The 72,089-nt window shown below is 42.1% G+C and overlaps 2 long non-coding RNA genes across 4 annotated transcripts; both read left to right on the top strand.

Annotated features, from left to right (window-relative positions):
• The first annotated feature begins 6,095 nt into the window (after nt 1-6,095).
• On the top strand, nt 6,096-13,415 carry LOC122228331. Its single transcript, XR_006206525.1, has 3 exons — nt 6,096-6,377; nt 7,736-7,922; nt 12,986-13,415. It is a non-coding gene; the product is annotated as an uncharacterized LOC122228331 (long non-coding RNA).
• A 16,987-nt stretch (nt 13,416-30,402) lies between these two features.
• Nucleotides 30,403-57,907, top strand: LOC122226705. 3 transcript variants are annotated; one of them, XR_006205730.1, is made up of 7 exons: nt 30,403-30,576; nt 46,354-46,675; nt 48,792-48,921; nt 51,619-52,644; nt 53,221-53,324; nt 55,701-55,736; nt 57,490-57,907. It is a non-coding gene; the product is annotated as an uncharacterized LOC122226705 (long non-coding RNA). The 3 variants fall into 3 exon arrangements; XR_006205729.1 differs by having other exon boundaries at nt 55,701-55,730; XR_006205731.1 differs by having other exon boundaries at nt 52,464-52,644; nt 55,701-55,730.
• The last annotated feature ends 14,182 nt before the right edge of the window (nt 57,908-72,089 follow it).

The following is a 72,089-nucleotide window of genomic DNA, read 5'->3' on the forward strand; positions in this document are numbered from 1 at the left end:
CTCTTGCATTGCCCCTTGGTGCAGGTGTTTCCACTCCGGGAACTAGGATCTTTCGATCCATAGAAACTGGAATTATTTGGATGTAAAAGCACGTCACCGGCCATGATGGTAAATGGGACCACTCCTACTTCCACCCCTTGGTTCCAGATACACGTATTCTACTTAATGTGGGCCCAACACCACATAATGGTGACTGATTTGGACTATACGCTAAATCCTGGGGGCGGGGAGCACCCTTGCAGGGTGTCATGTCCAACCTGGTACCTTAACTGCATCTTCAAAAGTCCATCCCATTGCTCTATCAGGCCAGCAGTTTCTGAGTGGCCCGTAAGTACCTGAACCAGTAGATCGTATGATCATGTGACAAGTGCCACACTTCTGTGCTGCAAAGTGGGTTCTTTGGTTCAATATGACATTCTATAGGACTCACATCAGTGGATCAGATGCTCTGTAAACCCTTGGATAGTGTTTCTGGCTGTTGATAGCTTTGTGGGAAGGAAAGGCAAACGTAGACCCTCCAAAATGTGTTCATATGTCTGTCAGAGTCCATCACTGTCCCTTCCGTGGTGGAAAGAGTCCAGTGTAATCCGCATCAAGGGATGGTGTCCTTTCAAAGCATTTGCAACAGAGGCTTCAGTCAAACCCACAGGGAGCCTGGGAACAAGAATGGGCCCTCAGAGTTGTCTTTAGTTAGGGCAGGAGGGCTGAACCTTCATATTCACTCCCCTGCCCACCAGTCATTGGATGCTCACTATTCCCAGAAAGGCACAAGACTTTGAGAGAAATAGCTTCCGTTAGCTGACATGGATTTCCAGAGAACAACTCTGCTGAGAGGCTTCAGCCCCAAACTACCCCAACAGATGGGGAAGGATCTGGCAGCACGGCCTCCACGCGGGCTCATTTATCTTCCATGAGTGGGACTACATTTGCCATTGTTTTTCCACCCTAGAGAAATGGATTGGCCCTGAATGGTCCTTACTCAGGGCAGTTAACAGATTGTTGGTGGTTTCAGAGGAATTATTTCAATGGAGTGTTGGGAGGAGGGAAGAATCCAGATAATGAAGAAGTAACTCTGAAATAAGGAGACTGAGCTAACGAGTCTAAACCTCTCTTGCAAGAAACTTTGCTGAGAAGAAGAAGGATTCTGTAAATTTGGGGAGAATGAATTAGAATACCCTTCCTTCCCCAGTGAGTGCACTTCCAAAATAATGGCTGGGGTTATAAGGGAAAATTGGAAGACTTTTTTTTTTTCTCTGTGTGAATCTAATTAGTCCTCAGGGGAACTGAATCTGTAGCTCCAGCTTCATTAGTATCATCCCAGCTGAATCCATTGGCTGGAGAACAACCAGGCTTTGGGCAAGCTGTAGTAGTCAAATCCAAGATTATCCGAGAGGTCAAGTTATCTACTAAGTCAGACAGACAGGGTGGGTTTATGTTCATGTTATCTACAAAACGTTTACATCATAGTGTGCGAGGTCTGACGTTAGGGAGTCTACTGGAGGTTGGCTGAAACTTTGAGAAAGTATTCCTATTTATGTCCAAAATAGAAATTATATATGTGTATATGTATATATATATATATTTTTATATATATATGTGTATATATATATATATATATATATTTTTTTTTTTTTTTTAAATGAAGATGACCATTAGTGGCTCTGGGATCTTTTGATGGGACAGATTTTGAAGAAGGTCAATGGATTCAGATGTGAGCAGGACTACCCATGTCATCAAATCAGCAAATCTAATGCAATTGTACTTTCTGAGCATCATTTTCTGTTACACATGTGTTTTCATGTGTAAACTATGGAGAACCAAGCTCATTAGGTTATAAACATAACTGATGAGGGGGGTGGAATTCTTATCCACTCATGAACTATTTGAGTAACTTCCTAAGACCTATGTTTTATCATTTTCTCCCCTGCTAGGAACCTGTCCTCAGTTTAATCAGGAAGGAGTCAAGCTTTCTTGAGCAGGTCTAGAGTGGGAACCTGAGCAACCTCATTTTCTTATGTTGTTTGTGGCAGATGGATGGGGTGGGGGAGAGAATGAGTAAGAGTGTGGGTCTCATTCTAAATAACAAGAGGGGCCCCTTATTATGAAAATAAGAAGCATTGTCCCAAGTTGAATGAAGAGTGGAACCAGGTGGGGGTCAGGTATGGTTCATCCTTGGATATCAAAATGCGTTCTTCATCAGAGAACAGTCTAGGCTAGCCTCATACTTAACAACAGTGAAGGCACCTCTGTATGTCTGGAAACTTCTTCTCACACTCCTCCAAACTCTTCTCATGGCTATCTCTTTTACATCCTTCAGATCTCTGGGCTTACATGCCCCTTCTGTTGAAAGTTGGGAACTATCCCTTGGTGACAATTGCTGTATCTAAAGTGGATCCTTCCCCATTATTGTCTCTCAGCCCCTTAACTGTTTCCTTTGTAGCATGTATCCCAGTTTGTAATTTTTTTTGTTGTTTTTTTTTACATATTCATCTGTCCCAGCCAGGGACCAACTACATTATTTCACAGTCAAATGCCAATGCATTTGGGACCTTGTGATTAGTCAATAAATTTACATCGATTGAATAAATTGTAGTGAACAGATTTGGCTTGAAAAGGATCATAAGGCAAAGACAATGCTTCATTTTAAAGTCCTATTTTAAAGAGGGATGCATGGGTTGCTCAGCTGGTTAAGAGTCCCACTTCAGCTCAGGTCATGATCTCATGGTCTGTGAGTTCAAGCCCTGGGTCAGGATCTGTGCTGACAGCTCAGAGCCTGGAGGCTGCTTTGGATTCTGTGTCTCCCTCTCTCTCTGCCTCTCCCCTGTTCATACTCTGTCTCTCTTTCTGTCTCTCTGTGTATCTCTCTCAAAAACAAATAAACATTAAAAAATTAAAGCCAAGGTATAGGGCTTGATCTTATCCCCATCATTAACCAACTCTGTGATTTTGGATAAAACCTTCAACCTCTCTGGGAGTCACCTGTAAGATAAGCAGCTAGATGAGGTTCATCTAGAGTTATGTGACCGGAACTGAAATGAATAGTGAGCATCGTGAAGTTTAGTAAGTGTGTTCCCACAGTAGTCTTACCTCAAGAGTTTCTCTTCCTAACCAGTTTATATACCTTATTTTTTATAGAACAGTTTGTTTTGACCCAAGGCATATCGACAGCCAAAACCGAACAAGCCCTTATTGGAAAAATAGGTCCATGTAATTAAATTCCAGTATTTATGATTTCTAAAGCCACTTTACAGAAAGAATATGTCAGTCAGGGTAGAAATCCCCAGTACAAATTAAATTAAGCAGTAAGGTTCATTCAAAAGTGGTTACAAGTGATGCAGGAAACTCAAAGCTTTTGTGGTCTTTTCAAGATGTTTCAGATGTTTGAAGAAATTCCTGTATTTACTGGGGCATCAACTTGTTCTTTCATGCTAAGAACAGAGATATTGAGAAGTTGAGAAATTTCTTTACAGGCTCGCTGGTGAGGACAAAAGCATAAAATCACCATCATATTTATTCCTTGACCACAGAGAAGTGGTCATCAGGGTTCATGGAAAGACAGGAGTTGCACTTGAACAACCGTCATCGGGCTCAGGTCCTTTTGTACAGGTGGATGCCACTTTCATTAGTACCACAAGTAGAATGAAGTCATGTCTGATCTTCTTAGTGTCCTTGGTATGAGCGAGTCTTCTCTGGCACCAAGATGTTTGCTAGTACCCAGATATTCATTTCATCAAACTCTAGTGGTGGCTTCCAGAAGGAAACAATTGGAAAGCAAGCCCCCAGCATCTGTAATCATTATTTCTAGCATTTGTAGCATTATTTATATTGGAAATCAAGTATTTGGTTGACCTGGTGTCATAAACACTACTCATAGCCCTGAGCTGCTGAGTCAAAAAGACAGGTGACAGGTTGAAAGCAAGCTCAACGGCAAGGATCCAAAAGACCACATCCACTGAGAGTGGCTGGCCTGGAAGTGATAGCCCCTACACAAAATGGCCAGACTCTATCCACCTGGCCATGGATAACCTAGTGCCTTCATTAATAGTGCACTGCGACAAGGCCTTCGGTTTGGACTTACGCCCAGAGAGAGATTAAATGCATTTCTGTGTTTTAAGAGAGATTAGAAACCTATGAGCCAGTGGGGCATGTCCCAGAAGGAGCAGACTTCTTTAAAGTCCAGATTCTTAATTTTTTGAGGAATCTGTGGATCCTGAGAAACTTAACAGAAGACCATGGAGGAGGGGAAGGGGGAAAAAAAGTTACAGAGAGGGAAGGAGGTAAACCGTAAGAGACTCTTAAAAACTGAGAATAAACTGAGGGTTGATGGGGGGTGGGAGGGAGGGGAAAGCGGGTGATGGGCATTGAGGAGGGCCCTTGTTGGGATGAGCACTGGGTGTTACATGTAAGTGATGAATCACTGGGTTCTACTCCTGAAACCAATACTACACTGTAGGGTCACTAACTTGAATTTAAATAAATTTTTATTTATTTTTTTAAATCTTTAAATGTTTATTTATTTTTGAGAGAGAGAGGGACAGAACCCGAGTAGGGGAGGGACGGGGGGGGGGGGGGGGGGGGCGGAGACACAGAATCCGAAGCAGGCTCCAGGCTCTGAGCTGTCAGCACAGAGCCCGACGCAGGGCTCGAACTCACGAGCTGTGAGATCATGACCTGAGCCGAAGTCATACATTCAACCGACTAAGCCACCCAGGCGCCCCTAAATCAAACTTTAAAAAGGCTATCATGTTAAGCTGTTTCTTCGTCACATGCAACACAGTGATGGGATTTAGCTTCTCCTTCCCAAGGGCAAGTTTTACTAGGGCAGACTGTGGAGGAGACACAGTACTGAGATGGGATCTGGAAGATGGGAGGAATTGCAGACTGATGGGTAAGGCAGAGCGTCTGGCCCCCTCTCCCTACTCCACCTCATCACCTTCTCAATTTCTGCCAGACGGAAATGATCTGTGCTTTAGTACATTTGCCTCTCTCTGCTTTTCTCAGCCTGGCCAATGACCAAGAAACCCTAGGTTACTTCTTTCTTCTGGTCTACTTTATTCGGTCATGTTATGTTCTCTACAATGTGCCAGGCATTATGCTGATTGCTGGACGGGCCTTGGGGCACAAAACGCAGTCCTGCCTTCGCAGGGCTTATGACCTAGGATCAACAGGAAACAGGCAAATAAATAAACCTATCATCAACTGTGGTTGGCTCCAGGAGGGGATCAAATGGGGCTCTGTGACAGTAAAACAGCAGCAGCAACAACAACAACAACAACAACAACAACAAAACAGTGGCATTATGATAGATGGCGCAGGAGGGCTTCTCTGTGGAGGTGAAAATGTAGGAGAGAGAGAACCAACCACATGGAGAGGAGGATGGGTGCTCTAGGCAGGGAAAGAGCCAGTGTGAACACCATGACTCAGAGGGCAAGCCAGAATTTTAAGAAGAATGTTAAACTGTGAATCATTGATTCTTCCTGAATCTTCAGCAAATGTCTTCAGGAATCGCGTTCATCACTAGGTGATTTATAGTTTTCGTAACGGTTGACTAGTTCTTGGGCTGAGGGACACATGAGTAGGATAGGAAGCATTCTAAAAATATTTTTATTAACCTTATTTTAAGACATTGCAGGGGCGCCTGGGTGACTGAGCTGGTTAAGCATCCAACTCTTGATTTTAGCCCAGGTCATGATCTCGTGGCTCGTGAGATAGAGCCCCGCATCAAGCCTGCTTGGGATTCTCTCTGTCCCTCTCTCTCTGCCCATAGCCCGTTCACACACATGCGCGCATTCTTTCTCTGTCTCAAAATAAATAAATAAGCTTTAAAGAAAGAAAAGCAATTGCAAACTGAAGGGGGGACAAAGGAAGTTCTTGAGGTCTAAATGAAATATAATTTCCCATTAAGTAAGTTATAAAATATTTAATTTGAATTCTAGGTATTTTGTCTCGCTCATCTTTCCGTTCTTACTACACTTCTGAGTGCCTGGGTTTCAAGTCTCCCATCAGCAGACATCTCAGAGAGGGGTAATGTTACCCGGGGAGAAGAAGTTTGGCAAATGTGCTCTGGGTTACCACAACCCGCAGGAGTCCTCAAGCAGTATCCGGGTAGGAAAGGTGACGTTAGCTGAGTTCCGAGTTTACCGTTAGCTCTCCAGCACCCGTGCTGATCAGGAAGTTAGTGTCTTTTGTCCTAGCCATCCCTTGTGTCGGCCTGCTAACCTCTCTTCCTTTGGGAAACTATCCCTCCTGCCATGTTGCCAGGTCATTGGCTCTGTTTGCCTTGACTCTAGGGTGGGTGCAAGACCTAAGATTGGCCAATCAGAGTAGACTATTCCTATGGCCGCGGTGATTGGTGCAGCCACGAGCAAATGCCTCAGGTAAGGGCCACCAGAACTTTTCCATCAGATTTGATGTGTTAAAGCTGGAAGAGATTCTCTCCTTCTAGGATCAGAAGCTTTAAGGACAAAATGGCTTTAACTGTGAACTGCCAGACGGAGAAAGACACTGAGATTAACACGCAGCAGAGAATAGAAAGAGGGAAATGGAGAGAAGGAGGGAGAAAATTCAGGCCTCACAACCTGGGCCCGTGATCTTCCCATGTATGACGAAAGATGCATTTCTCAGGCTTCCCAGACAACACTTTACCATTTTTGGTTAAGTGCTAGTTTGAATTGGGTTTGGATCTCTTGCAACCGATAGGTTTGGATTAACACCACTTCCAAAAAGTGTATGTATATATGTATATGTGTGTGTTTATATGTATTTATGTATACATATATGAACTTCTATCTAATTTGTATAGCAAGATTTAGTATAAATGATACATATATGTGTGTGTTTATACATATTTATGTATATTTTATTAAATTATACTATTAAATTATAAATTATATTAAATTATATAAATTATATTTATATTTAATTTATATAGATGTATATATACATAAATATATACACACACACATATATATATATGTACATATATCATTTACACTAAATCTTGCTATACAAGTTAGATATAAGTTCATGTAAACTTTCCATTCACCAAACATTTCTCTTATGTAGGACAGTTAGATAGTTTACTTGGACTCCAACTTGTAAGAGAAAACTTTTAGTTCTTTAAATACAGATTATCATCCAGAAGAAAAGTCAAAGGGTATGTTTGCATCTTTGGTAAGAACAGACGGTGCTAAGAATGAATTGCTTAATGGGAATTAACTTCCCTTTTGAATGTACTTTATTACAACCTTATTATGTAACTGGAGGTGTTATTTTCAGATAAAGCCCTGTTCTCATCTCTAACCAGAAAACCTTTTTCTTAGGTTGAGAAACAAGCAGAATTTTTTTTTTTTCTATTTCCTGGATTTAAAAAGAAGACTCATAAATTGGAGGGGTTGGTGGTCCGTGTCTGTGACTTATGCAAACTGCTTCCATGTTTTCCTGAACCATCAAAAGACAAATCGCTGTTGAAAATAGCAGGGTTGTTTCCAGGCCACTTAAGCCAACCCTGAAGATGAGTCATTAGATTTAAACCCCAGGAAGTGAAGACTCAGAAGGAGAGGAGATGGGTCCATGACCTCCTTTTCCATCTTTATCCACCACAGTAAAGAAAGAAAACCCAAACCAGGGACAAACTGGAAACTGTGGGTGGGGATGGGGAGGTCTAACTTCAGACCTACTTCTACCAAGGTTAGGAAATGAAAATGCATTAACCTCTCTCCGTTTCCTTCCTCAGATAAGACTGTCTCAGGGTTCTGGTGAACCATAAAAAAATCTTGGATTTGATACAGCTGCCAACAGTAGCCATTTTTAGTGATCCTAACACTCAAGGCCTTGAAATTCCACCTAAGGAAAATGCATTGAGTCTTTGGGAAAATAATAACCATTTGGCTTTGGAATCCAAATTGTATTTCTTCAGTCAGGTGGGTCTGGGAAGTCCTGGAACTCTGTTTTTTTGGAGTAGTCCTAGGTTTTTCTGGGTGTGTTTTCTTCCTCTTTAGTCCTTTAGTGAAAATGACCAAATACACTATTAGAAAGCTCTGGGGGCAAGTCAGAAAATATTCAAGCTGGAGGAGAAGTTAACCTTTCCACTTTCTGGATGAAAAAAGAGTGACTCACAGCAGTTGTGACATTTGTCCGAGGCCTCACAAAGGTCTGATAGTTTTTAGGGGTGGCTCTATCACCCAATGTCTGCATCAGCCTTTTTTAAAATATGTGCATTGGAATACTGGTGAACAGTTGTTTTGTGCAAAAAGAGTTTACTAAACAAATGAGTTTGGGAAATAACATACTGTAGCTCTTGGAGCATGCTAATGACCCAGATATCTTATAGTTTAAAAAAAAAATCATTTCCCTACATTTATCACAGAGTTTGCCCAATATATCTGACCAAGGAACCTTGTTCTCTGTAACATCCACCAACTTGAGTAGAATAAGTTTTCCGTGCAGGAAAGACTGATAGGTCTGTTTGGTGTTTCCTCTACCAGTGAACTCAGGCTCCTGGGTACATTTTTGACTTTGCTCTGGCCTTTATTGGGCTAGTTTAGCTTTTATTTAAAATGCTAAATTTACAAATTAAATTTTCAATGGAGGAAACGTTTTCAAGCATATTCTTTCTGGTACTTTTACAGCACAACTTAGGAAATAACCAAAGTGCCCTAACTCAATGAAATTCAGCATGTGGTTCTTGGAATCAAATAATCTGACAATTAACTGTCTGCGTAAGCTTGAAATATGAATCCATGAGTCAGCATGACCAAGCCAGCTCTTCATGGGTGTGCCTAGCAGACCAGGAGTTATTAGTACCCCTGAGTGGACCTGTTAGCAACATCTTACTGAACATCTTCCAGTGAAATTGCTTCATATATCTAGGGCTTACCAATTCAAATACCTTGAGGCAATAGCACATATGGGTAAGATTATAATATAGAGTGGTAAAGGTCATGTTGAAGTGGGGAACACTTGACCCCTAAAAGAAAAGAAAGCTTTTATACTATGTCATCCAAACAAAGTTAATTTGGGGGAAGAATTGATTTCAAGCCATGACAGTGTGTACCCCTGTCTTGACCTTAAAAGGAGAGGCAAGATTTCAGGAACAGTAGCTAGAATGACCCTAGAAAATAGTGGCATTTTGGTAGCTAGTAAGATTAATGGAGTCATCGGCTTATCAACATCATGATTTATAATTCACAGTTACAATCTCTGAGCTTTATCTTATAAAAAATAGGCAGATTTTCCATTCCCATGAAATTGACAAGGAAGGAAATACATTTGGCATCCAAACTAGACTGATCATTATCAATCCTTCCAATGATTCAGAAGACACTAGAGGAGGCTGGCAATGATTCCGGGGCATCATTTTGGCATTGCACCAGGGAAACGCAAAGGGGGTCACATGTAGACATTTTTCATTTGACAGTAAAGTGCTAATAGGAAGTTTGCTGTGGTAAGATTAAACCTGTGGAATGTTCTGAGCAAATCAAATCACCATAATTTAAAACAAGAGAAGATTGCTAAAAAAGCAACCGAATAGGTGAAAATCGGCATTCACCTAGAAAATTAGAAGGACATGCGTTTATTTTGTTCATAGGAATTGCCAGAAAACTGCTGCAGAGAGCAGGAAAGCAGGTTTCAGGAGAGAGAGGGTTGCTATTGAAAGGTAATTTCTTTTTGGAAGAGGTTTTAAATTAGGATAAATACCCGTCATCAGCAATCGTGAAAGTGCCTGCCTTCCTAGACCCAGAAAGAGCCATGATCCATGCAGGTTGTGTTCTGATTCAAGAGTATTACTAAGCATCTTCTAAGAACTTCAGAACGAGGGAAAATCCATTTGTGAGTTTTCGAAGGATGCTGATGTTTCTTCTTTGGCCTCAGAAAACCTCCCACAATGCTCATTACTCTGTCAGACCTAGAGTAGGTGCTCCACACACAGAAGAAATGTCTTCCCTGGCAGAACAATAATATTTGCTAGCACAGACCGAGCCCTTGCTGTGTACGAGCAAGAGCACTGAACTGGGTGCTTTATGTACAATGTCATTAATTCAGAAAAAGTGGGTACCTCATCCAAGGTGACATGGCAAGAGTCGAGCGCTAAGGCCCATATGCTTTTCAACATAGTCTGTAACTAGATAGGAGTTTACAGCAATGGGTTGGGGGGAAGGAGTAGCTATAATCTATGGAAATTATTAGACTATATTGGAGAAGGTATAAGTTGAGAAGAGACTTGAAGAAAGAAGGAAAGAGTTTGAGAGAGGAAAGGGGGTGTTACAGATCAAGATTAGAAAGAGCTGAAGGTCACCCATCCTATCTGTGCTTTAAAACCAAGTAATGCAAATATTTGTAGCTATGAGGCTGGGAACCCGTGGCGAGCTTGGTTTAAGAGCATGTAGTGGGTTGAACAGTGACCTCCCCCTACTCCCCAAAAAGGATATGTCCACGTTCTAAACCCTGGAACTTTAGAATGTGATCTTAGTTTGGAATAATGGTTTTGCAGATGTTAATTAAGATAAGAGTATCCAGATGAGATCATCCAGCATTAGGGTGAGCCCTTAAAGCTAAGGATGAGTGGCCTATAAGGGACACAGAGGGGAAAGGCACGTGAAGACGGAGGCAGATATTGAAGTGATTTGTCCATAAGCCAAGGAATTAATGGCTAGAACCACTAGACGTTAGGAATCGAGGTTTAGAACAGGTTCTCCCTCAGCATCCGGAAGCAGCCAGTCTTTCTCGTGCCTTGATTGCAGCCTTCCGGCCTCCAGAACTACAAGGGGATACACTTCTGTGTTTTCAGCCACCAGGTTCATGGTGATTTGTTTTGGAATCCCTAGGAAACTAATACAGGGTGCCTGTCAATTTTGTGTCGGTGGACCTGCTTCCTGTAGCTCCCAGGGTTCTCTCGGGGCTTCAGGGATCATCTTCAGAGAAATGATTTGATAACGGGGCAACTAAGCTGGATAGTCTTCTTTGGAAGCTAGAGAAGATGCGTTCCTTAAAGTGACCTCTTGGGCGGTAGCGTTTACGTTCCCACTACGAAGCTGTCTAAACTGGCGCTTGGAAGCAGACCGTTGGTTTGAATTCCTCAACTCCTCATCTTGGTTCTTCTTTAGTTCCACCTATGGCCCCACCTTAAACAATTTATTCAGTATCAGTCCCCTGGCTGGCAAACCGGACGGCACTGTCCGCTGCCTTATTCAGCCGTTGGCCGGAAAGACGGAGTAGTCCGCATTTAGGAAATGTCACAGGTTGAGACACGCGAAGCCCCAAGAGGCAAGTGTCACAGCTGCTTTCCAGTGTCTCTAACCCGGAGGCTGTCTTAGATTTACCCTTCCGTGTTACAGAGTTGGTGATGACACCCCACGAAGGGTTAATGTTCTGGCACCAAAATATCCCGGCCCAGACTCAACGACGCGTGTCTCAGTGGACACCCGCGGCAGGTCTGCTATGGAAACAAACCCCCAGGGCTCTTAGAAGATGCTCTGAGATATGCCTTGAGTGTGGCCACAGAGTCAGAACAGACATCCTGGGTCTGCAGTGAACTGAAGCACTTTTTCCCAGTGGGCAGAGCTGCCTCGCCTGTGCCACACTAACAGGTTCCTGTGGGTGAGAGGCACTGAAATCCAGCACGCGGATATGGACAGGTATGAAAATGAAGCATGTCCTCCCCATCAGAGATTCTGGGCTGTGAACTGTCCAAAGTCACCTATTATCACACCATTTTATTTCCTCTTCCACTCTGTTCTCATAAGGTTTAAATAAGGTCTTATCTCTGTGGTATTTCATCCACGGTGCTATCTTGTGAGAACATCTGCTGTAAACATTTGCTAGCAATGGGGAGAAATGTGCTTTTCGCCGGTGAAGAAACAGCGCTGTTTCCACCCTTGTTGATGCCAGAAAAAAAAAAAAATCCAATTTACTCATTCATTCCGATTTTTCAGCAAATATTTATCAATAGCCCCTCTGTGCAGTTCTCGTTTGGGTATTAGAGAGAGGGCAGGGATTTTAACCAAGTTTTTTCTCATGGAGCATGCAGTGGAGAGACTGACAACGCACAAATAAATAGGGGTTTAATCATTCAGGTGGCGATACAGGGCTCTGAAGACAAACCAGGCAAGATGAGCGGGGAGGAGGTTGGTGGGGGTCTTCATTGGCTCAGGCTGCCATAACAAATTCTGTAGTGTGAGCGGCTTGCACAACAGAAATTCACTTTCCCAGAGTTCTGGAGGCTGGGAAGTCCAAGATCAGGTTACTGGCTGATTCAGTTCCTGGTGAGGACTCTCTTCTTGGCTTATAGTCAGATACTTCTTCTCATGGTGGAGAGAGAGGGGGGCCGCTTATAAAGACACTAACCAGCTTGAGTGTCCGTCCTTATGACTTCATTCGACATTAATTATTTCCTTACTCCAAGTACAGTCCTAATGGAGTGAATCCTGGAGGGACACAGGTCAGTCTATCATGCTGCAACAATGGAAGTTGCTGTTTTGTATTGGATGGTCAGGATAAACTCCCCTGACATTTGATCTTGAGAGCCAAAGAAGTGAGCGAAGGAACCTTCTGGATAGCTGGAGAACCCTCTCCAGACCAATAAAAGAGCCAAGTGCCCAAAATAAGAATGTGGAGGGGGCGGGGGTGAGTTTGAGAAACAGTTCAGGGACCTGTGGGTGCACAGCGCATGAGTCAATGAGAGAGCGCAAGGGGTTAGACTCAAGAGAGACTCAAGGATTGGAGCAGATTGTCCACCACTTTGTAGATCATTGTAATACCCCGAGCGGAGGAGTGACATGATCTGACCTAAGCTTTAGAAGGATCCCTGTGGTGGTGATGGTGTGCGAATTTCTCTCTTCCTTTCTCTAGTAGTGGGTCTCAAAAAATGACTCACAATAATTCTTTCCCAACCTGTACATGTCTACATCTCCTCATATCAAGGACTAGAGCTTATTTCCTCTCCTCTTGAATCTGAGTTGTTCTTATGATTGGCTCTCACCACAAGAATGCAGGGGAAGTGACATAATTAAACCGTGGAATCCAGAACTGAAGAAGCTGGATTGTTTCTGTTTTCATCGTCTTGAAGCTCAGCTGCCATGCTATGAGGAGCCCAAGGCACATGGAGACGCCACATGGAGGAAAACAATGAAGCTTCAGTCAGCAGCCCCAGGGGAGCTCCAGATAGTAGTTGGCAATACTGGTCGACTGTCCTCTCGGACTTTCCAGCCCAGCCAGCTCCCTACATGCCTGTAGCCCCAGCCAATATCATATCGAGCTGAAGAGCCACTGCTCACCTCAGCCAGTCAACCCATAGAGTCATGACATAATAAAAATAGTTGTTTCTTTTAAGCCACAAGTTTTAGAGTGATTTCTTATGCACCAATAGGTAACTGAAACACTATTTCTCATTCCCCTTTCCTTTCCCTCTCCCTCCTTTCCTCTTTTCCCTCTTTACCCCCTTCCCTATTTCCTTCTTTTCCTACTCCCCCTTTCTCCCTCCCTAACTTCCTCCCTCCCTCCCTCCCTCCCTTCCTTCCACCTTGCTTCAATTTATTTTTCCTTCCTTCTTTTTTTCTCTTATCTCTCCTCTTCTCTCTCATGTACTGTCATTTGTTCATTCTATGCACCTATACTGAGCCCACATAGAAAAACTAAAGGCTAAATTCTTATGTCTAAGAAAATATTTAATAAGGGAGGGAGATAGCTAATGAGAGAGAGAGAGATCTACCTATATATCAGAGAAAAGAGGAAAAAGAATTGGGAAAAATATAAAAATTAAAATAATGTATTTTTAACAGTTCTTGGTCTGAGATCAAGCTGGCTGACCCAGAACCTACTTTTGGATTAGACATGTGTGCGACTCTCCCAGGGCTTGGGAGAGCACTGGAGTGTCTCACCCTTCCTACAGAAGAGTCTAGGACTCCGAATAGCAGGGCATAGCTATATTAAAATCTTGACTTTAGTTACCCAAAGAGTAATTAGTTTTCTATTGATGCATAACAAATTTCCAAAAATTTAATTGTTAAGACAACACCCATTTATTAACTCTCAGCATCAGAAGTCAGAAGGCACATGCCGTGTTTTCTGCTGAGTCTCAAAGGGCTGCAATCAATATGTCAATCAAGCTGAATTCTTGTTTGTAGGCTCTAGAGGAGAATGCATTTCAAGTTCATTAGGATTATTGGCAGAATTCAGTTTCTCGAAGTTGTAGCATTGAGGTCTCCATTTCCCTGCTGGCTTTCAGCCAGGGGCTGTTCTCATCTCTTCCAAGCCACCCACGGTTTTTTGCCACATGCCTCCTCCCTCTTCCGTTAGTAAGGGTGCAGGGCATCCTTCTCCAGCTCCCAATCTCTGACTTTCTCTTCTATGATAAGCTGGAGAAACTCTCTGCTTTTAAAGGGCTCATGTGACGAGGTCAGCTCCACCCAGATGAGCTCCGTACCTTAAGGTCAATGATGCCATATAACATCACCTAATCGTGGGAATAAAATTCACCGTATTCACCGTGAACTATGCATACTGGGCTTGGAGGAAAGGATTGTGGGAACTATGTAATAAATCTGATATACAGTACCAAAACTTGACAATTATTAGTGTTTCAAAAGGCTTAGCTCTTTGTGGAGGAGGAGGGCCAGACAATGAAGCAAAAGTCTACATGGACTATGTTTGAGTTCTATTTGAGTACGTGAGCTGATATGCATAGAGACTTGTTTTTTGACTAAGGAAAGAAAGAGGAGAGCCTTTGTCTTGTTTTTACCGGTGGGTGTCCATGAGTGGAGAAAGAGAATAAGAGAACAACTCAGCCTGTACATTTCCCATCACCACCATGAACTGACTCTGAACGGCTGTAGACAAAGAGCATCAGTGAGAAGCAGAAAGTGACTGAGTTCAGAGAATCAGGAAGAGCCCGATTCTATGAGTATTTTTTCAGAATTTCAGTAACAGAGTGTGGAAAACCTCAGCTGCCCTTCCAACATGCCCCAGCCCTCCACACCTATGTTAGCTTTAGCGTCCAGTATAAAAGTGCCCAGAAGAGCCCTGATGTGGTCAGTGCTCCAGCCCTCACGACGGCAGGGGAAAGGTGGTGTCTAGGGCAATCCTGGTCCATAGTTCTGTACTGGGGAGGTACGTTTGAATGGCTTTTTTAAAAATGAAAGTTTCATTTTTATGGGGCACCTCGGTGGCTCAGCTGGGGAAGCATCCGACTTCAGCCCAGGTCATGATCTCTCTGTGCTGACAGCTCGGAGCCTGTATCCTGCTTCAGATGCTGTGTCTCCCTCTCTTTCTGCCCCTCCCGCATGCATCTTCTGTCTGTCTCTATCAGAAATGAATGTGTTAAAAAAAGTTTTAATAAAATCAAGTGAAAATTTCATTTTTAAAGAAATATCAGTGGCATTTTATAATCCTAGCTCAGAGTGGGAATCATGAAACTAATTTCTATTTTACCGTCTCCTATTCCTAGAAATAGTCTTATAATTTCCCTTTCTAGAAATGGCAATAGAACGTTCACAAGCTTATTTTGCTTCCTTGCTGATAACAGGCATACCACGAAACATTTTTCTTTGTCTGGTTCGTCCAATTGTTTAAAGCCTTCCTGATCATATTACTTAGAGTTGTAGACTGCTGCCTCCCGGGTACCAGGGACCTTTATGAAGACTTCAATTAGTTTCCTCATTTTAAAGAAGGTCCAGGCCTCAACAGAGAATAATTACCCCTGTTGTGTTTCCAGTAGTATATAGATCACATAAAAGTAGACAAGAACGACTTTTACATTAGTGAGATCTAAGGGCCCAAGGTTTAATTATGTCAAACTTGCTTCGAGGTGGTTCCTTTTAAAGAATGGCTTCACTGAGCATCACCCATCCCCTCCCTTGATTGTGAGGAGAGGCTCCGCAATGCACTCTCATTGATAAATGAATGGTATCATTTGCCTGGGAGATTGAGGATGGGGCAGTAATCTTGCCCATGCCCAGGCAAAATGCATGTAAGGAGCATTGACTTTCTCTCGGTTTCTCCAGCTCACTCTGAATATTTCAGAGTCTCTGCACATGCTCCTTCCTTTGCCCCTTCTTCTCCCAGATCTCAAAGGGCTTGGGAGATTTCTATTACTCCAGTGGGTTCTTGGATACCCCCTGTCTTTGACCTTCATAGCTAAAGAGGTTCACTACTGCTGTTGATCATCTAGCCTGATTTCATTTTCGCCATATCATTTATAACTACCTGAAATCACTGTTACATGTCTCCTTGTATAACCTGTTGTTGACTGAGACCTTTCATATGATTTTTAAATAGCTCACTTAGGTTCAAATCTGAGAACAAGTGAGTTGTTACATACCCCTGAATTCTAAAAATTGCCATAAATGATCAGGCCCCGGTCCCTCCCTTGGGTCTAACAAAATAGCTGCAGATAAAGCTCCATTACCCTCAACAGACTGGGGAGGGAGTTCTGGAAATGGACAAGGATGGGGAGAGACGTAGGGAGTCAGGGACTACTGTCCTCATGGAATGGTGGGAGGTTACTTCCTCTGTTCCTACCACCATCCTGCCCAACCAAGTGACCCCAGAGTCTCTAAGAGACTTGTTCCTGGAGCTGGCAGGTTTCGTTGAGGGAAGGCTGGTATCTGCTCTTCAGATAGATGATAGATGATTGACTAGCTGCAGAATGGCAGTGTGGTGAGGGAGTAACTGGGAGAAATTAATGTGTTCTGAGGGGGTCCTGTGGTCTTTGATAAACCAAGAGAACATTAACTCCTTCTCACCGGAAATTATTTGAAGCTGGGAGGCTTAATAAAGCAGATGGGGACAAAGGAGTAAGTATGAACTGTGCTCTGGGGTACTTGACAACACAGGTATTTCCTGTGGCCCCTAGGAGACCTGGAAGAGGATGTCAGGATTTCCTGATGCTCTAGATCAAGGAGCGCAGAGGTCGGAGGAGAGCACAGAGTTGCAGTCCTGACCAGGTAACGGGGAGGTGATGCCCACCTGGCGAACGTTGGAAGGGGCTCAACGTCCCAACATGCAAGCCATGGTCTATGCCAGGACCTCATCATTTATAGACTATTCTGTCTTACAGACGCTTTTTTAATGAAGATTTATCACACTAGCTCAGCTCAGAAGTAAGATATAGTAGTGACTGGAGGCGTCAGACTACACCATCGTCTGGAAACTTTGTTTGCTTAAAGTAGGACATCTGGTCACTTCCCGGCATGCCTTAATGACCATTTCATTGTTTGGGAGGAATTTTAGACATGGGAAGACATGTGTCCAAGATCTTGCATATATTTCTGAAATGTGAAAAAAAAAACAACCAGATTCTAAACAAGAGTATGACTCAAGAGGGAAGGGCATTTGTGAAAGTGCATAAGGCAGGAAAGGAAGTCTCTAAAACAGTCCAAGTAGTCCCCCAGGGAGCTTTCCAGTGAGTGTACATTTGAAAAAGGTCATGTACACAAAAATTGAATGAGCAAGAGATAACCATGAATGAAAAGCAAAGGAGTGTGTTGTGAAAGCTAACGACTGGGCTCAATTAACACTTGTGAAAAGTGAAGGAAACAAAAGGCATAAAGTCTATCCTCAGAAGAGGCTGTGAGAGAAATGACTCAGAACAATGTTTTGCAAAATGGTGCAACATTAGGAGTAAAAGGTCAGAATTTCCTTGCTTCTGTCTTCTGTCTTTTTGACCAGGGACGATGGACATCAGTCTGGGTGAGTTTGGAAGAGGCATTACTGAAAGAGACACGAATTTTTCATAAATGGAAGATCTGTTGTGTTCCTGGATCAAAGAGGTTAGGTATTTCATTCTTGCCAAAGTTATGTATAGAGGTAATAAAAATTCCAATTAAAATCCCCATAGGTGTACCTTCCCAAAGCACACGTGCAAGAATGATTGTCACAGTACAATTCATTGTAGCTAAAAACTGGAAACAGTCCAGCAAGATATATAAATAAATGGTTGTGTAATCACACAATGGAATACTATGCACAGTGAGAAAGAGCATCTACACTTTACAACACAAATGAATTTTGCGAACGTAAGGTTGTATAAAAGAAGCGAGACACAAAATAATACATATTGTATGAAATATGTATATTTATATAAAGTTCAAAAACAGGCAGAACCCATCTATGTTGTTAGAAGTCAGGATCGTAGCTACCACGGAGGAATAAAGACTCAAAGGGGCATGAGGGGCTCTTGATTTGGAAACTGATCAGGGAGGTGTTAGTTTTGTGAAAATTAAGGGGTACACTTGTGCTTTGTGTACTTTTCTATAGGCATGCCACGTACTCGTAAGATGTTGACATCATCTACCAGTAAAGAAATAGTTCCATGGGATTTTGTTCTGGAACTTGACCAAGCTCTCCTGAAGTTTATTTGGAAAATTATAATGGTAAGTTCATGTATTATTCAGGGTTCTCCAGAGAAACAAAAACAGAATGGACATGTGATTTATTATAAGGAACTGACACATGTGACTGTGGAGGCTGACAAGTCCCAAGATTTGCAGACAGCAAGCTGGAGACTCAGGAGAGCCAATGGTAAAACGGCAGTATGAAACTTTGCAGGTTTGAGACCCAGAAGGAACCAATGTTTCAGTCCCAAAGCATGAACAAAATGTCCAGCTCAGAGGCAGTCAGGTAAGAGCAGTTCCCTTACTCAGCCTTTTTGTTCTATTTAGGTCTTCACCCGATTGGGTGAGGCCCACCCACATGAGGAGTGCAATCTTCTTTGCTCAAACCACTAATTCCAATATTAACCCCATCCAAAAACAGCCTCACAGGAACATCCAGTGTAATGTTTGACCAAATATCTGGGTACTCTGTAGCCCAGTCAAGTTGACACATAAAAATTAACCATCACAGTCCAAACCTTGTCAACTTGGCACTCATATGCGTCTCCTTACACCATACTTAATCTCCAAATAAAAAGAATAACAAGGTCATAATTCCACCTAACATGTGTAACTATTCTGTATACAACTAAAAACATACTAACTAATTGGGGAGGAATAGTCCTTGAGTGATGTTTGTTCTTCTTGATAGCCTATAATTTAAATACTACAGTGAGAAATTAATAATATGTAAACATTATGATATAAAGAGTAAATATAAATATTATGTTACATGATAAGGGAAGAAGAGAGGAAAGGAAATAGAAGTATCTGTTACATATATATGCATAAATATGCATGTATATACACATATACATATAGAGATACCTGCTACATGTGCAAATATACATAATACATATATACAGGTATATGTGTGTATATGTATATGTATTAATATACAAAATAAGGAGAAAATACTCAAGACAATTCCTGTCCTCTGTAACTGGTCATGTGATCATAGCTGGCATTTATAGCTACCTTCTTCCACTCCCCATTTTACATTTCCTTTGCCTTCAGCGAACACCTCGGCTCGTCATGCTTCTTTACCTGGTGGGATGACCCAAACCTTCATTCCTGAAGGGTCTGGGCCATTAATAGTCCTGCCTGGCTTGAGTTGCTGTAGTTTTCCATTGACCTCAATCGTAGAACACGGTAAGACTGAGAGAGACGTTAAGGGACCTCCTGTATTCCGGACATATTCTCCCTTCCTCCATTGTGGAGTTGCAATCCAATTTCCCATCAGCAGACAGAATCAATCTTGCCAGACAACAGTAACTCCCTTCTTTGCCTGATGATTCAGAAGCACAAGGAGGCCAAAGTGGCGGGGTGGCAGTCTTCACTTCCAGTTCAATGGAATCATTGTTGTATTTCCTGGTGGAAGCATTCCTCTCTTTGGAACTAAGGCCTCTAGGCCAGCAGAGCATATGCTCTCGCTCTGGAACAGGAAGCAAAGATTTTGCTAGTGGGTCACTAGGGATAACAGTGAGTGGTGCCATTCCGATTTCCACCCCTGGTTACCAGACTCTGGAATCCTGGCAATGGGAGGAACTTCGTATGTTGGATGCTGTTTTGGAGCACATGCAACCTTCTCAAGAACTTTGCCCTAGCTCATGCTGTACCTGCATACTCAGGAGGCCGTGCTACTGTTTCGCCAAGTCAGCTGCTTCAGGATGGTGGGAGGAACATGGTAAGACCACTGACTTCCCTGAGCACAGGTCCACTGCCACACTTCATTTGTTGTAAAGCAAGATCTTTGATCAGAAGCAATACAGTGCTATTCTCTTCTGCTGGCAGCTGGGCACTCAGTGGTGGCCATTGCCAGACTGACCTTAGTGAGTAAAAGTCCATGGTCCTAAGCCCGTGCATAACTTCTGTCTCTGCCTCCGTCCCCACTTTGTTCATAAGCTCATTAGGTGATCACAGAAGTAGCTGGGGAAAGAAGCTGATTCATATCCACAGAATGGGTCACTTGATGGTTATAATCTTCCTCTGCTGAGGTCACCCATTGGTGAGCATTCACACAGGACACAGATGCCTTCTTGTTTCTTGTCACAAACTTCTTCCCCAGGTTTCCTGGTCACCAGTTTTCCAATCATTCCTTCCAAGTCCCTGACCATCCAGCCAAACCAGTGCCTGCAGCCCATGAATTGGAATATAATCACACATCTGGACATTTCTTCTTCTAAGCAAAGTGAACAACCAGCTGCCTTGCTCAGAGTCCTACCCACTGGGAGGACTTCTCTTCACCACTGTCCTTCAGAATGTTCCAGAAAGGGACTGTACTTGCTGCAGCTGTCTACTTTTAGGTAGTCTCTGCCTATTGTACAGAAACATCTGAATCTTCTCTCGTGTCAACTTATCATCAGGAACTTTCCATGAAGTGAAGGATGGGAGAAAAAAAGGCAGTGAGCAGAAGAGAGGACTGTGGGAATTTAGGCCACTTCTTCCTGTAACTTACTTGTGCCTGCAGGGTCTACCCAGACCAGTCGTGAAGATAGCACTTCCATTTGGTGATGGAGGGTTGCTGTGCACACTCAGCTTCATGGCTTAGCGGGTCCCACAACACCCAGTTCATGACGGGTAGGTCGGGTCACCAGGTAACTTGGTGGCCCATGGTTAAGTGGTCAGTCTCCGCTAAGGACCCGCAGTAGGGCACACACTATTTTTCAAATGGGGGGTAGTTGCTCTGCAGAGGAGGGCAGGGCTTTGTTCCGAAATCGAAAGCGCCTCACCTGTGACTCACATATGGGGGCCCGCCAAAGACTGCAACAGCATCCCCATCTGCCACCGATGCTTTGAGAGCCATTGGACCTGCTGGGCCATATGGCCCAAGTAGCGGCCCAGGCTGCACAACAGCCTGGACCTGTTGAAGAGGCTTCTTTGGTTCTGGGTTTCACCCGAAACCAGCAGCTTTTTGGGTCACTCAGTAAATGCACCCGAGTAACACACCCATGTGAGGAATACAGGGCGTCTAACAAGGTCCGCTGAGCGTCGTGCTTCTTGTTTGGTTGTAGGAGGGGCTAGAAGCAAAAACTGATTTTTCTTGGGGGGCCTGGGAGGCTCAGCCGGTTAAGCATCCAACTCTTGATTTTGGTTCAGGGCATGAGCTCACGGTTTGTGGGTTCGAGCCCCATGTCAGGCTCTTGGCTGACAGTGTGGAGCCTGCTTGGGATTCTCTGTTTCCCCCTCTTTGCCCCTCCCCGGCTCATGCTCGCGTAATTTCTCTCTCTCTCTCTCTCAAAATAAATAAATAAACTTTTTTTTTTTTTTAAAGAAGGGATATCTTGAACTATTCCTCACTACTGGACCCCTGAAAATTTCACTGGAGTAGAAGTCTCCCAAATTTTAGTTGGGTTTGTTTCCCACCCTTTGACATCCCAAATGTCTTACCAGTCAGAGGAGTTGCTACTCTTTCTTTGCTGGGTCCAATCACCATAATGTCGTCCATAGAGAGTCACCCAGATTCTTGCTTCCCAGAAGTCATTGATTGGGAGTATCAAATGGTGATGTTTTGAGTATTTCTAGTGCCGGATCATATCATGAACCCTTAGTGCTGTCTTCACTACTGGAAAGACAGTCACACGACCACACGAAACTGAATCCTGTAGTAGCCAGGGAACTTAGGAGAGAACGCCCAACCTCAAATGAGAATCGCAGCCAGACTGACACCTTAAAACCTTTCAGCCTTGTGAAATTCTGACCTGCAAAAACCGTCAGATGATAAATTGGTGTTGCTTTCAACCACTATGCTCGTGGCAACTTAACCTATTGCAAAGCAAGAGAAAATTAATACAGTAAGAATCGCTTAGAATGTTTTGAAAAAGAAGAGTTAAGAAAAGACTCATTATGTTAGATAATAAAACTCACTCTGAAGGTTTTGATCATCAAGACAGTGTTATCTGTTGCACCAAAAAGCGTTGTAAAAAAAAAAAAAAAAAAAAAGACCGGAAAAAAGCAAGTAGTTTCCATAATCAACTGAGTATGTGTCTCTGTAGATATTGTACCTAATATAAAAGGATGGCTTTCAACAACATTGTTGGGAATACTAAGAAAATATCTAGAGGTAAAATTAAATTTAAAATCTTATCTTGTAGCTATGACAAAAATAAGAGAGTTAAATCCAAGAAATAAAATTATGAAAAAAGTAGAGATGAAGAAAGATTTATAAGTATAAAATATGGTGACATATCCCATGAGCCTTAATAAAATTCACATTTCTCCTTCTGGGAAAATATTCTCAGAAAACTCAGAAATTAGATAAAGATTTTTCGGGAAAACTTTTCCTTTCAGCATCATTTATAATCCCCAGAATATCCAACAATAGGGAAATGTTTACAAATTATGCTGTAGTAATTTAATATTATGTACACAGTCTTCAAGAACAAAAGTCTAAGTACATCAGACAAAACATTTTTGCTAACAGCATTTCCTGTAAAAAAAAAAACCAAAAAACCCTTCAACTTATATTATGATGTTAAGTGGGAAAACAAGAAAAAACTATGAAATGACTTAAATATAACATGTTTACGAAGAAGATTTAGAAAACATATTTAAAAAGAGAGAAAATATAAATGCTATATAATCTCACCATCCAGGACAACAACTGTTACCATTTTGTTGAATAGTTTTTAGATTTTTCTCAGTGTGTATATACATACTTACGTACAGCTTTTAAATAAAAACTTATACCCTATTTTGTAATTTACATTTTCATTCAATAACATGGTAAACATATCTTCATGAAAATAAATCACGTTCTAAAACTGACTGGCATTGTAGTATTTCATTTTATCTGAGTAATTTACTTAACCATTTGCATATTATCTTTTTTTCCCACTTTTTCTTTGTAGTACTATTTAATGCTGTGAAGATCAATCTTGTAGGGTGCCTGGGTGGCTCAGTCGGTTAAGCCTCCTACTCTTGATTTCAGCTCAGGTCATGGTCTCATGGTTTGAGAGTTCGAGCCCCATGTCAGGTTCTGTGTTATCAGTGCAGAATCCCCAGCGCCTGCTTGGGATTCTCTGTCTCTCCCTCTCTCTCTGCCCCTCCCTCGCTCATACCCTCTCTCTCTCAAAAATAAATAAACTTTTTTTTTTTTAAAGGTCAACCTGGTAACCAACTCATACCCTTAAAAAGTTACTTTAAGGTATGTGGGTGGGGGGGGGGGGAGTTTAGCTTGAAAATACAATAAATATGACTCATAATTAATATGAAATTAGAAACATAATGGGAAATGAGCTCTAAGATGATGGAGAATTTAATAAGAAAGTTACTTTCGTTTTTAATTTCCAAATATACAAAAAACGTACAGATCATCTCTTTAAGGTAACACCTCCCACAAGGGTCTTACTTCTCTTCTTCCAGTCAAGATTTAAGAAAAGAACCCTCCTTCCTGGAAGGGCAAATGCCTGTCTCTTGGGGGATTTGCTTCTCGACTGAAGGTTGGCTGGACCTATCGGTGGGTAGACTTCAGTGTCCACCTCGACCCTCTTTTATATGTAGCATTCCCAAACTCAAGCTTTCCTGGGGTTCTTAAAATCAGACTATCTTCCCTCTCAGATGGTCGCTTATCTCTACCTATTCTTGGCCACAGATTCCCCCACTTGGATCGTCCATGATGCCTACATCTGCTCCCCATTTTTTAGAAGTACCTGACACCTTAAAACTACCAGTGGTCCCTCTCTTTTCTTTGTTGTAAATTTTTACCTTTAAAAATTATTATTTCATTACTCCCTTTGTAATAAATTAGCGGAGGCTCAGGCAGAAGAGGAGATAGATGTACGTCCAATACACCACTTTGAACTGCCAAGTTAACTATTTGTTCTAAATGTACTTGATAACTGGGGTACCTGGGTGGCTCAGTGGTTGAGCGCCCGACTCTTGGTTTTGGCTCAGGTCATGATCTCATGGTTGGTGGGTTGGAGCCCCGCAACCTGGGTTTGAATCCCGCTTGGGATTCTCTCTGTCTCCCCCTCTCTCTGACCCTCCCCTGCTTGCTCTCTCTCTCTCTCAAAATAAATAAATAAACTTCACTCGGTCTTCTCCCATGCGTGATATGGTTATTTCATCTTCTAACCTGGCTCATAAAAGAGGTTTCTCAAAAAAAAATAAGCTTTTTCTTTTCAAAGCCTATTTTATGCAAACCAAAACATAATAGAATTTTTTTAATCATCAAGCATATTTGTTCAAAAGGGGCTACTTTTTAGATCACCTCTGTGGTGCTATTTTCTTTTTATTGTTTCAAAATGTCACGGGTCTTTGCAAAATATTATAATAGGCAAGACCATGCGAGGCTGCTTTTTTTTTTTTTTAATTTCAGCAAGAAAACCAATTAGCCGGTTAAAAAGAGAATAAAAGTACTTGTGAAATCTTTAATCAATGTGCTAATTGAAAAAGTAGTTCCCTTTCCTTGTTGTTGTCAGATCATTAGGATCGTGTTATAATTCATCAGCCTCTGAAGAAGGAGGAACTGTGAAATGGCCCAAGCACCTGGTTCCTGGTATCTTTACCACACATAACTTTCCTCTAATGCCTTGTCTTTATGCATTCTCGCTGACCTAAAGGCAAATTTAAAGTGATCGATACAACCAAGCTTTCATTCTGTCTCACTTGCTGCTGTGATTCTGTGCAGTTCACTTTTTGGTGATTAATAACTAGCTAAGGCAACTTGCCCGTGGGCATGCACAGCATTTCCTGTCTAGTCATCAAGCCATTAATCTGCATGTATCAGCAATGGGCATTAATCATTAATAGTAAAATACAGCGTTGTTATTAGGCAAGGGATTAGGAGTGCAGAATGTGTTCATTGCTGAAAAACAAAGAATTCAGTATCCATTTCCAGGCCCCCAAATTATGCACCTGAAAATCGTTACTGTACATAGCCTGCTACTCTGGGATTAACACAACTGAGAACTGTTACTTGTTTTATGTATCAATTCTGCCTTTCATTTCTGGGCATGGGGAACACTGAAATAGGTTTTGGTTTGTGATGATCATATACCTGACTACTAGTGGTTATTTCCAAAACCTATCCCCAAGGCCCAACCCCCTGGGAAGTCATAATTCTTGATTATTCTTTTTACAGCTTTCAGTGGATTTTTTTTAAAGTTATTAAAGTCAGCGTAAGTTTTTTCTAATTACATTTTAATTGAGGGGCGCCTGGGTGGCTCGGCCTGTTAAGCGTCTGACTTTAGCTCAGGCCATGATCTCATGGTTCATGGGTTTGAGCCCCGCGTTAGGCTCTGTGCTGATGGCTCAGAGCCTGGAGCCTGATTCTGATTCTGTGTCTCCCTCTCTCTCTGCCCCTCCCCCACTCATGCTCTGTCTTTCTCTCTCTCTCTCTCTCTCTCTCAGAAGTGAATAAACATTTTAAAATTTTTAATTACATTTTAATTTGTGTTCAGCCAATGAGGAAGAAGAACCAAATATTAAGAAACTTATAGAGGTTGGCATTCAGACATTTCTTTATTCCAGGAAAGTTGCAAATATCTTCTAGACTAACATTTCCTAAGCTTGCCTGGTTGCAGGGATCATCTAAAGAGTGCATTGGTACGCCAACCCAGAGCTCTGTTGCTTAAAACAGCCATCTCTTAACTGCCTCCAAATCTGTAGGCTGACTGTGTGAATCTGCCAGTCAGCTTGGCTGGGCCGACCTTGGCCAGGTTTCACTGTGGGTCTGCAGTCAGCTCTCAGGTAGACTTTTGTGGTCTCAGATGTCCGATGGCTGGCTGGCATCGGGGTGACAGAGGTCTCGTGTCTCTAATAATCCAGCAGGTTAGACAGGGCTTGCTTATGTTGTAGCAGCAAGCAAAGGAACAAGTAGAAACAAGCAAGGCCATTTGAGGCTTAGGCTCCCAACTGGCCCAGTATTACTTCCAGCCCACAGTATTGGTCAGAGCAAGTGCAAAGACCAGCCCAGATTCAATGTGGGGAAACGGACTTCACGTCTTTACGGGAGGACCTTCAATGACGCGTTGCCAAGGACGTGGGTCCAGGGAAGGGTGGAGGATTTTGAGTAGCTTCAAAAAAAAAAAAAGAATCCACCCCAGAGATGGTTTAAAAATACAGATTCCTGGGCCCTGCCCCAGATATCAATGCCCATCTTAAGACCACACAATTGATTCAATTCCACCCCCATCCGGTGCTCCAAGAAAATCTCAGAAACTTTCTAGTCTACTCTCTTGCACTCACAACTTCCTCCCTCTCTGAGATTGATGCAGTAAGTGAAGACTTCCCCCAACCCTATTTTTTCTGCCAAATAATATAAACTAGGTGGGACTAGCTAGTTCTTCTTTCAAAATATGGGTCCACAACATCTTCCAGGATAGACTGCAGCTCCACGGTTTTGCACGCAGGTTTTACTGGCCATTTGGTCAAGCTTAGCTTTCAAAATATGGTACAATTAACCTCATGGAAAAGTATCACTGAATTCATTCTGTCGACAAATATTTATTGAGTATCTAGTATGTGCTAGGATCTATAAAGATATGAAACACAGCCTTTTTGCTTAAAGATTGAGTTTACTAGAAGAAAGAGGAAGACTTTAGTGCCAGAAAGCTTCCTAGGAGTGACTCGGAATTAGTGGTACTGAGCAAGTAATATATTTTATTACATATGTGTTTGATCTAAACATCAACAAAACCCCGTATCTTGAAACTTCAGGCAATTTTTGGACTGCGGGAGTATTAAAAAAGAGAATTTAATGTTCAGATTCAAAATTAACACCCTCAAATGTTATATTCCTGTAGGTTGGTTTTTTTTTTCCTTTTTTTCCGGGGATCTTGGTTACTTGCTGTCCAGTAAAATAAGGATTAGGATAGATCTCAGCCTAAATTCACAAGGTGACTGAGATTGAAGGGAACACTTGATTTCTTGGCAAAGACCTTGTTGTAGATTAGACCATTTCAGTGTTTAGACTTAACGAGCCGTACTAGTGAGTTTCTCATATATTTTCTGGTCTATAATAACAGTTCTTAAATAATGAGTCTCTTCCTCCACTCAGTAAACATTTTCCCGAGTGCCTATTACATACTAAGCATTTGGGATGTATTAGTATACAACCAAAAGCCCCTTTTTTTGTAGCATACTGAAATTCAAAGAATTCCCCAGTCTTTAGGAATTATCAGTGTTGGTAGCAGTACCCTGTGCTTAAAGGAAAAAATTCAAATTACGAGGAGGTGAGATAAAGACCATGTTATAGGAGTGTTCATTTTCTAGACTTCTCCAGAAGGTTTTGATTTTGGAAGATTATCAGTTGCACCTCCCCAGTAACACGATCTATTTAAATTATGAAGTGCTGGAAAGTAAAGATAGGAAATGTTCTCCGTGGAGACTGGGGGTCTGAGAGTGTCCAGGGAGGAGCATGGGAATTGGGGTATTGCAGGTTCCCAGAGAGGCCAGGCAGGAGGAGGCGGCCCTGGGAGGCCGCACTCAGCCAGGGCTCACAGGAAGCCAAGGGCGTGGCTGGCGAGGGCTGAAGGAAAATTCCAGAGCCTAGAGGCAGTGCCTTGGGGACGCCACAGCGTCTTCAGCCTGGGCTTCATTAAATAAACAATAACAAAACAACCCTCAGCAAACAATAACAAAAATCACCCCTAAAGGGGGAGTATTCAGAAATAAAATAAATAACACGGAAGTCGTTTATTTTGTTATAAAAGAACAAGAAAGGATTTCGGCCTTCGGGCCTGGTTAATAAAGGAGCCTTCAGAACAGAGCAAAGATACTACAGGAGAAGCAGGCAGGATGCGAGGAGCCCAAGGGAGCCACCGTTTGGGGGACAGCCAAGTTTGGATGGAGCGGAGGCCGTGGCTGGTGCTCCGGCAGTGACCTGCCAGAAGTGGTGGCCAGGAACCTGAGCAAAGAAGGTTCTGGAGTGAATCTGAGAAGCTCGGCTTAGTGTGTGGTTTGGGTCAGAGCACATGTGACGTCCAAGGGGCCAGCAGAAGCTCTCGGGCTCCCGGAAAGCTACATCTGTCCCCATCTCCACGCCCTTTGCAGCCACCTCCTCAAGGAGCTGATTGTGGCTCCCTTCTACCCGACGGCAGCCAGTGACTGTGGTTTAGTTCTTCTGTACCTTTAGGACTCCCAGAGCTTGAACAGATGAAAAAAACATTTAACCTGGCCATTAGGATATATGTACACAGGTATATATATTGACTAATGGGCATATAAACATGGCTTATACAATATTTTCTATAGATGAAATTTATTACATAAAATATCAACCTGTAGGTGCAATGAGCGTGTACATATGGTGAGAAACTCTTGTTAGGCTGGAACACAGCCGAAGAGAGATCACGAAATTGGGAACATTCGAAGAAGAGAGTGCATTTGGCTAATCCGAAAGGCAGCGTAGATCAGAAGTCAGGCATTGGGATTCCGGAGTCAACCCCCTTTGCTTTTCCTTGGATTTCTGCCACGTACTAGTTGTGTGACCACAGGCAAACCACTGAATGTCTCTTGTCTCAGTTTCCCTTTTTTGTAACCTGTAGGATACATCTCATGGAGTTGTTGAGGGTTAAATGAGTTCATACATCGGAAGATCTCAGAAGAGTGACCCATCACGAGCACTTGATAAATGATGACCATTATGCTCTGCTTTGAACTAGTTGTCAAGATGGTGGGAGACGTTTGTCACCAATTAAATGCTTCCAAGGGCAAGACGGGTACGGCCCTTTTGTGAAATCAGGTAGACGATTGGAGAGCCAACCTGGGGGCCCCAGATCTACAACTTTCTTGTCTATTGCCAGATCTTCTGATTTGTCAAGAGAAGTTGGATACCAGGATTTTTATATGAAACCTCCCAGGTTTCAAATACTGACAAAGACCTTAATTTTTTTTTTTTTTTTCTAAAGGCTTGCAGACAAAAACTACCTGTGGCCTGTGTCCTGCCCCTGGCCAAAATTTTTTGTCCCCACTGCTGAGCATGGTCTGATACAGTCCCAGACATGTGAGCAAAGACTACCGCAGGGGACACCAAGCAAGTCTGGCTGTCAAGGAAGGATGCTGTTGTCGGTCAGAGTCGAATCTAAGCCTACTGCAAATGTCTCCTTCCGGTTCTAATAAAGGAGCAGGATAGTTGTCAGACACAGGGTCCTACCCTGCCATCACACCTTAAAAATGAAACTGGGAAGACCACGGTTGGTGTCTATCTCCTCTTTAAACCGGATAGATCTGCACCAGGCCACCCTACTAACCACATCCCTTTGTAACTAGAGCAACCTCAGCACGTTTCCATCCAGCTACTGCCTCTGCCCAAGGTCTTGTCTGGGGCCCTGAGTTGGCTGCAAAGAGGAAACAGATGCCTGCCTGGCCCAGAAGGACCTCCATGCAGAGGCATCAAAATGTAGGTATAGTTCCCCTGTTTGGCAACTGATTCAGGCACAAACTCGTGGGTCGCCGAACACTTCCACCAAATTCAGTGACTGGGTTTTGGTTTCGGTTTGGACAAATTTCCTTAAGCATGGCCTTTCTCCTAGCACTTATCTATGATACTGACTCTTAAGTTTTGGGATTTTGCAGATGGGTAGTATGGCATAGGAAGTGCTACGTCTAAATATGAGAAGCACTGTTTTATGTTAAATGTATACAATAAAAAAACAGTCTACATTTGAGAATTTAGCATTCTAGTTGTTTCCTGGATAAGGGCCAGCTTTTGCTCAACTGCTTGAACCTATTCGAGTTTTTACTGTAGCTTGCGGTGAAATGAATCAATATTAAAACCATAGAGATTCACACAAGCCGGGAGCTTATCTAATCACGTTGGCCTCACCTTCCCCATTTCCTAATTTGTTGTTGAAACCTCTTATACCTGTTGCATCACAAAACTATGTGTGCTTACTCTTCGTGCATCCTCCTTCTGAAAAATGTGTCTTGGGAGGTTCAATCTGTATTTTCATCCAGCCTACAGCCAGGATCCCCGTCACCTCGACACAAGACTGGACCTCTGGTCTTTGTCATAACAGGAAGGAACTATGAGGAAATTCAACAATGAGGTAGCTGGCTATGATGCTGCCTAGAGTTCCATAGTGAAAAGTGCCACATTGGCCCCAACAGATCTAGTCTCTTGGGGACAGTGAATGAGAAACTCACCAGGGAGAGAGGAAAGGAGGAAGAGGTATGTTTGGTCTGGGGGACAAGATGGCTAAACCACACAGAAGATAATAGATGCTCAGTTTGTTGGAGCAAAAGAAGCCATGAGTTCTCAGAGGTCAGTGTTTTACTTATTTATCCTTCATTCATTCATGCATCAAAATAGCTTCAGCGCATAATTGTCTGTTGATATCTTAGGCACTGTGGGAACACACCTGAGTTCATTCTCCTCCTCCTCCTCCTCCTCCTCCTCCTCCTCCTCCTCCTCCTTCTCCTCCTCTTTCTTCTTCTTCTTCTTCTTCTTCTTCTTCTTCTTCTTCTTCTTCTTCTTCTTCTTCAAGTGTTTACTTGTTTTTGAGAAGGGGAAAAGAGTAGGGGGGGGACAGGGGATCCAAAACGGGCTCCCCGCTGTCTGCAGAGAGCCCAATGCAGGGCTCGAACTCACAAGCCATGAGATCATGACCTGAGCTCAACCGACTGAGCCACCCCAGCACTTCACACATCTGAGCTTATTCTTAAAGAATTTAAGTCTACTTGGGCAGTGATAGACACTTAAAGTCCAATTTAGGAATTCAATAACAGAAAAAGAATTGTGATTTCTTAGCTTTTCCAGAACCAGCCTCCTTTTGGTTTCTCAAATATCAAAAAGTACAGGACTGTTTTTGAGTCCTTTCCAGTTACCCTATTTTAAATTGTAACCTACCTGTTCCTCTCCTCCTAACTTCCGTTACCCCTGCCCTATATTTCTTTCATCACATTTAGCATCTTTGACCATAATGTATTTGTTTACTTCTTTGATGTATTCATTGGTTATCGCCTGTTTCTCTCCACAAAAATTTGAGCTTCCCCAGGGCAGAGATTTTTGTCTTTTGTTTCCTGATGTATTTCAAATATGGAAGAGTGCCTGGAACATGACAGGTGCTCAGTGAGGTGAACATAGAATGAATGAAACTTTAAAACTCATGGATGAAAATAGTTCCAAAGTCTTTCTTACTTTCTGCCTCCTTAATTATGATAGCTTAGAAAGAATGTAAACTTCTTTTGGAAGGAGGGTGTCGTATTGAACTACTCTCATTTTGCTGAGTCTTTAAGTTGCCCTCAGGTCTTGCTGAGAAGGGTAGGACCAATGTCTCTGACTCTGGGGTAAAACACTGCAGGTGGATGCTTATTTAAGTTCTGGCATCATCTCTTCTTTGATATCAGCTGACCAGAGGTCCTTTCTCATCAACGCTTAGGGGAACCTCTTCCTGCTTTGAATTCCAGGCCTGCTCAGTGGCGGACTGGAGAAATCCAGAGAAGGAAATTTGCTGTGTTTGTGTTGGAAATAAGACTGAATAAGTAAGCATTAACTTTGAGATCTTATTTTCTAATTCCTAATCACAGCAAGAATCTTTTAAGCTAGGTTTCCTATTGCCCATTTATGGATGGAGGAAATGAGAACTGGAGAGAAGCCTATGACCAAAATTTGTTCCAGTTCACATGGTTTATCAGTGGAAGGGATGGGGCTGGACTGAGATCTGCCTAGCTTCACTCTTTTCTTACTGTCATTTTGCTTCAGTGAAGACCTGGAAATGTGTCTTTTCAAGTAATGTAAATAAAGTTCCGTTCATGACACGCTGTGGCTCTTGACTGCTAATGGGACCTTCATTTCCTGGTTTTCACTTTTTCTTTTTCTTTAACCCTTCCTTCTTTTCTTTCTTTCTTTCTTTCTTTCTTTCTTTCTTTCTTTCTTATTTCTCTCTTTCTCTCTTTCTTTCTTTCTTTCTTTCTTTCTTTCTTTCTTTCTAAGCCTTCCTTATAAAGTTGAAATTTCAGGCAGTGGAGTTCTGGTCAGAGATATTTTATAGCATATGCTTGAGTGGAACCTGCTCTTGTTTCTGGAAGACAATGGGGTCCCTTTAGAAAAAAAACCAAATATGAATTTTCAGATTAGTGCTTGAGTCCAGAACAGCATGAAAGAACAGATATTTGGACAAACAGCTCCCTTCAACATGGGGCAGATGCTTAGGATTACGCCAGTGACAATGGCTTTGACTAAAAATCAATATAGACCAGCTCCTTCATGCTTTTCCAGATTGGAAGGCAACACTCCTTCCCAGGGGGAACAGTTGTATATCTGCTTTTGGCATCCCTTTAGAGGTTTTAAGAGTAAATGAAAATGAATTCTTAAGCTCCCTGCAGAGTGAATTAGAAAAATGAAGGAGAAAATGACTTAATGAGATCAGGATAACAATAACACCCTTTTTATTATCAAAAATATAAACAAACATTCCCTAAGTTTCCCCCGTTCTCCACGTTCTCCACGGAGAGCCCTGCCTCGGCCCCCAGGGTCTAACAGGGACAAATAGCCCTAAGGCTTGGAAGCAAACACACACTTCAGGCTGGGAAAACAAACAAACTTTTCCTTACCCAGAGCCCAAGGGTTCAGATTTCCTCTCATCACTTCTAGAATAGGATTCTACTCTTAATAATTATGCCTGGCTTCTGCCCAGACTAAAGGGTTCAACTGCTGCCTTTTCTATGGCCAGAACCATCTACGTGTGTTTTCCAGTCTCTTCTTTTATCTGCATTTCCTTCCTCTCCCTTTTCCCAATGTTGCCCTTATTTTTCAGATAATTTGGCCCCAGACTTTTGGTCTCCATTTCCAAGAGGCTGTTTTCCTGCTGATTTCCTCTCGACCGTCCTTTGGTAACAGGTGGTCCTTTGGGATTGACCATTGAAACAGTTTGCCTTATCCTACAGCAATGGGAAGAGGGGGTCAGACACCTGACCTATGGGGCAGATCCAACAACTTGCAGATTAAATTCTTTGGCTGTTAACATAGAAGCCTGAGGCAATTCTCAGAACTCCAGTGTCTCCGATATCATGTATTTATTAAATCTCTCACTCCTTCATGCTTTCTGTCTCCCAACAAATGGCTTCATGCCTCTATTTGTCAGAACTTACAGATAAATAAACGCAGGACTTTCTGTTCTCTTTGGAATGCTTCTTTCTCTTTTCACTTAGTTAACTCTTACTCATACTTTTAAATTTCAGCCCAGTTATCACCTCGCTCCCCCTGCCCCAATCCTTCCCCAGCCTATAGTTTTATGCATTAATGGAATCCTTTTCCTTCATAGCACTTAGCACAGTCAATGCTTTTATTTTTATACGGGATCTTTTGATAGCTGATTTTCTCCATGAGACTGTAAGCTGGATGCTAGTTTTGCTCACCATTGAATATTCAATATCTAGCAAGTACTCAAAAAACAATCATGTCAGAAGACGACTACAATATTCAGTGTGATGCCAGAGTGAACACTGGTGTTCATCTGATGTGGATTGGGTTGTGGGGTAGGTAAGATAAGGAAAAACTTTCAGAAATTATTCTTGAACTGAGCCCTAGGTTGTGAGGAGGTGACCCAACATGGTGACAGCATTCCAAGTTGGCGTAACATCTTAAGCCCAAACTTCAATGGGAGACAACATGGCCGACCTGCTCGAGTAAAGGCAAAAATCTCAGTGAGTTTGAGGGCAAGCTAGAGAGTGGACGTTTGGCAGTTAAGACTAGGCGGGTAGCCTGAGGACACATCATGAAGGCATTGCATGCCATGCTACAAAATTCTGACCTTATCCAGCAAGCGATGGGAAAACCATTGAAGTATTTTAGGTAGGGTGGAGGCGTGAGCAGACATATTCTGGGCTCAGATGGGTGTGTGGATCCTGACCTGTGTCACAGGCTCCTAGAGGAAGGTCAGGAAGTTCCTAGTACTGCTAGTTCTGGAAGCAACTTGCCAGGAGAAGTAGGAGTCCCAGAAAAGACAGGGATGCTATTGCCTTAGCGCTCTGCACATGTGAAGGAAGAAATCTGGTTATGATTAATAAAGGAAAATTTTTATTTCTACCTCAAAAGCCAGGACTTTAGAAAATCATCTTTCATTTTCTGGGGTGGGGGGGGGGGGGGGGGAAGCAGTTTGGGTGTTTGGATGGCACATGGGAAACGGGGGCCCGGAAAGACAGGCATCACTGTTCTTTTCTCCTTTGGGGTGAAGGTCAGTGATTATGCTTCATTTCATGTAACAGTCAGTGCGACCGACCACTTTGCAATCTTACCATGATGCTTGGTGTTTTAGAAAAATGCACACACAAAAAATTCTAAGAAACTGATGCATGAGAGAAGGAAATACATTGTGTTTCACCGTGGAAATAATTTATGACTCAATCATCATGATTTAATTAGGACTCTCTTGAAGTTTCTCCTTCTGGGATGTCTGAACACTTGGTTTTCATTCTTTTGAAGAATTCTTTCCCTTTTACTTGTGGACTTTTAATTTTACCACTTGCCAAGCTGCCTCTCTCCTCTTAGCTCAGAATTACCTCAAATCCTCCCACTCTGCAACAAGAAACCCTTACCCAGCCTCTCCAATTTCCTCAATTCCCCTGCACCTGCTCTGGGGGAAGGCATCCCAATCTGTGAAAGTCCTGGCCCAAACTCATTTAATTCATTTTTTTAAAGGAGAGTGAAAGAGAGTGCGAGCAGGGGAGAGGCAGAGAGAGGGAGAGGGAGAGAATCCCAAACAGGCTCCGCACTGTCAGTGCAGAGCCCGAAGCGGGGCTCGATCTCACAAACTGAGATCATGACCTAAGCTGAGATCAAAAGTCATATGCTTAACTGACTGAGTCACCCAGGCGCCCCCAAATCCATTTCATTCTCAGCATCCCCAAATGTCTCACCGGCCTCTGCTAAAAGAGAGGCAACACTCCCACAGGAACAAAGCTGGGGGATGTGATTCCTGGGGGAATAGGATGCCAGCTCTTCATGTGGGATTCGGTAAATGGGCTGGTGATATGTGGTCAGTTCTAGGGGAAATTGTGAAATGAATGACCTTTGGCTTTTCCTCATGTCTTAATTTGTCCCGAGATTTTATTCCCTGCCCAGATTAGCCTTACTAACATCATCAATCACACAGCCTTGCCCTGGAAAGACCCTGGATCCAAAATAACAAAATCTGAATGGAACTCCCAGTTATAGTACGAAGCTTATGGGCACTGAATGAGGCTTTGCCTGGACTCTCCCCTCATTCATGGAAGCAAAATCCTCATGCTTACCAGCCACATTGGCTATGAGAATCGAACATCACGGTACACTTACAGGCACTTTGCAAAGTATAAAGTGTCATGTAAATATGGAAGATATTGTCAATGGTGATACCGAAAGCCTGGAATCAGCTAGATTGCTTCTGCAACCTTCCCCTATTTATCCTAAGTCACTACAGAGGCACTTAGCCTGGAGAGAACATCTCTCAGTCTTGTGTGCTTGTCCCTAATCTCCCTTCTCCCCTAAACGGTCTTGTATATATTTCCCATAGGCTCGTAACTTCTACCTTCAATATGCACATCAATGAAATAGTAAAAAGAAGAAGGTACTGGGGCACCTCAGCGGCTCAGTCGGTTGAGTATCCGGACTCTCGTTTTCGGCTCAGCTCATGATCTCACGGTTTGTGGGTTCAAGCCCTGCCTCAGGCTTTACGCAGACAGCGTGGAAGCTGCTTGAGATTCTCTCTCTCCCTCTCTCTCTCTGCCTCTCCCCAAATCACACTAGCTCTCTCTCTCTCTCTCTCTCTTTCTGAAGATAAATAAACTTTAAAAAAAAGAAGAAGGTAGTGTGGTATAGTAGGTACATTGTTATAATTATAATTATATTATATTATAATAAGCTTACATACATTAATGAGTTAGCGAAAGAAGGTATACTGTGTGTTATGCTATGTGAAAGTCAAAAGGCCACAGATTCATGCCTCTCCCTCCTTCCGCTCCCTTACTTGTTCTGTGATTTAGGTCAGCATTTCCAAAGGTATTATTTTTTTGATGTTTATTTATTTATTTTAAGAGAGAGAGCAAGTGGGGGAGGAGCGGAAGGAGAGAGGGATAGAGAATCCCAAGCAGGGTCCGTGCTGCCAGCACAGAGCCCAACGTGCGGTTCGACATCACAAACCGTGAGATCGTGACGTGCGCCGAAATCAAGAGTCGGATGCTTAACCGACTGAGCCACCCAGGCGCCCCTCCAAAGGTATTATATAGGAACAAAGACATCAAAATGCAGGATACTCTGAGTTAAACGAAATTAAATCAACTTCTCTGCTACTGGATTAATGTGCACTGGGAATGTACAGGAAGGGGATTTATCTATCTCTTTCAAACTTGTTTGACCATAGAATGCTTTTTTTTTTTCCAAAGTGAAGCATCTAGATGACTAATATTTTATGGTATATACTTAAAGCAAACCTGCCTTTAGTAAATTCTGAAAAAGAGAATAATGATAATTGGCCCCAGGGTGGTTACCAGGATTAATTGAAATAATGGGCAGAAGTCTAAGCGAGGGCTCTGGGTATGGAAGGCTTAAACAGCAATGTCTCAGCAGCAGAGAGATGTTTAAAAAAAATTTTTTTTAATGTTTATTTTTGAGAGAGAGAGAGAGAAAGTGGGGTAGGGGCAGAGAGAGAGAGAGAGAGAGAGAGAGGGAGACAATTCAACAGGCTCCACGCTGTCAGCACAAAGCCCCACATGGGTCTCGAACTCACAAACTGTGAGGTCATGACCTGCCATGAAGTCACTCAACCAACTGAGCCAACCAGGCACCCAGCAGCTGAGCAACATTTAATGGTGATGCCTAGAAAATGTCTTAGTGTGGACAGATGGAGAATGTGATCCCTTTTGGACTCTGAACATAAAGCAATTCCCCCCTGCCTCCCTGCAAAGGGGCTCACAAATCTTTCCCATCATCCAGCACCCTGGTGAAGGCTCCCCCTGATCAGACCACGGGGAGCACAAAGTGCAGAGGGTGGACAAGATTTCAGGGCAGAGAGAAAGGTAAACACAGACTGAAGACTCTCTGTGATAATACTGGGGAGTCTCAAGCAAGGAGGGAAGCATGGGAGCCAAAATAGGGAACACTCGAGAACAGATACAGACGTGACTCACACAAAGCTTTAGTCACCCTCGTTAAGTTGGATACCAGAGTTTTAGTGAAACGGAACTAAAACCCGTTGTCCCTCTTTCATAGTTTGTCATGGGTGACGATGTTCAAGGCGCTAGAATTTGTTCTTATCTGAGGCGTGGGATCGGTCCTCCCCAGTCCTCATCAATCTTCATCTGGCTTTTATTTTTCTCATAAATCTCAAATTAAGATTCCCTCACATGTGCTCACAAAGTGTGAGCGGAGCTGACTGGACCTTTTGGAGTAAGATTCTGGCATCCACAGGGGGAAAAACACAGGTAAGCAGCGCTCACAGAACGTCTTTAAATTAGTAACTTCGGTCACAGAGGGTATATACGAGATGGAGTACCCCACGCGCTTAATACATTTTTGCGTTCATTCATTTCTTTGCTTCCCAATATTCTTTGAGCACTGATTCCACAGTATTTCTTAGAGCACAATTTCTCTGATGGGCACTGTGCTGGGAACACCAAGTGAACACAACAGATAACTTGACTCTCATGAGCCCAGGTTCCAGTGATAGAAAATTGTTATAATTTTTTGTTATAATTGTTATAATTATTATATTGTTACATAATTGTTATATTTTGTTATAATAATTGTTATAAATTTTTTTATTTAACCCAGAAGGAAGGATGGGAGGAATAACCCCCACCCCTTCCAGGCAGCCTATGTCATTTGTGTTATGATCTTTTAAAGGCCTTGGATTTATTCTCTGGTCCAAAGTTTTGACTCCTAACTTAAGATCTCCAGGTAGCTCCATGTGGGTGGACAGCAGCCCTGTGTGAGGCTTCTAAGGTGTTTGGAAAGGCAGGTTCCTTCTGGAACGCTCGGCTCTTTCCAGTGAGTTTTGTTTTGTCAGTAAATGACCTGTGTGCAGTGAAAGATCACATTTATTTTTCATCTCTTTTTTAAAATGTGTATTTATTTTTGAAAGAGAGAAGAAGAAGAAGAAGAAGAAGAAGAAGAAGAAGAAGAAGAAGCAGCACAAGTGGGGGTAGGGCAGAGAGAGAGGGAGATACGGAATCTGAAGCAGGCTCCAGGTTCTGAGCTGTCAACACAGAGCCCCACCCAGGGCTCAAACTCACAAACCGTGAGGTCATGACCTGAGCTGAAGTCGGATGCTTGACCGACTGAGCTACCCAGGCACCCCTTATTTTTCATCTCTTGATTTGGAGTCTTTACTCTGGAAGACAAGACTCTGCCCTGGTTTGAGTCTAAATTTGGCCCAGATCTACCTGAGATGATTGGCCAGTCCCAAGAAAGTGGGCACGTTGGACTGTGAATTGCCTTGAGGAAAAGTTCCTGGCACAAAATCGTCTCCCCTCAGTCTACCTCCCACCTCCTGGTGTTAAACACAAGAGGATATTTGAGCTGAGATGTCTCTGAAAAATCAAGAGATCGCAACTGTGTGACTGAGAAGCCTACCATTCCATCCCATTCTGTCTTTCCCTTGCAGACAGGTTATCTAGACTAGACAATGGATTCAATTTTTTTAATCAATTATAATTGTTATTAGCAAGAGCTGTGATAAGTGGATGAAGGATGATGGCAACGGTCATTCAGAAGCTCAAATATCACAGAAAAAAACCAACATTGTTTTAACTTTCCAGAAGGGAGGGCAAAGCAGATGAAACCAAAACGAAAAGAACAATTGCAATAAAATGTGGACATTGCCCAGAAACTTGATTTTCACAGGATTCAATGGCAAGCACATAGATTCAGTGCGACTGTGAAAAGTTAAGGAGCCTGGCAAAATAAGAGATGCTCACAGACCACGGGGATGTGCCTCAATCTGAATGTGTTTTTCCTCATGCAATTCTGATACCATTTGCTATCTTATTGTCCGTTTTCTTTTTAAGAATATGTGAAATATGGCATCTATACACATGGCTCTAAGATCCTTCTGTCTGGCCCCTATGACTCTTCTTGTGTTTTCATTCGTTCATTCATTCATTCATTCAAACTTAGGAGAGCACCTCCTAAGTCCAAGGCATTGAGAATTCAAGCGTTCCAGAGTCTGCTTTCAGAGAGTTTATAATCTAGAAGGGGAAATAAAACTTCATTCCGATACACGCGAACACGTGATACGCAATGAACAATATGCAGGAAAACGTAGTCGGAATATATAGAGAGAAGCACGTTATGGCTTCACACTCTAGTTTCTGCTCAAGCCCTTCCTCTGAGGTCGCAGCCAGCACAGGGCTCACGAGCATGGCTTTGAATCAGACATGCAGGGTTAGCTCTCAGATCTATCGTTGACCATCTGAGTCACCGTCAGCAGATTACTTATCCTCTTTTATCTCCATTTTTCCTGTATGTAAAATGGGGACGATATTATCATTATTAATAATAAGAACGGTATCTACCTCTAGTGTTGACGACTGAATAAGGCAGTGGTTCTAAAGCCGTGAGCAGAGTGGCACATGGTAAGTGCTAAATAAAATGAATTGTGTGTTTATCACAACTTACCCCTTCCTGATGTCCCTGTCTACATCAGTGGCACTCCCAGAGTCCTGGTCACGGAGGAAATTTACCCAGGAGTGGGATTGCTGGATCATACGGTAATTCTATTTTTCCTTTCTTGAGGAACCTCCACATTGTTTCCCATAATGGCTGTACCAGTTTATATTCCCACCAAGAGTGCACAAAGAGTCCCTTTTCTCCATATTTTCATCAGCATTTGCTGTCACTTATCTTTGTGATAAAAGACATCCTAACTGATGTGAGGTGACATCTCATCGTGGTTTTGTTTTGTTTTGTTTTAAAGATTTGACTTTTAAGCAATCTCCACACCCAACATACACTCCAACTCGCAACCCCAAGATCAAGAGTTGTACACCGCACAGACTAAGCCAGCCAGCACCTTTCTCATTATGGTTTTTCTTTGCATTTTCCTGATGACGAGACTCTTTTCGTCTACCAGTTAGCCATGTATGTTTCTTCTTTGGAAAAAATGTCTGTTTAAGTCTTCGCTCATTTTTTTAATTCATTTTTTTTTATATTGAATGGTATGAGTTCTTTGTATATTTTGTATATTAACCCCAAATCAGATATGTGGTTTGCAAATATTTTCTCCCGTTGCATAGATTACCTTTTCATTTCTTTGATGGTTTCCTCGGTTGTGCAGAAGCTTTTGAGTTTGATGTAGTTCTTCAATTTCAGAATGGAGATTATAATCATAATCTCCAGAGGGTTCTTGCAAAAATTCAAAGAGGTAAAGTAAATAAAGTGTCAAAAACATGTTTGGCTTGGGGCGCCTGGGTGGCTCAGTTGGTTGAGTGTCCGACTTTGGCTCAGGTCATGATCTCACGGTTTGGGAGTTTGAGCCCCGTGTCAGGCTCTGTGCTGACAGCTCGGAGCCTGGAGCCTGCTTCAGACTCTGTGTCTCCCTCTCTCTCTCTGCCCCTCCCCCACTCATGCTCTGTCTCTCTCTCTCTCTCAAAAACAAATAAATGTTAAAAAAAAAAAAGGAATTGTTAAAAAAAAAAACACGTTTGGCTCATTGTAGGCATTTAATGTCTACCTTTGTTGGAGGAAAAGAACAGATTTTTTCTGTTTTTTTCTTCATCATTTACCTGGCACCATGGCTTCGACATTAGTAGGCGTTCAAAATAGAGGTTGATTGATAACGATAACCTTGCCATTCTTCTGAGTAAATTGAGTAGATTATGCAATGTATAGGGAGGGTATCTTAGGATGTCAATAGGAAAACTATAAAAGTCTAGTAAGTAAAGCCATTCAAATTAATACTGTTCACTTTTTCCTGGTTGACCTTTTAAATAATGATTTTTTAAAAGTATATAACGTAGCACTAACTAGTCAGGGATTGTGAAATCTAATCTACTCTAGGACTGGTTTAGTTGAACTTGGCCCTCAGGCCATGTGTTAAAGCTGGTAAGCGGCTGGAATGGGGAGATTTCAGCTGGAATGGGGGGGGGGGAGATGATATTAAGCAGATTTTCATGGATCCCCCTAAGTGAATGACTGTTATCTCTTGCTTACTGGGACAACTGGGTGTCTCATCGATCCCTGCGCAGGTGAGCAATTGCCCAGTGAATGCCCCCAGTTAGCTCTGCTCTTCTGCGTGGTCACAGGCCACCAGCAGTGGCACATCTGGACACCACCCCGAACTAAACAACAATTTACATTTTCACAGGATCCCCAGATGCTCAGTGTGCACATCACAGCTTGAAAAGCAAGGATCTGGAGGCTAAAGGGATTATAGGGTTAGAAGTAGTGTTTCTGTTATACGACATGTCGTTGGCTTCCCTGTTGTACACTGAGAAACAGAGCTCCCATTTGTGAGACGAGAGAGACGAGGGTCTATACGTAGATCCTCTTCTGAAAATGAAGCAACTGTTGGCATTTGAAAGCATCTGGACTGCAAAAAGGCACCTCATTGTTCAAAAGCTAGGCTCAACTAAAAACTGTAATCATTGGCCAGATTGGAAAGGACACTCCTGCCTCCTTGTTCACTTTCAGGAGAAGCACACGAGCCTGGCCAAGTTGACTAATATGCCTAGCCACGAAGACTGCAGAGTAGGTGAGGTTGCTGAGTGGGTACGGTTCAGAGAAGGTTCTTTTATAAAAACAGTGCCCATTCAAGGATGTTTAAAACTGTAGGAAGGTCTTGTTCTGGGCTCTTCAGGCTGTTGGAGATCACAGGGCTTGAGGCAACCATAATTTACCTACTGTGGATAATGTTTGGCAAATAGAAGTAATGATGAACCTTCCTTCTACTGCAGCGGCGCGAGCCTGCTTGGCGACTGAAGAATTTGGCCTGGATGAAGTTGGGGCACGTGGCAAATAAAAACAAAATCCACTCAGTTAAATCTGAATTTCAGATGATCGGGGGATAATTTTCTAGTATAAGGCTATGCCATGCAATTCCTGGGTCCTGTATTTTACCTAGCAACCTTAGTTCCAGCTCCCAGCGCTAGACCCCAGAGATTTACCGAGCATCTTATATGAGAATTGTATCCAAGAAAAGTATGTCACCCCCCACGCTTTCCATAAGGACCTGCACTTCCAGAAAGAGGATTACACAGCTTACAGTTTTGAACCAACCCTAGAGATCTTCAGTCTTGTTTTTCTGAGTTTCAAAAGGATTAAGTGACTTGCCCAAGGCAACAGGACTGGGTATTTCGGGATCTACTTTCTTTCACATGAGTCATTTTGAATAATGGAAACTTGAACCTCAGGATACTAAATTTGATGTAGACATTTCTTATAAATGACCTACAAGTAGTAGGAGGGGGGACATTGACAAGCAAAACAAAGTAAGGGAAGTAATAAAACTAAGCATTGACCACGGAGACAAATGTACTAAAATATTTGAAATATGTGTTAAGTTAAGGTTGTCATAATAGTGGAAGGATTTAAATTTTTTGTGTTGAGTTGAAGCTATGAAACATGATTGGAATTTTGTTGACTATTTAAAAAAAATGTTGTATTAATCAAATTACTCCAAACGAGTCATTGACTCACCACATAAAAGACACGAGAGACTTGTAATTAGAAAAAATGTTACTGAACCATAACATCTGAGTTGCACAGAAGTAAATACTGTTATCCTGGGAGTGTATAAAAGAAAGGAAAACTTTAGCTAAAAGTGAGACCTAAGATCCCAGGAAATAATTTACATAAACAATGCTTAATATATACAAATCAGTTCAGGAGAAAGAAAATAACAGGAGTTGCTTATTGAAATTCCAACACTTTTGAGCCCTCTTCTGGCCGGTAAATGGTGACAGAAAATTCAAAACCAAATTAGATCTTGGAGCATAATAAAAGTACTAAAACAATAATAAATGCGTTTGTACTTTAAGAGAAAAATTAAAACAAAATTGTTTCATTGCATGAGATGAAAAATTTCTCTTAAAGACTTAATTTTCTCCTATTTCTTGTCTGCTCTATGCATGAACGAAGGGAAAACATGTAATAATCTTGAGAGATACTTCAAAGCAATAATTAAACCTTTTTTTTTCTTCTGTGGCAGGAAGAGAGGAAGGAATACATTTGTTTCTAAATATCAATAAAATTGGATAATATGAATTTCAAAAAACAATGTCTTGTCATTCAACCTCATAAATATTTGTACTTTACTGGGTGTCATCTTGGCCCTCTCCCATCAAAGTCCTCTTTTGGGTTCTTTTTAAACACCAGCTTTGGGGAATATGGGCGCTGATGAACTTAATGAATAGAACCAAAACCAAAGCCCCAAACCTCATTAATAAATGGAGCCAAATTGCCTTGTACTTCTGTTCATTTAGTCATTCTAGGAATCACCAGCCATTCAGAAACCACATCCCAAATAATATCCAACTCTGCTGAATACAGCCTCACATGGTTGTTTCTGGAACTACCCAGCACTTAAGGAGTCCTCCAAATAGGCAATGGTTTATCCTAGCACTAACTCCAAGTCTTGTGACCAGACCAAGATGGTGGCACTTGAGTGGTGCGGTCAATGAAGATGTATATTTCCATAGAGATATGTGACAGGGATATTCTAGTGAATAAGGTTTGCCAGGTATTTTTTCTTTGAGATTTTATGCCTCTTGATTTTAAAATATTAAAATATTCTACTAAAGGTAGTGAGTTTGTGGCAAAACAACTCCTTTGTAAGAGCCCCAGCTATGAACATTTTAGAGGTTAAACTTAAGGAATTACTGGCTTTCTTACTGGCTTGAAAGATAGCCACTCTCTAGAAGTAAATTCAGAATGAACACGTGAGGAACACCCAGAGTCAAGGCTTTTAACAATTGGTTTGTAGGAGACACTCCTAATAAAATGAGTAAAAACATCAGAAATCTTCAGAACCTGCACAATCTCACAGAGTGAATAAAGAGAAAATAAGTCTGGTTCTTGACTCTGTCATTGGTAAACAATGTTCTAAATGCACAAACTTCACAGAAAAAAATTAATTGGCATCACCGTAACCAGAGTAAGTTTGAGTAGCACAGATCTTCCTTTGAAAGACTATTTTCCAAGACGAGTCACTTGAACGTGGGTAATGAAAGCCTTTGGGATTCAGTCCATAGAGATGACATTCCCTTTCTCTGACAATTATCAATTAAAAAGAGAGAGAGAAAACCTTCTAAAGCCAGGGTATAAACTCAATTTAAAATATGACAGCGAAGGAACTTCACTTGAGAGTGTTGTGGTATCCCTTCCCTTTATACTGGTGATGACACCAGTTCCTGCGCAGGACCACAATAGTGGACAACAGTCCCTTATCTAGTAAATAATGTGATATAGTATAAATGAAAATGAGAGTGGATTTGCTCTTGGCCATATCTAGACTGAATTGTAAAAAGAAGAAAATTCAGTTGGATCCAATCAAATATTATTTTTATAAAAATGTCCCTACTAGAGACACTGGGATGTTGGGTATGTGTGCCTGGGTGTGCATCTGTTTTGGTGGGAGAGGAATGTCAACAAAGAGTAGAACATGGAGGGAACGGCCTCACACAATCAATCTGAATCATCTAACATAATTTCATATCAAGTAGAAAGAAACGAACTGGCACATAGGCAAAGAGACTTTAAGGTCTTGCAAGACTTGACATGGTTTGAAAAGAGTAATTATGTAAATGACAAATTACCTAACGCTCCAGATGGGCCCTTAGGTTTCTCTATTTAATTCCTTCCCTAAAGCATAGCACAAAGACCAAGAAAGTCCCAAATTTCCAAATTAGTTTCTTTAAAAGTTGAGTTTTCTTCCAAAGTCATCAGGCGTGAAACGTTAGGTCCTTACCTGTGAACTTTACATGGCCCCTATGACTTCTTTTGAACTGACAAACAATATTCTCTCTCCATACTAAAGAAAAATTTCATGAGAGCCCACAGTGTTCCAGGCACCATGGTAAGTGGTATGGGGTGTTTTTTTGTTTATTTTCAGCCAAGTTGACAATTCCTGGAAAGCTCTCGCCACGAATTCTGCCAATTTTCTCCTTTTAATTATTAATTTGCTTCTTCAATCATCCACTTTGAGGAGGTGACTAAGCACATCAGAAATGTAAGGTCTCAGACAACATTTCTGACACTCTTCAGATCACCTCCAAGCACCCACAGCATTGCAATCTAATAGGAATTCAAAAGGTAAAAACTAATTTTACCACAGACTTAAGTAAAATGCAAGTTGAAAGCTACATCTTGGCATAAGATCCTTGGAGACATTCCATGAAAAACTGTATCCTTTCTGTGGTTGTTTGCAATTTTGTTGTATCTGGCCCAAGCTTGCTTTATTGGTATGTCTAACTGAGAGGTCTCCTCCTTGGGAATGAATCACATCCTGCTTTAGTAACATGGTAGGATGTTTTGAAGAATACAAATATATATATACATATATATATTATATACTATATATATATAGTGTATATTATATATAATACACACACAGTGGAATATTATTCAGTCTTAAAGAGGAAGGAAATCCTGCCATTTGTGATAAGATAAATGGACCTTGAGGGCATTATGCTATGTGAAATATGTCAGACAGAGAAAGACAAATACCCTACAGTCTTACTTACACGTGAAATTAAAAAAAAAAAAAAAAAAAAGAGCTCACAGATACAGAGATTAGATTGGTGGTCGCCAGAGGCAAAGGGTGGGTGGTGGGTAAGATGGGTGAGGGTGGTCAAAAGGTACAAACTTCCAGTTGGAGAATAAATAAGTCCCGGGGACGTAATGTGTGCACAGTGGGGTGACTACAGTTAATAACACTTGTCTTAAATTTTTCATCACAAGGAAAAAAAATTGTAAGGATGTGTGGCAATAAACCTATTGTCGTGATCGTTTTGCCATATATACAATATCAAATTATTACGTTGTGCATCTGAAACCAATCTAAAGACATCATGACTGTGGCCCAGTTCAAGTCCTTGTTCTGAGCTAATGCCTTTGCTTCCCAATTAGCACTGAGCAACTGTAGCAGAACGAGGGAAGGAAGCATCTGCATCCCCAGAAGGTCAAGAAATTTCATGCAGATACGGGAGAGCATGAACCTGAGGGTGGAAGCATCGACAACTGAATTTCAAAGGCCTTCTGGCAAGTACACGGAAAGCGATGCTCAGCAGAATGACCCTAATGCTTCCGACTTAAATGTCTGAAGTACTACAGGAAGAGAAGCTTCTAGTTCCAGCACACACAACTGTGCCTGTGGGTCCTGCCGATTGCATTCTAAGGAACTTTCATCACAGGGTCTGACTCTTAGGGACGCACCCAACCACATAGTATGGTATGTTACGGAGTCGTAAAAGCTATATGACATAGTTAAGGAAGACGCAGAAAAAGAGACTAGAGGCAAACTGAAGGCTATGTGAAAAATTAGTTAGTATGGGGTAGTACGTGAAGAGTCAGCACTCTGGAGCTAGCCCGACAGGGTCTGTGTCCTGGCTTACTGTGTGACCTTGCTTCAGTCACGAAACGCTTCTGTGCCTATCTCTTTCTCAGTAAAATAAAGATAATAACAGCAGCAAGGCCTGAGGTGGGGAGGAAAGGGTTGATTCATGAAAAGCCCTGGAACATAGTTAACAACTGTTATCTGTCAGGGTGACCTATCATTATCGCCTGGAAAAGGTAGCACTTTAAACAAGAGAACACGATGATTTGTTTGATGAAGGGTGTTGTGCCCACTGGCTAGGTATATGAAAATAAACATTTGATCATTTCTTTATATTCTCCACGAAAGTAGAGTCCAGCTGCATTAGGAACCGTAACCAGTTGAGAAGAATATATAAGTCAATATTTAAATAATCTGCGGGAGAGAGGGTCTTTCTAAAAAAAAAACAAAAAACAAAAAACAAAAAACAAAAAAACCCAGGAAGAAATCTAGAAGGGAAAGGACTATGGATAGAGTTGATTATATTAAAATATTGAAACTTCAAAACACAATAAACACAGCAACACAAAAACCAACCTACCCTAAACAAAATTAGAAGATAAATGATAAACTAAGAAAAATATTTGCAATTTCTGAGGCAGACCAAGATATTTTACATGCTTACTTATTATACTATTATCTATTATCTATATAGTAGAGCAAGAATATATTATAATCTCTATACTGTTATTGTACAACAAACAAATCTTGTATATCCAGTAAATGTAAATCAATAAATCAAAGCTTAACACCTCTGCTGCAAAAATGGGCCTAGGAAATTATGAATAGGTAATTCATAAAGAAAAAATGTAAATGGACAAAAAACTAAGAAGAAGATGATGAATCAAAGGGATGTGATTTAAAATGAGATAGCATTGTTAATTTCTCAAATTGGCAATGATTTCTATTTTTTTAATATTTACTTTTTTTTGAGAGAGAGAGTAAGAGCAGGGGAAGGGCAGAGAGAGCGGGAGACAGAGACTCCTAAGCAGGCTCTAAGCTGTCAGCACAGAGCCCAACGCGGGGCTTGATCTCACGAACCATGAGATCACGACCTGAGCCAGAATCGGGAGTCCGATGCTGACCCGGCTGAGCCAACCAGGTGCCCAGGCAATGATTTTTAAATGACCCTATCATACTGGTGAGGCTACAAGAAATGGACCCTCTTCCAATTCTGTTGGCAGAAATATAAATTGGCTCCGCCTCTCTGTAGGGCAAATTTTTAATACCTATCTAATGTCCATAACCCTTGCCATCGCTTTTATATGTCTAAGAATTGAATCCAAAAGCCATTCTGAGATGTGAAAAGGAAGTAAATTTAACTACAGAGATCCTTTTGCAGCATTTTTGTAACAGCAAATAATTCAACCACCTTCGTTTATGTATCATGTTGCTGGTTAAATAAATGTTAATACATTGGTGGTGGCCCTGAGAATGAACTTCACAATTCCCTGACTCCAAGGAGTGTTAGTTGACTAAGACCCCCAGCTGTGACACTCTGAAATGCATCCTCTGCTTATGGAGAACTGGAGAAATGTGATATCCATATAATATTTTATGAAATAGGCATTCAGATAATGTGGCAGGAGAAGAACGTAGAATGTCTTAGATTTTCCACCTCTGTAGAGTGATGTACACGTACACACACGCACACACACACACACAGATTAACAAATGATACGTGCAGTATGGTCTCATTAGGAGAAAAGGTAAGTGTAAGTATATGCACAGACACAAAATATTAATGTTGTTCCTTCCAGGTGATATTAGGAGCTCTTTTTATTTTCTTTTTCTCACCTACCCAATTTCAATTTTTGCCCTGTCCGAGATATGTAGTGCTTTATAAAGACAAAAGAAAACATTAAAGATTTTTACATGTTAACCGTGTTTCTTCTTGTTATTTAAATTGACTTTTATTTGGCATTTTTATTCATGATCTAATATTATTTCTGCTTTTGCAACTTAACTTTAGATGTGGAAAGCGAGATTAAAAAAAAAAAAAAGACTAATTTCGGAACCAGAATAAGGATTTGATGTGTACTAAGCAGGAATGTTGGTCCTCAAGAGTCATTCCCAAAGACTTCATTAAGCTGTTGGATTAGGTAGGTGGTGTTACTGGTGCGTATTTTCTTTAAAAACTGTTTTAATGTTGTTGCGAAATTGTCTTGACAATAAACAACATGGAAGTCATCTTGTAGGCAGTGAGATGACATTCACCAGACTCCCGGATTTTCCTGCCTGGCCTGGGGCATCTGAGTCAAAGTGCAGGCAGTTCTACTGTCTAGGACAGAGCTCTGAGCTTTGGTTTTCTCTTGCTTCTGGTACCAAGTCACTTCGCACTCATGGCCTTGAGAGGCTTTTGCTTTTGCTCAGGGACCACAGTGTTGGTGTCCTCCCAGATGGCCCATCAGAATGAATCCTGCCTTCTCCCCTCCCACCTGACTCTCGCCCTAAGGCACTTCTCAGAGGTGATTTTCCTCCTAATGGTAAATCGACCTTCCATGTTATTCCATGCCTATGGACCTTCCATGCCTATGTTATTTTCTGTCAAAACAGTTTCTAAAAATCCCTTCTCAGATCTTTACAGCCATGACAAAGTGTAAACAGTCTGCCTGGATAGCCTCACTCGACACGTCTTTCTTTCACCTTCTGGGGACAGACTCCACGTGACCTTGAGATGCCCACGTTCACCAGTGGAGACCTATGTCTCTAGCCTTGTGTCTCCACTTCCTAGTGGAAAGGAGGGGATATTTTTTTCTTTATGCTACCTCTCACTGGCTTCCCACAAACCCCTGCTTACTGTTCTCCGAGCTTTCAACTTTGTAGGTCCTATCCCCTCTGAGCACTAGTTTAGGGACCATTATGTTTCCAGTAGGCAAACCCAAGGTTTCGTACACATCAGTATTGCACGACAAAGAAAAGGCGTTTGTCCCTACCCACCCATAAAAACTCTCATTCAGGAGGTTTAGACAGTGCTGGGTACAAGGGCTGCCGTGGGCCTCACGTTTCAGCACACATCAAAATAACTTGGGAGTTTTGGAAAACATGTGCACCCAGATGCCCTCCTAGACCTCCTGCGGGTGTTCAATAAATAAAGAAGGGCAAGGATTTGCCCCTTATTTGCCATTATACCTTGGTGTCTAATGTGTTATTAGCCGAGGGGGTACCCAAGTGGCAAAAAAGGTTAAATTTAAAAATAGAGCGAAGTGCGGGAAATCTCTTGTGGAAGGCTGAAGGATGGCCTCCAAAGATGTCCTTGTCCTAATCCTTGGAAACTGTGAATACCTTACCCGGGAAAAGGAAATTTGCAGATGTAATGAGGATTTGTTTTGAAGTATAGTCAGCATACGATATTAAATTAGGCTCAGGTGTACAACACAGCGATTCAACGGTTACCTACATACGTTACAAAATGCTCACCAGGACAAGTATATTACAATATTGACTGTATTCCCTATGCTGTACTTTTCGTGCCTTTGATTTATTTATTTGATCACTGGAGTGTGTACCTCTGTATTCCCTTCACCCATTTTGCCCATTCCGCCACCCCTTCCCCTTTGGCAACCACTGTTTTGCTCTCTGTATTCGTGAGTCTGTGTCTCTCTTTTGTTGTTGTTGCTATGTGTTCACTTGTTTTCATTTTTTTTAAGATTCCGCGTATAAGTGACATCTGTAACTGACTTCTTTCACTTAGCACAATACCCTTCAGTTCCATCCATGTGTTAAAAATTTTGGCTTTATAATTGACGTTTAAGATAGTAAGGTATTTAAGAATATATCGTGGTGTTTTGATTTAGGCATTCGTTGTGAAAAAATCCCCCTGTCAAGTTAACTAACACACTCATCACCTCACATAGCTTTTTTTTTCTGTGAGCGGCTGGGGAAAGTTCTGATGTTTTCGAAGGGCTGATGTGATCAGATTCGACCCACTGGACAGTCTTCCTTGGCCATAAATGTAACAGTCATGGAATGACTCATCAAAATCACAGGCCCCTCCCACCCTGCCCCCCCCCCCCCACTCAAAGGGAAATGGATAACACAGGACAATGGTTTTGGGGGGGTCATTCTTAGAATTCTGTCTGCCACAGGGACCTTCGAGTGTAGCCCCGGTAAGCGTTAAAAGTGACTTGTCTTCGCAACCCAGGCCTTAGATGCTTGTCCTGAGGACTTTGGACAAGCAATCGTCGGAGTTCCATGTCCAGAATAGGCCATATGCTACATTATCTGTGAATGAACAAATAAAGGGACCTTGGGTTAAATTGTGGTGGAAGATGGGAGGTTGGAGTAAAAAGGAAAACTGACGTCATTCACTGATTTTAATCATTAGACTCTCTGTTTTATATTTTCTTGATTTTTAGATGACCAAATTCCTGTAGTATTCACTCAGTCTTGCAGAAATGCCTGCCCTAATTTTCCTCCCTCCTCGTTTTGCTGCCCTCTCCCGAGACTCTCCACTCCCTTATCAGCAGACTAAGGGGATATATGTATTAGCACGAAATATAATCAAAGTCCCATTGTGAGATCAGGTTCCCGTGCAAAACACAGCACTAAAAAGAAAACAGGAAGAAGACCCAAGAACAGAACATCTGAAATCTTCCTTAAGCATGCCCTTTGTTTTCTCTAAGCAGCGGATTTTTACTCATTTGATGAGGCTGATTCATTTTTGTTCTTTGTTTTTTTTTAAATCATTGAACTTTAAAAAGCCTATCCATTTTCATGTGGCTTGGGAATCTTCTGAGAGCCATCAATCTCTTCAATCCTCTCCCTGAAGTAATTCGTATTCTATTTCTAATCTACAGGGTTTTCTGACTTTCTGCCTCCAAAGTGATTTGGTAGACAAGGGTCACAGAAGCCTCTTCTCACCGCATTTCATCCCCAAGTTCTGCCACCCACCCAGAGACTTTGCTGGAAGTTCGTGCTATTTTTGTCCTATCTGGTTAATGCCAAAGAACAATGCTGTGGTCCCACCACTGAAGCTCTCAAGAGCATCTGCTAAGTTACTTTTATATTCTTCATTTCCTGTTATTTCCTGTAATGCCTTGCAACTTCCCAAGGTCATCCAATTTGGAATTCCTGACATGTTTTCTGATATTTGCCCATTCCCTGAACAGGAGACGTTTGGCTCCTGTCTCTTAAAAGCAAACTGATGGCTGATGGCTGATTTAATATGCCTCCCAACTCCTCACCTTCCCCAGGGAAATCCGGAGTTATCAATGGGGATTGTTCCATCACGTCTCATCAATAGCTTGCCACTGCACATTTTAAAAAGGAGCATTCTGGACATTTTAATATCTGTAAACATGTGAAACAAGCTCTTAAGAATTGGATTCCTGCATATCAGCTTGTGATGCAAGCTTAGGAAATTTGTTCAAAATACTTGAGGTCAGAATTAGATTATGCTCTTTTCCTGTTACCCTTTTACGCCCTTCGTTCTAAGAGTATGGTGTTCCTTTCGATACAAACATTTTATCAATCATTTGCCAACTTCACATGGCAGCCATTGGTCGTGGGTGTTTGATAGTATTAGAAGAATCTAAGAAGAGCTGAATTCCCTTTGCTCCTTAAGCATGGCTTTTTCCACAGGGTTCTCAAGGGAATAAGACAAACGATAAACTAGCTATCATTTTGTTACAAATTGTTCCAGGGCTCCACTCTCCATAATGAAGCACTCTGGAAAGACTCAGAAGCCACCCCTCCACACCCCAGCTGGAGGCATCTGAATGGGGAAGAGGAGAGAGTCAGAGGACAAGGTGGCGAGGTCTGTTCAAGGACTCAGGCTCTGCCTCAACTGACCCAGCTAGCTGCAAGAATAAAGGAAACAGGGGGTATGCAATTTTGTGATACATCTTCCACCCTCCTGCTTTTTCACTACTAGCCTTCTTTCCATCTGTAAAATACGCCACCAACTCCTTCTCTCTCTCTGGACCTTGCATTTGTTAATAATGATCTTCCCTGACAAAGTCACTTCCTCCTCAGCTTCAGGTCATAACTCAGATGTCATCTCCCCTGAGAGTGCTTCCCCACTCATTATAGCCAAAGCATCATTTCTGGTCCTCTTCACATATGGACCTATTTCATATTCTTGGTAGCAGCCATTCACAAACTGGGTGGTCACTGCCTGCCTCGTCTCATTAGAATGTCAGGGCTACTGTCTCATCCACTGCTGTGTCTCCAGAACCTAAAACAGCACTTGGCTCATGACAGAAGCTCAGCAAGTACTGGCTGAGCAGTTGCCAGAGACCCCATTCACCAGTAAACGTAATCCAGTCAATGTCTTGAAATCCGGCCAGATTAGCATTATCTCTTTTAAGAAAGGAGCGAGGAAGAAAGTAGAAAGTCACCTTTCTTTACCCATTGCTTAGATTGTTTTTTTTTTTTTTTTTTTTTTTTTTTTCCTGCAGACCAACTTGCTGTGGTGGATTAGGTTAGAGCAGACCAGGAGAAGTGAAGATTGGGACTTAATCATGGACTGTCAAGTTGTGGTTGGAGTGAGCTCAGATGCAAGGTGAAGAGAAAATTCAAGTTTGGCAGGTAGAACAAAGTATCTGGGGAAAATGACAGTAGATAACAGTGTTAGCTATAGAAAATTGTCGATAAGACATAGAGGAGGTTACACAATGCACAGAAGTGTGCCACGAAGTGGATTAGAGCCCAGCGATAGGGATCCATGAGCAGACTATATTTGAAGATTGAGGCGATCAGACGCTGAAATCCATAAAGTGGAGTATCGAGTTCCGATTCCATTCTTAAGGTATCGGAACAGGACTCTGATCCCAGAGAGAGTTCCATCAAGCCCTTTACTGGTTCTTGGTCATCCTCTATTCCGTTCCCCTCAAAAATCATTCCAAAAGTCACTGCTCGTTTCCATTTCCAAATCATAGAAGACTTCCTGCCTCTTATTTTATTGAGAAATTTCAAGTCAAGGTTCTTTCTTTATTGGTCCCCTTCCTGCAGCCAAAAGAAGCATGCAAATCTCCCTGATACTAACCAAAAACAATAAAACTTTCCTTTACATTGTAAAACCACTAGGAACTGTCCAACATCTTTACTCCACACAGAAGTCAGAACCCAGCATTTCCCTTCTTCATGCTAATTTACTCTGAGATGAAGCTCATTTCCTGAAGCTTGATATAACTCCCAGTGAGGTCACCAACGACATCCTATTTTACTACAAAAGCTGTCTGAGTCCTTTCATCTAGGGTCTGTCTCTTATACGCAACAGGACACCATGGTCCGTACTATCTTTACCAAGCTCTTTCAGCCTTTGGCTTTCATTGTATCCCTCCACCCTGGTGCTCTTCCTTCTGAAAAAGCTCCTTCATGCTTTGCTTTTGGATCACTGCTCTTTTCGCTCCACAAATCCCATCTGAATGACCTGGTACATGATGGAAACTGAGACTTATATGCTTATCATGTCCACCTAGAACTGCCAGGCCAGAAGCTTCTGATTCCTAGAACAATCTGACTTCTCCACCTGGATATCCCCAGGCACAGCACCCTTAATTTTCTACCACATAAGAGCAGCATCTTCTCTAAATATGTTTCTCATGCACATTTGCTCTCATTGGTTAGCAGGACCATCCAGTCAAGCCCACACTAGAAAGCAAAGTGTCATCCATGGTAGCTTTCTTTCAGTCCTCCTCCCGTTCAGTCAGACATCACACCTATCTGGTTGACTTCTGTGATGTTTCTCTCTATCTCTATCTCCCTTCCCCTATGCTAGTTCACACTATCATTAGCTTTCTTCACGTTACTACAGTAGGCTCCTATTTGGTCCCCCCTCTTCTCATTAACCCTCCTTGAAACTTTCTTTCACGGGGCTACCAGAGTACTCTATCTACAAACGCAAGATTGACTGTGTCATGGGCTGAAACCCTTTGATGGTTTCTCCATTGTCTTGAATCTGAAGTGAAACTTGTCTCATGTTACATTCAAGACGGTCCAGGAGTTGGTCCCTGCCTTCTCGCCTTTCTAATTCCCTCTTCTTGCATTTCCAAAAATGCCAGATAGCATGTATTGCATAAGCACACTACCCTCTTTTCCTTCTCTTTCCTTTTGGTAATGTTAAGCCTTCTTCGTGGAATACATGTTTCCATGTTTCCTGACTAATCCCTATTCCTCTTCAAAAGTCTTTTTCAAGCTAGCCTCTTTCAACATGATTTACCTGACTGCCTCTCTCTGCCCTGACAGTCCGGGTGACCTCACCCAGAGCTCCCTGATAACCATCCAACTTTTGACATTGCATTTGCTCCTGTCTCCCTAGAGGCCTCACACCTCTAGGTGCATCCTCAACACCTTGCCCAGTACTTGGCATATCCAATGCCTCATTAACATCTTTGTTGATTAATGGAATCAACTGTCTGAGGGGCTTTCCCTTACTTTCCCCTACAGTGTCAGGACAGAGAATGTCTTCTATGCCTTAGAGAAACTAACAAAAAGTGAATGTTCTCAGGGACTCGGTCCCAGATCGGCACCTAGATATGCACAGGACATGACCTCACAAGTGCCATAACAGCCAAGGCAAGAAAGAAGAATTATGCCTCAGGAAGCAGCTGCTCCAGGCAGCGACATGCATGTGGTTGCTGCCAGGGCTAAGGAACGTGGAAGTCAGGAGGGCTGAGGAAAGCCCACAATAACCTAGGAGTGAAAACACACCTGGATCAAAGGCTGCACTTCCCAACCTTCCTTGCAAAAAGGCCTGGTCATGGGACTAAATTCTGGTCAGCGGGATTTTAGTGGAAACTGTGTGTTAAATTTATGTAAAGTGTCCTGAAATGGAGTGTGTGCTCTCCCCTTTTCCTCCTTTCTTCTGGCTGCAATGTGGACATGTTGACCGGAACTGGGGCCGCCATCTTGGATCATAAACTAACCATGAATCCAGGCCACTGAAGGAAGAGCAAGGAGACAGAAAGTAAGGGTCAGTGACACTTGCAAGTCCATAATGGTCTTGGGACACCTTTCTGGACTTTCATATGTGAGAGAAATATAGTCCTACCTTGTTTACACTATGTTTCTGGTCATGAGGAGCCAACCCTAATCGTAAGAAACACAGGCAGTTTATACAACATTCCTCCCAAGTTCTGAGAGTCTTAGCATCTTAACTACATTCCTGGACCTGACGGTGTAACATTTTTAGTTATTCAAGATTTTACTCATTTAAGATTTGTGGAAGAAGAGGTATCCAAACAGGCATTTATTTTCAGATAAATATCATAGGCAAACTCTTTGACATTTGAAGAAAAATGATGCTGGTGAAAGCTCTCATGGCTTCTGATGGGGTGTGCTGGCCATCACTCTTTCCTCCACATATTTAATTCAGTCTGGTGTGATGTAGAGACAAAACTGACCAATGAAAAGACTGGAATGGCACTTCTGAGGCTGACAGATCAGTTTCAGGGTGAGGAGTTCCCTGGAATAGTCAAGGAACCCCGAATAGTCAAGACCATAACGATCCACCTCCTGAATCCACTTTACCACTCTGAATTAACAAACACTCCCTGAAAAGTTGCAAACGCACCCGTCATCCATACGTTAGCGATCACTGCTTTAATCAGACCAGTAATTAGCAGTGGCCAGTTTCAAAGAAATGGAGCTGGCAAGAAGGCCGTGGTGGGGAGGAAATGATTGTGGTTCATTTGGAAGAAGACAGGCTTGAATGAGACTTGACAGTTCAGAGTCTGCAAAACTGGAAGGAGAAGAGTATGGGAGAAGAGTATGGTCCCATTCCCAGCTTGGCTCAGGGCTCCATCAGGGCCAATGTGTATTTCAGATCACCTTGACACTGCCTTAGCGTGTCTTTGGTGCCTGGGAATACCAGGGCTGCCATGTCTGGGACTCTTTTGGAGGCTCTAAATTGTGGCCTACTTTGGGTTGGCCCGGACCCATTAGTGGATGGTGGCAGCCACTCGCTGAGCTCTATTGATGAGGAAACTGAGACTCAGTTAATTTAGGTAATTCACAAGGGTCACAAATACCCAGTCTGACCCCACTTGGTATGACCCCCTGAATGCAGAAATCCTTAGCACCAAGGGTCTTCCCATCCAACTTCCCCTCATTCTTTCCAGTAGCTAGTAGAAGATAAGAAGAAGCAAGGGACAAGAAGTCCTAGCTTTCTGTTGCACAAGAGCACAGAAAGACAACCAGAGTCCTCTGAGCACTTGATCTCTTCCCCCTGATCCCCTCACCTCTTCTTCCTCCATCTTTTCTATTGTTCTTGGGAATTTTCAGTGTTTCCCAAATCTGGCTGTTCAGGGAAATTTTTGAAAATTCGGTTTCTAGGCCCCAACCCAAGAGATTCTAATTCTGACAGCTTTGGTGATTGTGGTCTGCAGTCCAGGCTGAGGATAGGAAGGAGTTGGGGGAGGGAGAAGCTCCAGAAATCTCCTCTCAGATGCAAAGGCCTCCAGTGAATGCAAATCTTTTTACAATCAAAAAAAAAAAAAAAAACACCACCCCTGTGTAAAGCCAATGAGATGAGAGAAACCTCATCCTCTGATGGCTAACGATGAAAATTTAATTATTTCAACAGACTAGGAAATAAGACGAAAACTAAGCATTCCTTAAGATGCTTCCTAGGTCTCTTTCAAAAGTTTATTTCCTTTGAATAATAGCGAAGCAAAGCAGGTGAAGTCTGTCTTGGTCTTCCTTCACCTTTGCTTTCTTCTGAACAGGTGCCCAGGACTCTCATCTAGTCCCAAAGATGCTCCAAACGCTCTTCTGTACCCCTTCTGAACCTGATGCTTTACGGAAAATGGATCTTCCTCCTCGCTCCACTTTCCTCACCCCAGATTCAACTCAAATTCAAATATCCTCACGTTCACTCAGGCCAAGCGAGCAGTCACTTGCAAAGCAAGCTCATAAGTGGATGCCCTTTGTAGTCCTGGTGGCTTCATACATTCCCTGGAGAGTGCCACGCTTCCGGAGCTCTTTGTCACTCATTCTGTTTCCTTCTAGGGTTGGTTGATGATCTTAGTAAAAGGCCATATGCTAAGGAACTTAGTAATTCCCTTAAGAAGAATCAAGAATTGACGAAAGACTACAACACAGGAAGCTTGGTATTTTTAAAGTCTAATTCCTGGTGAATAAAGATGAAAGTGTAGATGAAGACAACAAGTTAGTTTTTCAGCATCACCTTGAGTTTATCACCTCAAAGTACTTTTGACTAAAGTAATTGCATATTGTGCTCTGTTCAGGCAAAGTGGCAGTCGTCCGTTCTTGCGTGAGCATTCATGGATGGTAGAAAGCGGAGCAGAGCGGCCTCCTGATCATTCCTATTCAGAGAGAGAGACATGTGACATGGGTCATTCAAAGTCAAATTGTACTTAATTTAAGGATACACACTATGATTGGGGGTACAGGGAGGTTTGTTTCATGATCACAGAATGTTAGGGTCAGAAGGGGTTTTTCAGAGTGTATTTCTCTTTGACTGACAGCAAAATTAGTTTGCCATCTCTGAGCACCCCTGCCAGCTCACGGAAGAAGGAGGTAGCTCTGATGATTGCTATGTGTTAAGGGTTGAGGAAAGGGATTAAACACCTTGAAAGCAAATGGAGAAGAGCTGGTCCTGGGTGTCCTCCAGAACCTGCTTCCTGTGCCCTTCAGTAATTGGCAAAATTGAACCAATTTTTGATGGCTGAGGACCCTACTGATATTCCCACAGTCGTTCGTTGCTTGGGATACACCCACCCTAGATGAAGACCGGACTTACAAGATGGTATGTTATACCCATCCTGCCAGAGAAATGCAGGAATCACAAGCTAACGCACAATGTTGGGTAAGGCCTCTTCATGAATATTAGGCAACAGTAAGATGCCCTTTCGATTCTTGCCCTACTGGGTTCCTCAATCTCTGTATGTCCACAGCCTTTTATCCGTTTGGCTATTGTGACCTCAACATCATATAATACCTCAAAGACCTCTGGCAACTCATTTCCCCTCTGTCTCAACTTCAATTGCCAACATGTATTTGCTGTGACACTCTTTGAAAGGCTGGTCCCACCATGCAGGTTTTTGTTTTTAATTCAAACATTCCCACGTATCACACAGTACTAGATTTTTTTTTTCCCTCATGACCCACACTTTGATTGGGACTCCGTGTTTATAATAAAGTTGTTATTTGGGGAACATATTGAAAATGGGCCCAAAGCACCAAACCTTCAAAGTTTAAGTTCAACCCACTGATCATAAGACAGGGGCTCAGTCTGTTCTTGGACCTTCTTGGTGTTGAGCAGAGATGTGGGTTTTGAAAGATGGTGCTCTGACTTCTCGTCAGCTCAGGCTCTGGCCTACAGTGGGAGTAGCTGGAAGCCTGACAGCCATTGCAGGTTCTGGGGTGGATACCTGGCTGTTGTGAAAACCAATCAGAGCAAGAGATTCTTTTCTGTCATGCATCACTTTTCTATCAGATGAACATGTAAGTAATCTTTTCCCTTTATATCATGTATCTCAAAATATGCTCACACTCAGTATCCCTTTTCCTTCTGCTGCCATGAGTAGGCATGAAGAGGGTGAAAGCACGAAGAGCTTTCTTGGGTGCCAATAGCACGATGACCCCCTCTAACCTCCAAGTCCTCACAACTTCTTTACCACCATCTGCCAGGAGGCCATTGGGACAAATCTCATCAGCCACCATTCGGAAGCTAGGATCCTCCCCAAGATGCTCCCTCATTTTCCAGATTCTTACCCACATACCACACTATATGTCCTCCATATGGCTTCATCTCCCACTCCCTCCTACAAAGCAAAGCCCACTCATGGGACACCCTGGAACTTACTTCCCTTGCCCTCTTACCCTCTCTGAATCCTGGATGCATTCAAGGGCACTGCTTGCCGTGTAGCTGTCTCAGGTGGTGGCTGTTCTAGCTCACTCAGCCCCTCATACTGGTGGGCCTGGAGTGAGGGGGCAGATGTTGTCCTTGTTCCCATTATCCCTCTTCCAGACCATCCTCTTACTTCTTCCCTCCACTGCTCCTCCCATTTGTAAGACTCCTACCATCAGACTCAATCACTTGCTACCCCTTCCCTTTTGCAGTCGTCTATAAGCCCCAGAGTCACTCACCCTTGGTTCTACAAGAGTTAAGCTTCTAGATCGCTGTCAGTCTCCAATGCCACATTTATCATGATAGTTGAAGAATCTTTTACCCACTTAGATAATTCTTCTAAGCCCTAGGCTCTGAGGTCCTTGGTCTTTTCTCAAATGACTATGTCTTACTACACCTCGTCCACAAATCTTGTGGTCTTAGCCTCGTCACATGGTCACGGCCACTCACTGCACAATCTCATGTGCCCAACTCAGGTACCTCCTTTGCTGACCACATTCTTTAACTTTGAGCTCACTCCCTTGAGTATCTCAGTTTCAACCATTCTTCGATTCTGTTGGGACTGCAGTAGGTTCCAACTGCTGCTGTAACATATCACCACATATTTAGTGGCTTCAAACAACACAAATGTATTACTTTACAGTTCTGGGGCATGGAAATCAGAAATCAGTTTCATTGAGTTAAAGTCACAGTATCATCAGAACTGGTTCCTTTCAGAGGCTTTGAGGGGAGAATCCATTTCTATGACCTTTTCAGTGACTAGTGGCCACCTATGTTTCTTGGCTTGTGGCCTTTTCCTCCATCTTTAAAGCACATCCCTCCAATCTCTGCCTCTGACATCATTACATTGCCTTCCTCTCTGGCACTGACCTGCTTCCTTCTTATAAGGACTCTGTGATTACATTGTGTCCTCCAGGATAATCTCTTCGTCTCAAGATACTTAACCACATCGACAAAGTCCCTTTTGCCATAGAAGGTAACATTCACAAGTTCCTGAGGTTAGGACAAGGACATCGTTGGTGGGTGGGCATTATTCAGCCTACCCCAGGGACCTATAATTCAATGGTCCTACCTCCTTTTACTCATTCTGCTTCCCTATATGTTTCTTACCATGCTTAGATTCCATGGCAAACATCACGACCAATCCCCTGTATATATCCTGGACTCCCTTGTGTCTCTCTTTCTCTCGTTGTAGTTATCTGACAACTCCCAATTTGGCTAAAGGCAACTCTCTGATGTTTTAAAGCCTGAACCTGATGATTTTAAATTCCTAGTCACTAGTCTCAGAAGACCAAAGCCAGCCCACTGTATTTCCCTGGTCTGTTCACTTACCCTCACTCCTAGATGATTACATTCCCTTTTTGTCTTTCCCTTTTTGACTGATATCCTTGCTTCTTATTTCACTGAGAAATGGAAGCAATTAGGAGTCTCCTACCAGTCAGCGAGCAGCTGGCCTCTCTCTGTGTGCATAGAGGACACTTTTCCTTCCCTCCAGTACTATGGAAAGATGCCATTGTTCTTGTGGAAGGCCAAACCCACTCCTCCTACTATCTCCTGGGTCCCACCCCTCTCTCCAGGACATTGCACTAGGACTATTCTCTCTCTGGAATACAATTTTGTTTCTCCTGTGCAATTTTGCCCTTCCAGTCAGTATTCAATACTATAAGATTTCTCACCTTAAAACAAAACAGTACTGTTTCGACCCCCTTCTCTATACATCACCATTTCTCTGTTCTCTCTCTAGCAAAACCCCATTGAAAGATTTGTCTACGCCAGCTTTCTCTGCTTCCTCTCCTTTAGGGCTGCCCCTGTCACCGATGGTGTGAGTTTTAAAGAGCTTTGTCAAAACAATACAAATAAATTATGTCACAGTTTCTGTAGGTCAGAAATTCAGGCACAGCATGGCTGGGTTTTCTACTCAGAGGATCATTGGGATGAAATCCAGGTGTTGGCCAGGACTGCAGTCTCATCTGGGATTAGAGTCCTCTCCCAAGCTCACTGACTGTTAGCAGAATTCAGATTTTTGGTGTCACAGGACCGAGATCCTGTTTTCCTTCTAGTCATTGTATGAGGACATCTCTCGGCTCATAGAGGCACCCACGGTTTCTTCCTTGTGGCCACCATGGGAAGGCAAGTTGGAATGTGTCTCTCTGATTTCTTCTTTTCCAATCCTTGGGAGAAATTCTACTTTTAAAGGCCTCAAGTGATTCAGCAGGGTCCACCCAAATAATCTCCCTGAAGGCCAACTGATGTGACGACTTACTTACATCTGCAAATTTCACAGCAATACCTTAGTACTTAGTGTTTATACTAGTGTTTGAGTGAATAGCTAAGAGAACATATTTGTGTACCCAGGGCCAGACTTTGGGGGATGATCTTAGAATTCTGTCTACTCCAGGCATACAAAGTAGAAAAAACTCATCCTTTCTATGGGCTGATACAGCCCATCCAGAATGGAGGACTTGGCCAGTGAAGATCCAGCTGGAAAGATTTGATCTTCATTTGCCCCAGCTGGACTACAATTGCTATCTTGAGCATAACACGCCCCAAACCAAACTCATTCATCATCCCATGACAGAAACCAATTATAAAAAACAACTACAAAAACCTATACTTGAAATGTTCCTTTTAAATAAATGACATTTTTTGCAGGCTAACCACCTCAAAATCATCCCTGAATGGGCTCTTATATCATTTTCACATTCAATCTGTAAGCAAATTCCATGGACTCTACCTTCAGAAATATGTCAAGAATCTAACCACTTCTCCGCTGGACCCAAGCCACGGCCATCTTAGCCTGGATTACTGCACGAGACTTCTGTAAGCTTTTCTCGTTTCGACTCATGCCTCTCTAAGGTCTTTTTCCCACACAGCAAACAGAGTTAACCTTTTAATAAGTATATCACATCTACTCAAGGCCTGCAATAGTTTCCACTCAGAAGAAAAGCCAAAATCCTTACAAAGGCCTCCATGGCCCCAGATTTCTGTAACCTCATTGCCGATCATTCCTTCCCCAATTCACTCTACTCTGCTCCTACTGGCCCTTGGGCTGTTCTCAAACCCTCCAACTGCAATCTTTCTTGAGGATCTTTATTCCTACTGACGCCCCTGCCTTAACCATCTATCCTGCCAGATTACTGCATAGCATATTCTCTCTCTTCAGGTCCTTGATCAAAAGTCACCCTCTCTGTCACCTTCTATCCTTCATCCTGCTTTTTTTTTTTTTTTTAATCACCATCGGATAGATAGCATTTTGTTTGTCTGGTGTGTATCGTGCAACCAGCCAGCTACCTGAGCTATATCCATGAGGGTAGAGAGTTATTTGTTTTGTTCACTGATAGGTCCTTAGCGATTTAACAGAGTAGGTGCTCAATAGACATTTGGTGCATAAGTATATACATTTTAATCTCCTCACAACTTTTTTTGAAATCCGTGCGACTAATGCAATTAAGCATTGGAATCAGGTTGTCCTACTATTCTAACAAAAATACTAAATGCAAACAATGTATCAGGTAAAAAGTACTTGTATTGCAGAACATTTAATGACGACAGTCTGCATTTCATTCTTCCTTTTACCAAATAAGTAAAAGTATTTTGAAACCCTCCACCAAACCAACTTTTGGGTTTTACTGACTCAGAACTGGTTCTGTTATAGCCATTACACCAAGATTACTCATAGCACAAAAAATTATTTTCGATCTGGTATTTGGTACAGAAGTTAGAGCAATTATCGAACTCGTTTTTACACAGAGCAGCAGGTTTCCTTTGGAAAACACGTTTTCCACTTATCAGAAAACGACATTTTGCCGAGAAATTCGAACATCATGTCCCCAATACCAATTCTCCTCCCAAGGAGAATTTGGAGCAGTCCCCTTCTTCGTGTCGAAAACCTCCAGATTTGAGTTACTCATCAAAAGATTGATCACGATTAGCCAAAATGCTTTGAGACTCAGAGCATGAAATCATGAATTCTAACTCCTCCTTCTAGAATTTGAGACTCCTGAAATTCACATTGGTGTCTTGGCAGTCAATTTATGATATGCATAAACAAGAGCTCATTTTTCTGCAATTTGAATATGGCCTTCATGCCAAAAAATTGTAGCATCAAGTTTTGAAAGGCACTTTGGAACTAAATTAAATCTGTAAAATTCTTGGTTCAAGCTTAATGAAGTTACCAAAAGTGTCTCGCCTTTAAAAAGTTTGGCAATAAGTAATTTTAAAATTTCTCATGTCCTGTGATCTGTAAATTTCACTTCTAGAACTTTATCTTAAGGAAATAGTTCTGTAAATAGAATTTAAATGGAACATGGACAGGCTTTGTAAACAGACAAACCTGGATTCTGATTCTGGCACCAACAATAATACCATATGCCCTTGTATAGCCTCCTCTGTCTCCTTTTTCTCCCCTGTAAAATGCAAATCACATCGTCCGTCTTCCAGGATTATTGTGAGAATTCGAGTTGTTGGAAATACAATCCCTTAGGCAGGTCGATATGTGATATATGTACAAATGGAATACGATTCAATCAGGTAAAAGAACGAAGTATTGATACATGTTACAGCCCGGATGAACTTGAAAACATTGTGCTAAGTGACAGACACAACATTACATATTTATGATTCCATTTATATGAAACATCTAGATAGGCAAATTGACAGAGACAGAAAACAGATTAGTGGTTGCCATGGGCTGAGAGGAGAAAGGAATGGGGAGTGATTGCTTAATGGGTATGGGATTGCCTTCTGGGGTTTTAAAAACGTTCTAGAACTAGACAGTAGTTGTGGCTGCACAACATTATGAATGTGCTTCAGGCCACTGAGTCATACACTTTAAGATGTTAAAATGGTAAATTTCATGTTATGTGTATTTTACCACAGTAAGAAAAATGTGACCTGAAGAAAAATAAATTGCAAAATTGTGTTTACAGTAAAATTGTATTTATAGTCCTCTGTACCTACACACACACACACACACACACACACACACACACACAGGAATTTATACAACAAAATATTAGTGGTGGTTATTTCTGACATCACAGTTTGTTTGTTTTTTTAAAGTAATCTTTGGTAGGGGCACCTGGGTGGTTCAGTTGGTTAAGTGTCCCACTTCGGCTCAGGTCATGATCTCACCGTCCATGAGTGCCAGCCCTGAGCCTGCTTCGGATTCTGTGTCTCCCTCTCTCTGCCCCTTCCCTACTCGCATTCTATTTCTCTCTCTCCAAGATAAAATAAAAGCATAAAAAAAGTAATCTGTGTTTTTTTAATTTTTAAAAAGAAATATGTATTATGTTTGTAATAAGAAATGAAGTTTAAGGGGAAGGAGATGGGGGGATGGGTTAAATAAAGAAGGTGCCCTTGTCGTGATGAGCACAAGGTAATGGATGGAAGTGTTGAATTACTATATTTTACACCTGAAACGAACATAACACCGCATGTTAACTAACTGGAATTAAGGTCAACACTTAAACATTTTTAAAAAGAAAGGAGGTCTAGGAACAACGAATTAAGAAAATAAAAGTGCTGAATAAATAAGATGAAAGCAAACCCAAGATCGGCCTGCACCGTATGTTTATAAAATAAAAGTGTTCAGCATTATTCATAATTGCTACCTGCCTGATCACAGCTCTGTACTGTGCGTGGCTGCATAGAGCCGTTCTGCCTTGTGCTCCAGAATTTATAAGGAATCAAGTCCCGTACTAAACATCTAATTTGCATATCAGCAGAGTAGGCATAAGCCTAGAGAGTAAGCCGGAAGAATTGCACCTAAGTCACTTCCCACTGCAGTCTATATAACTATAAAAAACCTCAAATACCGGACGGTGAGGTTCCCAACAAAATATTTGGCAACCTTACCTATAATTGCCTTTATTTCTCTCAATAGCTCCATGAGAAAGAGACCATTATTTGTATTTACACACGATAAAATTTGGATTCAGGGTGAGTAACTTCTTTTGGCTCAGAATGCTGGCAAATGGTGGACCCAGAATTCAGACCCGGGCTCACGGGAGCCTGAATCTCATGCTGTGCCCACAGAGACAGACAGCCCCTTGTCATCTGATGGGTGGGGAAGCAGGTGTTCAGAGAGGTAATGCGATTGGGCTGAGGTCACAGCAATGTGCGATAAACTTGGGATTTGATCCCCAGTTTCTTAGTTGAGAGAATTTCCATAAGACTCATCTGCCCCCCAGACATTTCTCAAGGGTTCTGACTACACAGACATCATCAAGAAGACCACACTACAACACAACCTCCGAGAAATAAGAAAAAAGATCACCGGCACTTTAGAATAAGTGTGTATCACATGCCAAGAGAATAATGGTTCAACTAGGAATGAAGTTCTGACATGAAGTTCTAAAATGTTCCAAGTTGAAGCAGATGCAAATATTTTATTTTAAATGGTATGATGATGTAGGGATAACCCTGATAGGAGATCTACATTAAAATGTGAGCTGTCATACACAATGAATGAGCCCTCTTCAAGACAGAACAAGGCAAGACTTGGTAGGAGCCTTGTAGGCAGACCCCATTGCCAGCCTGGCGAGCCACCCAGAGGCTTTGTTCTGAGGATGCGATCCACGTGTGAGGAGATTTTGATGATTCGAACCACCTCCCCCTGGCCCCCACGGTAGCCGAAAGGTGACGCTTGTCTAGATCATGTTCTGTAAACACGTTCAGAGGAATGTGAGCAGCGTGGAGGTTTTCGGCCCAAAGAGAGAACGCAAATCATGTTTTCCTTCGTTTGCAACCATCCGAACACAGCAGATTGTTCCCCCGGACGAAGCTACGCTGGGTTCTATTTTGCACACTCCGTCGTGCTTCCGAACACCTTTCAAACCCTGCCCGGAGCCCATCTGGGGGCTCTTCAAAGCCACATGTCAACCAGGTGGCCTTCTTTACCTCGTTGCCTCATTGCAGGCACCGGTGCTAAAATTACATCTTGTTCCCAAGTCTCTGACCATATCGCCCCCTTCTTTAAATACCTGACCTGCTCTTTTTCTTCAGCGAATTCTAAATAAATTCAAATTCAGTGACGTGACCTCTCGATTCTTGCATGTGTCACTTTCCTGCTTCTGCCAGCCTGTGCCTCCTATTCTTGGTTCAACTCACACCTCCCTTCCCTTTTGATCCATCTCTCCCTCGGCTCCTTCTCGGCTGCCCTTGTAGTTTTGTTCTCGGGCTCTCTCATGTGCTTTCCAGTCATGACAGCCCTTATGGCAGAAACACTTTCCATCTCAGATGCCAGGCTCTCTCTCTCTCAGTCCTCCACTTTCAATGTCTGTAATGCTCACTTCCTTTGTGAAACCTTCCCACGCGCCTCCCAACTGGTGCACCTGCACCTCAGAAGCTGCTTGGGCTCTTTTCTTTCATCTCTAGCCTGTTCGATGAAAGGCCGGGATTCGGTTAACTAAGGGGGCCCCACACTGAGATGAATACCTTGAACACACTTCCCACCAGGAGAAGGTAAGCCAGAAAAGCATGGCTTTGCCATTCATTCATTCATTCATTCATTCATTCCTCAACACATTTGTTGAAAACTTATACATCAGAGACCATGCTGGGTAATTTCTGTGTGTGTGTGTGTGTGTGTGTGTGTGTGTGTGTGAGATTATGTTTATGGGTATGTAATAGAGAGTCACAGCTGAGATTCTCAAACTTTCTTGTTCATGGTACCCTTAACGTTTCAGTAATATTTTCACAGCATCCCCAAGCTTGCAAAAGTTGACAACTAATAGCCCTTTGCTTAATTATTAGATAAAAGCCAACCTAATAAATACTTATGGGTTAACAACTTGGGAGCCATTTAAGCTACAAATAAGTTGAAAGAAAAATAGCACTTTCATTTACTTTCTAAATAACCACGATTACTTATTCATGAGATATGTGTGCCTGTCGGGCTCTGCACAAATTCTCAATCCTTGGAATCAGATTGGACACTGTCGCATTTCCCTTCGCATATTTACTTACCTTTTATGACAGTGACCACTAAAGTCAGCTTTGCAAAAAAAAAATGTATTACGAAAAGGAATGTAACATAATCTTTTTTAAAAAGTGTTTTTATTTATTTTTGAGAGAAAGAGGGAGACAGCATATGAGTGGGGGAGGGGCAGAGAGCGAGCGAGACACAGAATCCAAAGCAGGCTCCAGGCTCTGAGCTGTCATCCCAGAGCTTGATGTGAGACTCGAAACTCACGAACTGTGAGATCATGACCTGAGCCAAAGTCTGACGCTCAGCTAACTGAGCCACCCAGGAGTACCGGAATGTAACATAATCTTAATCTGAAGCTGAACTATTTCAAGCTATAAATTCACGTCATTCTTGATGAAATGTTGTCGTGTTTCTCTCAAAATTTAAAATATCCCACAGGAGGGGCACCTGGGTGGCTCAGTCGGTTAAGCGACTGACTTCGGCTCAGGTCATATCTCACAGTTTGTGTGTTTGAGTCCCGTATCAGGCTCCATGCAGACAGCTCAGAGCCTGTAGACTGCTTCAGATTCTGTGTCTCCCCCTCTCTCTGCCCTCCCATGCTCATGCTCTGTCTCTCAATAATAAATAAATGTTAAAAAATTTTTTTAAATATGCCACAGGACAGGATACCTTGGTGCACAGTTTGGGAACCATGGGGGCATGGTTTCTGTTCTCCTGGTCTTCATAGTCTGATAGAGAAGTTCTATCAACAAGGAAGAATGGATTAAGTGCTATGCAAAAATCAGTAGGCTAGAGCAGAGTTTCTCCCCTGTGATTTCATGGACCAACATAATGTCAAAATAAATTCTGGTGCCACCACATTCTTACCAACAAGATTGCTTATGCTTGTGATTAATTGTTTTATATATTTGGGTGCTTTCAAATTTGGCGCATAGACATTTATAATCGTTAGCCCTTCCTGATGGATAGACCCTGTAATTATTATATAATGCCCTTCTTCATCTCTTGTTACAGCCTTTAATTTAAAGTCTAGTTTGTCTGATATAAGTATGGCTACTCCAGCTTTCTTTTGACTTCCAATAGCATGATAGATCGTTCTCACTTTCTTACACCAGACACAAAAATAAACTCAAAACGGATGAAAGGCCTGAATGTGAGACAGGAAACCATCAAAACTCTAAGAGGAGAAAGCAGGAAACCACCTCTTCGACCTCAGCCACAGTAGTTTCTTACTTGACACATCTCCAAAGGCAAGGAAATTAAAAGCAAAAATGAACTATTGGGACCTCATCAAGATAAAAATCTTCTGCACTGCAAAGGAAACAATCAACAAAACCAAAAGGCAACTGATGGAATGGGAAAAGGTATTTGCAAATGACATATCAGATAAAGGGCTAGTATCCAAAATCTACGAAGAACTCACCAAACTCCACACCCGAAGAACAAATAACCCAGTGAAGAAATGGACACAGGACATGAATAGATACTTTTCCAAGGAAGGCATTCAGATGGCCAACAGACATATGAAATGATGCTCAACGCCACTCATCGTCAGGGAAATACAAATCAAAGCCACACTGAGATACCACCTCATGCCAGTCAGAGTGGCTAAAATGAACCAATCAGGAGACTATAGATGCTGGTGAGGATGTGGAGAAATGAGAACACTCTTGCACTGTTGGTGGGAATGCACACTGGTGCAGCCACTCCGGAAAACTGTGGAGGTTCCTCAAAAAATTAAAAATAGAATTGCCCTATGACCCAGCAAAGGCACTACTAGGAATTTATCCAAAGGATACAGGAATGCCAATTCATAGGGGCACATGTACCCCAATGTTTATAGCAACACTTTCAACAATAGCCAAATTATGGAAACAGCCTAAATGTCCATCAACTGATGAATGGATAAAGGAATTGTGGTTTATATACACAATGGAATACTACTTGGCAATGGGAAAGAATGAAATCTGGCCATTTGTAGCAACGTGGATGGAACTGGAGAGTGTTATGCTAAGTGAAATAAGTTATACAGAGAAAGACAGATACTATATATTTTCACTCTTATGTGGATCCTGAGAAACTTAACAGAAGACCATGGGGGAAGGGAAGGAAAAAAAAAAAAAAAGAGGTTAGAGCAGGAGGGAGCCAAAGCATAAGACACTCTTAAAAACTGAGAACAAACTGAGGGTTGATGGGAGGTGGGAGGGAGGGGAGGGGGAGTTAGGGGTATTGAGGAGGGCACCTGTGAGGATGAGCACCGGATGTTGTATGGAAACCAATTTGACAATAAATTTCATATAAAAAGAAAAGAAGATGTGGTTTATATGTATAATGGAATACTACTTGGGAATGAAAAAGAATGAAATCTGACCATTTGCAGCAACATGGATGGGACTGGAGGGTATTATGCTAAGTGAAATAAGTCAGTCAGAGAAAGACAGATACCATATGTTTTCACTTATGTGTGGAATTTGAGAAACTTAACAGAAGACCATGGGGGGAGGTGAAGGAGGGGGGGGGGGAGCTACAGAGAGGGAGGAAGGCAAACCATAAGAGACTCTTAAATACAGAGAACAAACTGAGGGTTAATGGGATGGGGGAGACGGGAAAGTGGGTGATGGGCATTGAGGAGAGCACCTGTTGGGATGAGCACTGGGTGTTGTATGGAAACCATATTAAAAAAATAAAATAAAATAAAAATTCTGGTGTATATGTGAGGCTGCCTACTTTTTGTGCTACCAAAAAGGACTTTAAGATCAAACAAAATACATATCATGTACTATTATAGTTATTTTAATTGTTTTTAATAATTAAGGTATAACTTACACATTGTAAAACACATACATCTTAAGTGTTCAGTTTGGTGAAATTTTACATATATAACATAACTATCATCCAGATCAAGAAATAGGATCACCTAAGAGGTTTCCTCAGGCTCTTTCCCAGTGAATTCTTCAGTTAATACCTCAAACCCCCATTTCCCACGCAACCCTCCACAGTGAGGCAACCACCATATTGATCTGTATGCCTGTAAAGTGGTTTTACCTGTTCTTGAATTTCATGTAAATGAAATCATACAAGTGCCCGTGCTTTTTGATTCATTCACATTGTTGCAAGCATCAGTTCATTGGTTCCTTTCTCTCGCTAAATTATATTCCACTGTATGAATATACCACACCATCTCATTTTTAAAAGAAAAGATTCCTCAAACTGGAAAAAAATATCATCGTATTTACTTTCTTTATAGATGTGTTACCTATGAATGCTTCCTTAAGCAATATATTATTTATATTTGCTTTCTTGTGAACTTTAGAAAATTGTGTCACTATTTTTAAAACTTTAACATTTATTTATTTTTGAGAGACAGAGCATGAATGAGGGAGGAGGAGAGAGAGAGAGGCACACAGATTTCAGAGCACGCTCCAGGCTCTGAGCTGTCAGCACAGAGCCTGAGGTGGGGCTTGAACCCACAAACTGTGAGATCATGACCTGAGCTGAAGTCAGACGCTTAACCGACTGAGCCACCCAGGTACCCCTGTATCATTATTTTTTTAAATTTAAATTCAAGTTAGTTAACATACAGTGTAGTATGGGTTTCAGAAATAGAACCCAGTGATTCATCGCTTACATATGACACCCAGTTCTCACCCTAACAAGTGCCCTCCTTAATGCCCATCCCCATTTAGCCCATCCCCCTCATCCACCTCCCCTCCAGCAACCCTCAGTTTGTTCTCTGTATTTAAGAGTCTCCTATGGTTTGCCTCCCTCTGTTTTTTTCTTATTTTTCCTTCCCTCCCCCTATGTTCATCTGTTGTGTTTCTTAAATTCCACATATGAGTGAAATCATAAGATATTTGTCTTTGACTTACTTCCCATAGCATAATACACTCTGGTTCCATCCACGTATAAGAATTGGGTTTTTTTTGGCAATTTCCTTTTTTTCCCTTCCCATTTATTTCTAAGGGTCACCCATACTTAAAATGAACCTATTGTTCATTCATTTTTGGTGCTGTATATTATTCCATTCGTGAAAATGTCACAATCTATCCATTCTCCTGCTGGTGGTCATGGACGATTCATTTGTATCCTAAATATGCAGAGACGTTCTTTTTCATTGGACAATTTTACCTCTGCAAATCATTATGAAGCATTTGTCACAATTTTTAAATCACCTTTTCTCCTTTAAATAAGCTTTTAAGCCTCTGCCTCATTAGGTTAAGTCTGCAAACCTGAGGCAGTCCTGGTGTAGCTGCGTTGCAGCATGTTCAAAATGGCTGGTCTTGGATCATAGAGAACTCCCTGGCCTGTGGGCTAATGGTCACATGTCTCCAAACAGGCACTGACCTCCTTATTAATAGTACCCAGACCTAAGAAATCCTGCACGAGAGCTTGCCACACAGAAAGAAAGGCATAGTGCCAAGTGAGAAACCTGCCATTTTAATTGATGTCAATCACAGATCCCATTGAAAGAGCAGTTATGGAGTTCCATGATGGCTGGTAGGAAAAAAGTGGGAACAGTTTTC

Source organism: Panthera leo, chromosome C1 (genome assembly GCF_018350215.1).
Source record: "Panthera leo isolate Ple1 chromosome C1, P.leo_Ple1_pat1.1, whole genome shotgun sequence".
Taxonomy (NCBI): domain Eukaryota; kingdom Metazoa; phylum Chordata; class Mammalia; order Carnivora; family Felidae; genus Panthera; species Panthera leo.